We start from the raw sequence: 72089 nt of genomic DNA, 5'->3' as shown, positions 1-72089 counted from the left end.
ACCGTGAGCCAGTTAAGGAATATACACTTAGAAATTTTCAGAGGATAACTAAAAGTAACTCTACACATAATCCCCATTTTTCTCCATAGTGGCATCTTCATCTCTGGTTTGGGAACTATCCTTCCAGCCAAGGGGCAGTCAGCTAGGAGCTTGCTCCTGCTTGATGACAATGAGAGAACCTCGGTGGTGGTACAAGAACCCTCACTGCAAAGCAGGAACTCTCCCTGCAGCCAGACATATCAGCAGAGGCAAAAGCCACAACATTAAAGCTATCGGGCCATCTCAGAACTTGGGACAAAGAAGTCTCAAACAGACTTTGCGTGTATCAGATCAGAAAAAAGTTTACCCTATTTCTACATGTAACAAAACTTAGGATTTTGTGGTTCTTGATCATGTTATCAGATGAACAAAGTGAAAACACAATGTTAGAATAGGAAACTTACCTTTGTTCAAAGCAAATAAGGTTTTTTCCTCTATTTCTCATGCATGCCAGTTACTTTAATTGAGTTTTTCTTTGTTGCATAAGACACTTGCTATAAATTACAATACGATTTTAATCAGGTTCGAGTAACTAGATTATACTATGAACACAGTAACGTCACTGGTACCCACCACAAATTATTTTATTATCCTTGGAAGATCAGTGAAGATGCTGTGACTGTGTACAGAAATAAAATAAATACACTCTACTCGGCAAAGATTTATAAGTGAGCTCTCGTGAAAAGCCTCGTTCTGAGAAAATGAAACAGCTGCGAGAGCATCTATCTTATTTAAGATGGTTTGGTGTAATGGTTGTTTATGTTGTTGTTGAAAGGTAGACTGCAGACATTTCCGCCTGAGATTATTACTTATCACTGAAATGTGTACAGCATGAAGCAGTACAGAAGTCTCCATGAATTTTTATGTACAGAAGAACACACATGATTTACTGTTGTTCACTTAGCTTTCTGTTGCTGACAGTAATACAGGTAAGCATTTCATTTGTATGCTTCCTCATATGACCAGGTTCTCCATGAAAGGAAACATAATGACCATGGATTGAGTAACAGCCTACTAGTCCAATTTAAAATGTTGCTTGGCTTCTTTTGACTGACTTGGACTCAGGTGCAAACCAAGTTAGAAAGCATATTTATTAAAAGATAGCTTGCTAAATTCTTCATCTTAGTGCTCCACTTCATCTTTCCCTTCAAAGGAACAATTTTCCATTTCTATATGTGCTCACTGAACACATCTACAAGCATTAAATACAGACAGTGAAGCCAAATCTGTAACAAGATAAATGATGTTAGGTCCGGTGGTAAGAAGAGTAAATAATAATTCATTTTTTTTCCCCTCTGAATTGTGACCTAACAGTGCAACCTCTACCACACATGCAAAATACATCATTACAAGAAGCAAAAAAACCCCCAAGTCGGTTACTATATGAGGAGGAAGGATAGCGGCAAGCATGGCATTTGTGGAGCCACTGGGCCTTTAAAAATCTGATCCAGTTGTCCAAGACCACCCACTTCCTTCACAACAGTGGCACAACTGAGGTTTTCAAGCACCTGCTAAGGCCCCTTAGCACAAGGCGGTTGTGTCTCAGCAAGAATGATGAGATCTTGGTCCTATGCTTCCAACCTCAGAAGCATACGTTGTTGGGCTGTTAGGTGTAGTCAGCACAGCTAGCTGCTGGAGTCTATATCCAGCCTCCTGGTCTCTGTTTCACGGCTGATGTCACTGTAATCATTAGCCCTCAAGCTTTAACCATTTCAAGTTGGTTTAAGTCTACGGTGTGCATCTCTATGGTAATGCATCTTCAGACCTCCCAAGTGCCGCATGAAGTGATCGAAGCTGGCATTGCCAGACAGTTAGAAATTATCTAGCTGGATTCTCCCAGACACTAGAAGATTTTCATCAATTAGACATAAAGTATTTTGAAGAAGCAGCAAATCAGGCAGACATTCAAATCAAAATGTAAACCGAAGCTGAGATTGACCACAGTATGTTCTGATTAACTTCAAACATTTTTTAGAAATCTATTTTGAAATATTTCACTTGTTGAAGTGACATTTCCAAATAAGCAGGAAATCCAGTTCCCACTGTCTTCCCATCAGCACAGAAGCCAGTTGCCAAACAAATTTCCAAGCAGACAAGCAGCAAAAGTTTGGAAGAAGTTTAGAGAGGGTGCACGGAAGAGTATCTTTCCTGTTTTACACTTAATTCCGTGATGGGCAGAAATGAAAGTACTGTTTTAAATCACAGATCTGCAATATGACTTTTATTTGCCTACTGCATAAGTGCTAGCAGCAGAAAATAAGATATGCCTACTGATGGTAGATACTCATCAGTTTTGGTAATACTTGGAATAGATGGATAAAAATGCTTTCCTCCAGACTCCTCCAGAGAAAAAAACATAACAGATCATCAAAGAATGAATGAAGAGACTTGGCAGCTGGGAGACACAGGATGTGAAATGTGACCAAAAAGAACAAAAAAGTCCACATATTTAAAACATATCCTGCTTTGATTGCATTTTCAGAAACAGCAACACCTTTGCAACTAGTCAAATTCGGGGGGTCGGGAGGAATCCCAACCAAAACTGGAGAGAAGGTACCATCAGATGGCTTACCCAACCTGCAAACAAGCATGCAGTAAGTATGGATACAAACATAGAAAAGGATGGTCCTTCAGCCAAGGAAGGCAGACTGTCCTCTACAGTGATCCGATGCTGAAAGAATGAGTGCATAATAAAAATCCTGTAAGAGAGAGTGGCAAATCAACAAAAGAGAGTGGTGGCAAGAAGCACTGCCAACATAGCCAAATGATGCAATTCCAGTGCATTGCACCTATGCCACGCCACTACCTCCTTCACTCATCAAGAAATGCTGAACACTTGTCAGGGAGAGTCAAGAACAAGGTATTTGGAGAAGCACCAATGTCCAGCTAAACAACTAGCTACAGCTAAAATGCTATGTGGGAGATATGCTGCCAACTGTTTTGGTCCCCGACAGTCCATTAACCAGAAGAGTTAATTATTATCAGGGCCAAATAATATATTTCTATTGAATTAAAAATAAAATGTGGGGACGTTTTCAGAAAGTTTGAATAACCTTTTGCCCCATTGCTGTCTTCCCATCTGAAAAGTGCCAATTCTTCAACTCACTAATATCAGTGGCACATTTCTAGAAGCAAGAACTGGATTCTAAGATCCAGAGCTGTGATTTCTGCATTTGGCCATTTTTACCAGACTACATGTGTGAATTGCACATTCTTGCACTGTGGCTGCAAATACAAAAATATACTAAATTTTTACTGTTGAATCACTGAACATCATTTTGTGCTTTAAATGCTTTCCTTAGATTTTGAAATAAAACAGTTTTCTTCCTTCAACAGTAAGAAGCGATACACAAAAAAAACCTGAGTACTTCTTGGCAAGAATCTTAAAAAAATCACCACATTAATCTTCTTCATGTTCTAGAGTTCAGTTAGAAAGCTAGCTCTGTTACTTATTCTTAACAATGTGTGTCCACAATCAGAGTTTAATTTATCTCCCTCCTAAAAGCTTCCGAAGTGCACAAAAGTTTACTGCTGCCCTTTTCCATTCAAATAGTCCTAAATCTGTGAGATGACAATACCTTGTAGGAGTAACTTTCCAGTCCAAACTTGAAGATGATCGTCTATGTCTAGTATCCATTTTACAACATCAGTAACACAAACTGAAACACCCTGCAACTGTGAGCAAGCTGCCTCTACTTTTCCTCATTCTGTTCCAATGGATACTGTGTAGCTAAATTACATGAATTCGCAAATAAAACAAGCTTATGCTGAAGAAATTCCTAATTCAACTGCTGTTTAACATGCTATACGCAAAAAACCCCAACAGTATGTTGGGGGTTTCTCAGATCTAGATAGGTAAACTGCATTACGTATTAACACCAGAGAATAAGTGTGAGCATGGTAATTAAGGGTAATCATTTCACAGGCCACCATCTGCACAAACCATGCAAGAAAACAGTGTTCTCTGACAAGGCTTTACATGCAAGCTAGAAGAAGCACAGCGTCCTTTTCAATTTTAAGTTATCTGCAGACTATTTGTGATCAAATGAAACATAACAATAAAGTCAACACTAAAGGATGACCTTAAAGAAGTTACTTTCAGCACAGCAGATCTTTCAAATCTAAAGGCAGGCCACAGATGCCTTAGAGCAATAAGGGGGGAAAAATCCTTTGTCTAAAAATAGTCTCTTGTATAAATCTGGTGGAACCCATTAAAACCATTTCCTTCCTTGAAGACAGTTCATTACTGAGCTCTTTGAACTGTATGGATGGTCCCTAAGCAACTAAAACGTCCGAGGGCCAAAAAATATCTTTACATGCATAGGCTATTCTAGCTAATTTGTACCTGCAAACAGACATCAATGGAACCCTCTGAGTTGATAGGATAGGGAAGAAACAAACGAACAAATTAAGTCCCAAAGTCTAAACCAGTATGAACTATTTTTTTAAGAGAGTTTTTTCTCTCTACTTGCTAGTTTTTCTTCCTGGTATCCGTAAGCATGTTTTGGAACAAAATGATAGGTGCTAGGACAAAATCCAGGAACACACTGAAATACTAGACTGTTTCAGATATATTCATGAGGGCCCAAACCCTCAGGAGAGGCATGCAGATCTAATTCACTGCAGGATCTTACCAGAGGTTGGGTGTAATGATATTTCACTTTCCTAAGTATCTAACTTCATACCTGAAAGAATAGGTCTGATATCTCTAACACCAGAATACAGAGAATCTAACTTAAAATTATGAAATTTTAAATATATTATTTTTAAGGCTGGCAAAACTCTTGCCTTCAGCTTAAGTCTTTACTACTATCTGTCAAATACAAAGTTTTCCATATAGTATGAGAAACAAACATGTTCTGTTGCTCACTCCAAGCTCATCTGAAGGGAACTGGAATATTACAAGGTAGCTCTGTCATATCAAAATAAGCAGAAATGCCAGAATGCACAAAAGAAGCTGTTGCACCAAACAAAGTGACAACATTTATACAAAATCACTTTTGAGCAAAAAAACTGCCAGTAAGATAAAATTAATTTCCATGCACCAGGCCCACAGAGCTAATACACTACAAGTTGTCACCTGGCAATATCCTATCAGGGCCTGGAATATAGGAGTGCATGCTGTCCTCTCACAAATCTGTACCATAGGTATCTACATATTATAACAATTTTTATCTTCATGCTGTGCTTGGTGATTCTGGGGTTTGTTTTATTTTGTTTTATTTGGGGTTTTTTTTGTTTCTTCTTGTTGTTTTGGGTTTTTTTGGTTTGGGGGGGAGGGGCTGGGGAGTGAGAGGGTGGAGGGGGTAGGAGTGTCATTTGTTTTCTTTTCCCTGCTTTTTTCAGAACTCTCTTCAGGACGAGATGACCATACTACAAAGTCCCCTCCTTTCCTGTCTTGCAGTAAAAGCACTGATTTAGCTACCAACATTCATCCCCCAGCTATCACAACATGACAACAAACCAGCATGGTTTATTTGGAGCACTGCAGGAATAAAAACATGTGAAGCTAAGGGTTTTTTTCCCACTTTCATGAATATAGAGCTTGAACTGGCAAACAGTCTGGTTACTAGTCCAGAGAAATTACATCAATTTGGAAGGAGTCCTCTGCTGTTGAGATTGGGCAGGAAATAAAACCACAGAAAAGCACAGACTATTAGGGGACTTCCAGCAGCACTGGACACATTACTACAACTTTGTAACACAAAACACTAGCTGTGCCTTTCCTGTTGCAGTGAAACTGATGTGGGACTGTTTTAGAAACCCATTACGACTACCACAAACAAACTCCACAAACAGCATGTTCAAGATGATTGCTACAATCCACAAAATTTCTTAGCACTGAGTCGCAAGCTATGTTTTTATTACGTAGCTATAAGATCTGGATAGAAATCACTAGATTCAAACATCACACCTCCTCAAGTCTTCCAAGTGTCCTTGTCATCCTGTGACACCAAGACAAATCTTTTTTCCCCCTCAAACATCCATTTACCCAGGAGCTCCTTCAGCCCAATTCCCTCTGGCTTAAGTCTCTATTCCAGCCTCCTCTAGCTTCTAACAGATGCTCCTTCCACAACTAACCTAACTTTGACTTGATTACTCTTTTTTCACTTGACCAAAGACATCTCATTCTGATTAGTCCGTCTCAGATCTTCACTCCATCTATATCTTCTCTAACCATCCACTGCACCTTCATAGTACCCTAGCTGATCTTCTTATGCCTGCAAAAACCTCACAAACGATGATAGACAAAAATTTCCTAGGTTTCTAGGACACTGTGGCCACCACCCAGAGCTCCATGGGGATGGGAGCACTGTCCAGCAGTGGCAGCCAGCTCTGCCACCACTGCCCACTGCACCATGTCCGCATCCCACCACACCGTGTCCACAAGAATGCAAGGAATCAAAACTTCCAAGGTCTCTTGCTATCCTGGTCTCCCTCATTTTGCAACCCAAGGCAAAGAGAAGCAGCCTGAAACGAGGCCATGGTAAGGTGTTTGACATTTCAGTTACTCACCTCTTCCATGAGTCACAACACTGCCTGGCACATAAACATAGCCCTAACCATTTAACAGAAATGAATGCTCTTATTCCAAAAAGGAACATACAGCCTTTTCCTGGAAGCTTGTGTTATTTCTTGACATAATTAAACAGCTGTTTAGGAAATGGTTTTCTTTGCAATAAGAGGCAGTAGCAATTCATCAAGACAGGACTCTTTGGAAATGTATGGATTCCAGAGAAGAGAAACCCATAAGAGCCAACAGTCCAGGAAGTATGGGGACTCATGGGAGAATCTCTTCAGACTCTCTCGAAACAGAGAATTGAACTTCGGTGTCTCCAGTGAAAACACCCTAGTCACCACATTACCACCTGGGATCTGAGAGTTTCAAATGAAATTTAATTCATTTTGGAAATGAACACACACAAAAGTTAGAGCCTCATTTCCCCGCTCCTTTGCTAAAAGGGATTTCTTGGCTTTCTGGCTAGAACAATGACTTGATAAGTAGCATTTCTAAATGGACACAACAATTAATAAACATAACTGCATAAGAATGACAAACACTGACAACATTCAAGATCACAGTGCCATTAAACAGCCTTTCAAATCTGTGATGGTGGGGGAAGAAAGCCTCTTTTGCTATCCTTGTGATGAAACAGGTGATCTAAGAGCAAAGGGAAAATGGATTACTGAAAGTGGCTCTGAAGCTCACTTCAGAGACCTCATGCCCAATTCCACATTTGATTAAGCTGACTCTTTTACAGCGCTAAAACATATGCTGGTAAGTATAAATACTGGTAAGTATATGACTATTTTGACTAAAACATGCATAAACCAAGAAAGGAATCAGAAACTGCCTCCCCCCAATATTAAAAAATAAATTGTAATTAAATATAACAGGTTCCACCTCTACATACAAACTGCCTGTGAGCACAGTTGGTTCTACACTTACAAACAGCAGTTGAATAGCTTGTTTCCCAAAATCTCCATTCTGCCCATTTAAACTCACTACCTTACCTCACAGTGGACATTACTGACCCTACTAATGCAGGGTTGCTCAGCTAACTATTGTTTCTTTGGATTTCTTATTTAAATGCAATTTCATAATATCTATAAACATGCTTACACTTGGCTTCTTTCTCTGTGAATTCTATGTGCTGGAGTTCAGGAGGCCCAGATCTCTGTAATTCCTGCCCCCCTCTTCCATACTCTGAAACCAACTGACATAGGTCCAGTTTTCCTGTCCTTTTAGAAAGAAAGCTGCCTCTTCAGGTGCAGTATGAATCAAGGGCAAGAGACCAATAAATTGTAATCTACATCAAAACTCGTTCTGTTTGTTCAAATCAAGTAACCCACATTATTAAGAGCTTAATATGGAGAATGATTCTAAAGTAGCACCACTTAGCCAAGGGGCTTCTCAGCACAAATCGAAGGTTTAATCTTTCTGTATTCAAGACAAGAAATACTTGGCACTGGATGGCCAATTTAGTGGCTAGAGATACAGAGATTTTTCTTTTAACAGTTCTGCAGAGTAGCTCTCTATTCACAAAACCAGAGGTAATCCAAAGGAACAGAATGTCTCTAATAAATTTTGCTCTTTTATAGTTAGCAATAGAGGTGAGAAGGACTTCTGTAAATAATTGGATGCTGCAGGCTGGGGCAGTGGTTGACACAAATGGGCGACCTGCAGGGGAAAAATAAAGCTCATGAGAAAATGGACTGATGGTCCTCTCAAGAGAAGAAAGTTATCTGCACTAGATGCTACCTCCAAATGCCTCGGCAGCATACCATCTTACTCAGAATTAAAAATGTGTTTCTGGACAACACTTCCTCCTCACACAAAAGGAAAGGTGACTCAAGCTTCACAAGCTAATAGCACCAGTGTTTTGGGGGAGTCGTGGGAGCTCCTACAGAATGAGATCATCTTACTTCATGGCCTGTGAAAACAGCCCACAGAAAATGCTCTCAGAGAAGCAAGAGGACAGTGAGCTGTTGCTACCCTGCAACACCAGTGACTAACTGGACTAGAAAGGCATCTCTTAAAGTGTGCCAGTACTACACAAGAAATCATCAGGTGGCAGTCATTACTGTCAGCTTGTGCTCTCAACCACAAAATAATGCACTTCAAACACACACAGAGTGTTCCACAATGTTCTGTACATTTATCCCTGCATTGGTAAAGGTGACTGTTGATTTTCTCAAGCTATAATCCTGCTACCATTGACTTATTTTGAAGATCATAAAATACCAGGTTTTGGTTACCATGACAACATTTCCCCAAAAGAGTTAAACTCTACTACACCATAAAACACTTCACACGCTATTTCGTAGCAACCACACAGGTAAATACAGCGTTTGCTGAAGGCAATTATAGAAAAGTTATACGTACATTAAAGATAATTCTACAAATTTTCCCTTTGGGCTACACTGAAAAAACCTGTAACCAAGACAAATGAATATTTAAAAAAAAATAAGAGGAGTGACCAACAGGCAGACAGAAAATGCAGGCAGAGAAGGATCTTTCCATCCAGAGATGGAAAGTAAAGTACCCTGAGATTTGTCAGCTGTGCATGTGGTGCAAGAAGAAAACTTAACTGAAAGCAGTTTCTTTTCCATCTCTGGTTTCGTCTCATGCCACTACATACACTTTCAACAAATCCTGGACTTGAATTTTCCTGGACTTGAATTTTCTAGTAACAACACCTTTGAGGAAGCTGACAGACAGTCCAAAATAACAACACAACAGACACTCGAATAGTTTGTCTGCCTTGTACAATGAAGAATTTAATTTAAAAAAAACCAAACCAACCAGACAACAAACAACTCCCCTAATTCTGCTTTTTTTGTTTTTAAGCACACAACATTTCAGAAATCACTAGGACCTAGAAACAATGGACCTTTTAACTTCTACAGTCTCTCAGTGCCATTACACAAAACTCAGGGCTAATTCACAGAACATTATTAAAGTTATTGAAAATATGCACTTTCTATGGTTCCCTACTTCAGAAATGCCTATGCTCTATAATCCAACTGGATCTAGGAACCTCTGGAGCTAGATGATGCACAGCAATCTGTCTGAAACTACAAACTCCTTGAGAAGCTGAAGAATTCACACCAAGAACAGGAAACAGTTCTGTGAGTCAGGTGCTTCAGTGCTCATTACAGCAAATAAGGCATGACCTTCACCTCATGATGGAGGAGGGGGATTAGCAGAACAGTCACATTAAACTTACAGAGGACAGACTTTTGACTGTTCAGAAGGCTGGTTGATAAAGTCCCATGGGAGACAGTCCTTAAGGTCAAGGGAGCCCATGAGGGATGAGCACTCTTCAAAAAGGAAATCCTAGCAGCTCAGGAGAAAGCCATCCCCATGTTCCATAAAAGGAGCCAGTGGGGGAAAAAACCAGCTTGGTTGAGCAGGGAAATCTTGAGGGACATCAAAAAGAAGAGGAGTGTCTATGAGCTTTGGAAGAAGGGACAGGCACCTTGGGTGGACTACAGGGAAGACATGAGATTGTGCAGAGAAAAAATGAGGAGGGCTAAGTCCCAACTAGAGCTCAGATTGGCCAAGTCTATAAAAGATAACAAAAAATCTTTCTATAAACACATTAACAATAAAAGGAGGACCAGGGAGAATATTCAATCCCTATAGGATGCAAACTGAACAACTGTGACAGGGGATGAGGAAAAGGCTGAGGTATTTAATGCCTTCTTTGCCTCAGTCTTTAATAGTAAGGGAAGTTGTTCCCTATGTGTACAAACCCACGAGTTAGAGGAGCAGAACAAAGCTCCCACGATTCTAGAGGAGATGGTTAGAGACTTGCTTACCCAGCTAGACACCCACAAGTCTATAGGGCCAGATGGGATCCACTCAAGAGCATTGAGGGAGCCGGCAGATGTGCTGGCCAAACCCCTTACCATCGTCTTCCAGCAGTCCTGGCTGATTGGGGAAGTTCCACTGGACTGGAGGGTGGCTGATGTTATTCTTACTTACAAGAAGGGTTGGAGGGAGGATCCAGGAAACTACAGGCCTGTCAGTCCGACCTCAGTGCTGGGAAAAGCCATGGAACAGGTGATCTTGAGTGCTATCATGAAGCACATGCAAGAGAACCAGGTGATCAGGCCCAGTCAACATGGGTTCACAAAAAGCAGGTCTTGCCAAACTAACCTGATCGCCTTCTATGACAAAGTGACTCGGCTGCTGGACAAGGGAAAGGCTGTGGATGTATCTTCTTGGACTTCAGCAAAGCCTTTGACACAGTTTCTCACAGCATCTTGCTAGGAAACTGTCAGCCTCTGGCCTGGACAGGCGCACACTCTCCTGGGTGGAAAACTGGTTGGATGGCCGGGCCCAGAGAGTGGTGGGAAATGGAGTTAACTCCAGCTGGAGGCCAGTGACAAGTGGGGTTCCTCAAGGCTCAGTGCCGGGTCCAGCCCTGTTCAATGTCTTTATCAATGACCTGGATGAAGGCATCGAGTGCACCCTTAGCAAGTTTGCAGACGACATTAAGCTGGGTGGAAGTGTCGAACTGCTGGAGGGTAGGGAGGCTCTGCAAAGGGATCTGAACAGGCTGGACCACTGGGCTGAGACCAATGGCATGAGGTTTAACAAGGCCAAGTGCCGGCTACTGCACCTGGGGCACAACAACCCTGTTCAGAGCTACAGACTAGGAGAAGAGTGGCTAGAAAGCTGCCTGGAGAAGGACCTGGGGGTGTTGATTGACAGCGACTGAACATGAGCCAGCAGTGGCCCAGGTGGCCAAGAAGGCCAATGGCATCTTGGCTTGTATCAGAAACAGCGTGACCAGCAAGTCCAGGGAGGTTATTCTCCCTCTGTACTCAGCACTGGTGAGACCGCACCTCGAATACTGTGTTCGGTTCTGGGGCCCTCACTACAAGAAGGATGTTGAGGCTCTGGAGCGAGTCCAGAGAAGAGCAACAAAGCTGGTGAGGGGGCTGGAGAGCAGGTCTTAAGAGGAGCAGCCGAGGGAACTGGGGTTGTTTTGCCTTGAGAAGCTAAGGCTGAGGGGAGACCTTATTGCTCTCTACAACTACCTGAAAGAAGGTTGTAGAATGGAGGGATCTGGCCTCTTCACACAAGTGACAGGGGACAGGACAATGGGGAATGGCCTCAAGCTCTGCCAGGGGAGGTTCAAGCTAGACATCAGAAAAATTTTTTTCACAGAAAGGGTCATTGGGCACTGGCACAGCCTGCTCAGGGAGGTGGTTGAGTCCCCTTCCCTGGAGGTATTTAAGAGATGGGTGGATGAGGTGCTGAGGGGCAGGGTTTAGTGTTTGATGGGAATGGTTGGACTCAATGATCCTGTGGGTCTTTTCCAACCTAGTGATTCTGTGGTATCCATGTGATACACATCCAGGGAGCAGAGATTGTCCTCAAGCCTGTAAAAGAAATGTCTACAAGATATTTTTCGTAGCTTTGTCTCTGTCTTGGACTATGCACAGAGCAGGTGTGATGTCTAGTTTCACAACCTAAACCTCCTCAATTACTCTGCTGTCTAAAGTACTACTTAAAGTATGATAGATGACTAGATTATTCCTCACTTGAAGGAGAGGAATGGCAAACCATGTGCCCATTTTCTGTATCACACTGTAGCGATCACTATGGATTCTCAGCTGTAGAATTCAAACCTATCTCCTACATCCCAAGAGCATGCACTGTTTCTCAGGTATGTGGCACAACTTCTCAACTTGAATTGTGACTTTCAGCTGGGCACTCAGTTTCACTTGACGTACCCGTGCTCTGCATTCAGTGCCATCATGCAGGATTAGAAACTGTCAAAAGTTCCACATCAAGATCCTCAGAAGATAAAACCTCAGGGTTTCATTTTGTGCATAGTAAATGAAAGAAAGCAGAAAACAGATGCTACTAACACCCAGTTTACCTAAAACAGATCGGTATTTTGAGCACTGAAAGCAAATGTTCTGAAATAACATTTTACTGGAGGACTTAGAGGGGCACACGGGTTTTGAGATGCTTGTTGACTCTCAGTGCCAAAATGGTTGAGGCATATTATTCTCTTGGAAGCTTCCAATCCTCTTCTTTTCCTATATAAACTAAGGGGAGATAGTGGGGAAGATGTATGTTATATTTAATGATACCTATCACCCAGAACAGTTTAAGAAGTTCAGAATGTTGCGTGAATCAATACAAAGTAGGTGTAATCTGCAAGGCTGCTCTGTTTCCTTTGCCAAGTGGTTTACAAGCTTCTGAGGAAAGTTCTGTAACATCTTTCTTGTCTAACATCGCTTAAGAGCATAACTACAGTCATTGTTTAAGTTTACCTGCACCATTTGAAGGAGAAATGAAAAGGTCAGACATGGAGCAGCAAATCTTTGCAAAAGTCCTTTTAGTCTATTCATCTAAAAAGTCTGACCTTAGTGCAAAAGAAGCACTTCTCTACTAGGATTTCTCTTTATGGTAAGAGTTATTCACACCAGCACCTCTTAGAGAACAGCTCACCTAAATCAAAAAGTGACTGCATTGTAACATAGTTAAACACTTTTTGGCCTGCCCCAATTTTTTTCTATCAGCTTTTCAGCTACAGAGGAGGTTCAAGAGGACTCTGATGTCTTAGATGGCCTATTGAATTCAGAAATTGACATTTATCACTCTAAGTTACAGAGTTGTGAGATTTATTTTCCAAGTTTACTTTACATATGGTATATACCACACCCTACAGAACATAATAGCAGCCACTTAAACAGCAGAACACTTTAAAGAAGTACAAGAAGTACAGTGTTTTTTTTCTTGAATGTGATACTGCATTAAAGAGGAAAAAAAACCCATGTTTTAAATCACAGCAATGCATACGGTTGCATTTCTCCAGGACCCATGGACATGATGCAACTCTCTCAGTACCTAGATTTTTCAATGCTTGTCTTAGCACTCTAATTTCTCAGATTTGTATTTGGCAGCTGTATCCTTTCCCTATTCCCCTAGATTTAAAAAAAAAAAAAATCATAAAAGCTACGTGCTTGATATATTGGGGCACATCCTTCTCCTCAATATCTTGGAAACTCAACACAGACTTAACTTTGGAACTCAACACAGGCTAACATTGATAATAGATACTGTTCCATCACATTTCTTCTTATTTCTGAGCTTTGCTTCTAATAATTATTTTGCTATAGAAAAGCCTGAAAACTGTCAAAACCTGTTCCTAGTGTGACTGACATTCAAAAGAGGTTCATAAGCAGATTTTTCTCTTTAACAAAGAACATAGCATAGGAAGAACCAAACCATTATAGCAGGTGTTCTTGTTTCAAGAAGAAAAATAAGATACAGTAATCAACAGAAGACTGCACGGGGAGAAGGAGGGTTTCCCACTTGACTACGTGTTAGCAACAAGAGCCTTAACTTGTTTGTTCTTGTAGTCTTAAGTTTAGCTAACGTTTAAGTATCAAGATGTTCAAGAGGAACACATCTAGGCATGCACTTTTGGTTAAGATTTGTATTTAGCTATAATTAAAAGATGTATTTGTAAATATAAATAAGGCAAAAATTTAATGTTTTCAAATCTTCAAGGAAGTGTTCAAGAAGCTGTTTACTTCCTGCTAAACAACTGGTACTGTTGCACTTCCAACACCAGAAACAGTTGAGCAAGCGGCCAAATAGTCATTATACATCGAGCGTCATCTCACGCTCAATGTTATACTTCAGTGCTGTAAGCTAAATGCTTTGTATCTTCATACAATGCTGGTGTAGAGGTTTGGATATTAATACTGTTTGCTCTCATGTAGTGTTTGGTTTTATTAAGGTTGGAATGCAGGCAAGGAATGCCTGTGTTTTAGATGAGCATGTCTGCCCGAGTACCTTAGTAACATAGCATATGGCTGAGCACCAGAAACTGTGGTTCCTCTTCCAAATTAGAGCACAGATGTATCTTGTAATAGTTAACAAGTCCACTCATAGTAGTTAACAAGTTATCTTTGTCAGCTAACCTATAGATATTGGTTATTAAGCTTTTGAGATGCAAAAAGAAACACAAATGCTAGAGTTGTTACCTACTTACTCATAACTAGTGTAAGAAGCTTGTGACCAATGCATCTGAATGCTCTGAACAATTCAGAACTCTTCATTATAGAAAGCAGAAGAAAAGGAAAATAAGAAAAGGTCTTTGTCACGCTGACCCTAATGAGCAGAGATGAGAAGAACTTAAAAGTGAAGGTCTAGGTAAGCCATATATTTTAAGTGACATGGGATTATTTTTTGTTTTTTGTTTGAACTGCATTGGGTTGAAATCATTTCAAGTTGATTTCTTCAAACACCACTTTACTATTATAGTATGGATGATTTTTAAGACCTTGTATAAAGAGAGGACCAAATATAAATAATGCAATATTTGATTGTGTAAACAACAAAAGAACAGTTTAGAAGAGAAAATGAAGACAAGTGAAGTAGCATGGTTTAAGAAGGTTGAATAGTTACATTCTTTATTACTATAAAATAGTGTTAACAGCCATTTGATTCATATATTTGTTTTGTCCCCCAAATTCAGTTAGAAGAGATTTCAATAAAGCTGGTGAAAGCAACCAAGCTTTACTAGGCGCTTTTCCTGTTGCAAAACAACTAATATATTTCTTAATCTTTGAACTTATGTGGAAATAAATATTGTTATCAATGTACAATTGGAGGACCTTATTTCCATAGTTCTCCACTCCTTATAGCCCATCATGTATCAAGTACTATATTGCCTTTATGACAGTTCTGTAATAGTCTCACCTTGCTTTGCTTACACAAATACTCACACATGATAGTAACGTGTAGGAAATAATGTCAGGAATGACAAAGAATGAAGGTTGTAGCTTAGTTCAAAAATTATGTAAAAGATTTCACAGATCTCATTTCTTGTAAGAATAGAAGCATTTCTACTATATCGTTGAAACAGTTGTGAAATACAAAGAAGCATCACTTCCCATACATGCTCAGGACTCTCAAATTGTAAAAAAGAACCCAAACTATCCAAACTGATATTACAGTGCCAATTATGAAGTACAAAACCATCTGAAATATGTGCACTTTTAATAATCACGAAGTTAACAAATGTATTTGATTATATAAGCACATGTAATAAGAACAATTCCTAAGAACGGAAAGAGCATTACCACTTAAAAATATATTTTTTAAAATCTCAACATGAATAAGTGTGGAGGAAGTTCTATTTTGCTGTCCTCTGCTTTAAAAAAAAAAAATCATAAGTTGTCTTTAATATACAACTTTTTTACTTCAGTCCTGCTCAGACTTTGTCCCTATCATTGATTATGCAGGTTCTGCTTCTGAATGAGTAAAATAGTCAGTGGAAGCACAAACAATTCTGTCAGATTTCAGCATTAGAACAATCAAACTGATTATGAGTTGTTCCATGCTTGATTTTTTCCCCTCCGTAACCTGTCTCACTTATGTTATTGTCAGATGATTTCTAGATGTTTTACGTTATAGAAGAAGATTATATAGTCTTTTAAATTCTTAATTATATTCTAATAAAATACAGGGATCTATTTAAGCCCACGGAATTACTTTGTGACATGATATCCCTCTTTATCAGTACAAGAGAAAAGTAACCAAAGGTGCAGCTGGGATTACGGTGCCCTTTGTTTCGATAACGGGCTTTGGAACAGGGCAACACAGCAGAATTTAGAAAACTTCCCGCGAAGGAAGTGAAAATCGACTCATGTTAAAAAGCAGAAGTTAATAAATAAGGAGCGATCATCTCTTAGCAGGTGAACTGAGATGAACTGAGCAGCTGGCGGCGGCCACTGAGAGGGGGACCCGCGCCTCGCGGGTGCGGAGAGAGGTGACCCCGCAGAGCCGCCGCCCGTCCCCGCGCCCCCGACCCTGCAGCCGCCCAGGGGCGTGCGAACCGCCGCGGTTCCCAGCCGCGCGTCTCCGCCTCGCAGCGACAGCTCATTTTAACCAGATCCCGGGGGAAGGAATAACGAAAACCCCGCAGCGAGCACGGGCTCTTTACTGCCGAGGGTTAAGCAGGGGGGGATGTTTATCGCCGTGCGCGGACGCCTCTCCCGGGCGCTCAGCTGGAAGCGGCCCCCGCACGGGGCACCCGGGGCTGCGGGAGGGAGCGGGGCGGCCGGGGCTCGTCCGGGGGGCTCCAGTGCCAGCGGGGAGCGGGGCAGCCGCGCCTCGCAGCCCGCCCGGCGGAGCATCCCCCGGGGCCGCCCAGGATTACCTCGACGGCGGCGCTGCCGGTCTGGGTCTCCGCCTCGACGCCGCGGCAGCGGGGCGCCCCGGGGCGGGCGGAGGGGAGGGAGTCGGCCGCGTCCGTCCTGATGAAGAGGCCGCGCAGGGTGGCGGCGCCCTGCGAGACGGCGGCGGTCTGGTGGGGGGAGTTGGACTCGTCCGAGCCCCGGCAGTAAATCACGCCGCTCTGCGAGACGTGGATGCTGGGGGCGCAGCCCATCCCGTCCCTGCCCCGGCCCGCTCCGCTCCCACCTGCGGCCGCCCCTGCGCCGCCGGCACCGCCCCGGCCCCGGCCGCTCCCGCCCCGGCGGCGCCTCCCGGCACCCCCGCACGGGCTCTGCGCCGCCTCCGCCGACCCCAGACCCAGCCAGACCCTTCCCCGCCTCGGCAGCGTGTTACGAAGCGCCCGCGGCCGCAGGGTCTTTCGGCTGTGGGGGGAGAAGGAGGAGGGGAAGGAGCGAGCATCGTCAGCGGTGGTACAGCCCTCCCCGGACCCTGGCAGAGGGTCTCTGCTTTCAAGCCTTCCGTACATACAACGTGACGCCGTCCCCAGCTGTGCCAAATACTCTTCCTCCCCTCTTCCTCCCTCTATTCCTCCCTCTATTCCTCCCTCTATTCCTCCCTCTATTGCTCCCTCTATTCCTCCCTCTATTCCCCCCTCCACTCCCTGTCTACACCCCTTCTATTTGCTCTCTACTCCTCCTCTTCTTTTTCTTTAAGTAGTTAAACATACTCATTTTGACAGTCAAAGCACACCTAGCCATGGGTGACCTAACCTCAGTTGTTTGCAGGGAGCAGTTGCACCCATGGCAAGTTTGGGAAAAAGACCAGGATTGTTCCACAGTTTTTTACACTGTTTTTCATTTAAGCCAATATGCAAAGACACAAACTGCTATTTTAGCCTGTATGTCTGATAGCTGCCAATCCCTGCTTCCAGTCTCTGGGGAGATAATCAAGCAGCATGTTTAATGCTACAGAGGTTTACACACTTCCTTAGCTTTCCACAGTGAATACTTTCATTGACCACAGTGAAACTACCTACGAGGTGTAAAGCTAAACATGTGGTTTTTAAATCTTTGCAAGTTTTAGTTTAAATATCTCTGTTTTCACTAACACATTATAAATCCTTCAAGAACTGGAAATGTCATCCAAGTAGTATGCTGCCTGCCTAATGAAGCATTTATGTGACGCCCAGTTACCACTGGACACTTGTGTATATACCTTTTCTTCTCCTTGGAGTGTTACCTGATGTTTGATTGCTGTTTCTCCACCTAGTTTTTAGTAAATAATTGAAAAATATTAGAAATGTGAAGCATAACCGGTGCAAGGATTGTGATGCTGAATGACAAAGTGCTCTGAACATATTAGTTTGGCTCCTAATACTGCTGAAGCACTTTCATGGATTAGAGACCAATTTATTCAGAAGTGATGCTTCACAGATAAAACACCTCAGTTTAGAGAGACTTTGAGCCTTTAGCATCTGCTGATCCGTGGGTCATTGTAAGCATGGCAGTATGGACATTCAATTAGATATCAAAAACTGGACTGAGATCACCAACCTGTTTGACAAACTATGGTTTCCAGGTTACAAGAGAGAGCCTGTGTTGGCGAAATGTCCGTAGATATTTTTTTTCCCTACTAGTTGTCAATGTTCACAAACCAAGTTGTGTCACATAGCCTGCATATCCTTCATGTTTGTGTGATGCCATGCTACTCTGCTGATGGCTGGTTTTGAGAACCACCTGGAAGACAGGCTCAGTATGAGCAAAATGAAGCAGACTATGCTTCATTATCCAACTATGCAGCCTATGTTGCTGCTTAGGCTGCAGTTCTGGAAGAGATCTTGAGTGTCCCAGAGCGTAACAAACTTAGTTGCAGATGAATATGTCCTAAAACTGCATTTAACAACAAAAGAGCAACAGCCATATGTATTCCTTGCAATATTTTCAAGTCCCTTTTCATTTCTTTTAATATTTGGGAAACTAAAATCGGGAATTTGAGTTACCTGGCCTAGACCATACCTGAGATTTGCAGCAGAGCCAGGAGCTCAGGAATGCCCCCCAGAACCCATACATCGGGGTAAATGATGTTGCTCGAAAAGACTTTTAAGAGTTGTTGACTATCTAGTTTAAGACTTGGTTCATAGGGACTTACCCGCTGCAAGTATCAACAGCATCTAGAGTTCTAAGAGAGGATGAGAACATAAATATTGTTTTGTCTTTGCAGACAGAGCTCGGTGAAGATGTCATGTCACACCCCAAACTGTGTTGCTATCTATTCACAGTCCATTTTTTCTGAATTCATATCAGTGATAAGTTATTTCATCAGTTAACCAGTACCTAGGTTTCCTTAGTATCCCAGTACTCTGATTTTTGCCCTGTTCCTACTGAATTCTGTGACAACTCTGCTACAGATCTCAGACAGCACTGCAGGCACCTGCCTGTTCTCCATTCACATGGACTTCCCCTGCTTAGGTGTAACATTTGAGTTGATAGCAGAGTATAAGTTGTAGGAATAAGAAGTCACAGCTCTGGAGAAGCTTTGCTAAATGCAACTCTCAAGAAGCTTTCCCTGTGCTGTGGATTTTGGTGTAACAGGGAAGGATTACCACTGAAGAGGATGAGCCTGCCTCTTCAAAGTGTCAGGGTGCTTGAGAAAAGTGAAGGCTGCATAATGGGGAACTATGTCAACAGCTGAAAAGGAACAGAAAAGGCAGGAGAGTAACCTAATGCTTTGTCTGACAGCAGAAGTAGAGAATCACAGGATGGTTGAGGTTGGAATGGTCATCTGGTCCAAATATCCTGCTGAAGCAGAGCCACCTAGAGCTGGTTGCTCAGGATGGGCATATCTGGATGTTTTCTTAACATCTCCAAGGATGGAAATTCCACAGCCTTCCTGGGCAACTATTCCAGTGCTCACTCACCCTTATAGTTCCCTCCTGATGTTCAGAGGGTACCTTCCATGTTTCACTTTGCACACATTGCCTCTGGATTTGTCACTCACTGGACACGACTGAAAAGAGCCTGGCTCCTTCCTCTTTGCATTCTCCCTTTAGATGTTTATATACATTCATGAGATCCCCCTGATCTTTCTCTTCTCCAAGCTGAAGAGTCCCAGCTTTCTCAGGCTCCCCTCTGACGTGTGGTGCCCAGAAGGAACTTAGAGAAATGGAACAAACAAGGGATGATTAGCATGAGCAGAGGATGGAGTGGGGCAGAGTGGATCTGTGTTGAGCAGAAGGATCGCTGTCTTCTGCTAAAATGGGAAGTGAAGAAGTGGAAAGTTAGAGATTCCATTTCATAACGTTGGTACTCTCTCTGCATCTTGTCTATGAGAAGACAACCATGAATTTACTGGATGGGGGCGAAGAAGGAATATTTAACACACACACACACATGCACACTCGCACCACCTTTTATGCCACACCCAAGTCATGCTCCTGCAGTCACTTCTGCAGTTTGCCCTGACTGAAGCTCACTAAAGTAGAAGGCTTTTCTGTGAGTAACATGTACTAATTCAACCAGAGACTTACAGGATGGACAGTTAATTTACTGAGGCAGAATGTCCTCAGAAATGCATATTTTGGATGGCTCTAGAGTTAAGCCACTGCATCTGACAACGGGAAGCTGTCCACATGCACTACTTCTTCTAGTACCAAAGAGCCTTTACTGGCTTTAGTTGCAACTGTGTAAGCCCTAACAAATTTTATGCTTCGAGGAAAACAATTTCTTACACATGACTAATTTCACCTTGATGAATCTAAGCATATGAGTGATTCTGGAAGCCATCAATGGAAACCCGAAGTGTCTTGCCTTTTTTTTTTCCAGTAAAAAAAAGAGGATATACATTCTCTATGGTGTTTACACCCGCAAATCCCCCTACAATGAGGAAAATATACTCCTCCAAACTTTATATCCCTTCCAAAGCCAGTCATATGCTTCACTCTGACCTCAATATTAGAACCCTATGCTATGAGTACATTGGTAAGTTTATGTTGGCATTATTGGAAGTAACATCTGTAAATCCCAGTTCATTGCAGTAAGGATACAGTACTTCAGAGGTCACATTTTACGGAGACTTAAAAATCTGGTACTTGACAACCAGCTGCTAAAGACAGTTACCTCTATTCATGGTTCATTTACTGTAAAACCAGTTTTAAAATGTATAAATAAGCCTGTATAAAAAAAAAAATTACTAGGCTCTTACGAGGCTCAAGAGTTGCTCAGTTCTTTCATATTGATCCAACAGATTTCTAAACTACAGTAAAAACTAACATAATGCATTCGCATATTAGAGCAAAGTAAATACCTAGAAATTATTTAAATTATCCAGACTGCATGCTGTATCTTTAACTTAAAATAGATATGAGGAAAATAATAATCATGGTTCCTGGGATAGAATTTTTCTCTGTATACCTCTCTGTTGTTAAAAAACCCCACCTCTAGAGGAATTTTGTAATCCACAATAGGTTATCAAATGCTAACCTTGTGCTTTTACTCATCAACAACAGAAAAAATGACAGTGCTTGGAGAACAGAAGGTTGTTAAATACAAAAAGTGAAGGTTGTTTCTTTTGCCTGAGAAACAGCAGAGTGTATTTTTGAGCCCACAAATCTGATGGCTCTCTCACCAATGTAATAAGGAGTAACTTAATTGAAAGCAATGACCTTTCTCCAATTCAACCAAAAAGAAAAATTGAGTCCATTTTTTCCCTGCCCAAAGCTATTTTCATACCATAACTTTAAAAAATTATTTGTTACAGCAAAACCATGATTTAATTTACCATTGGCTTGTTATACTGAGTCTACGTACTAAATCTTCTGAGTGCTATGTATAACCATCTCCCAATAGCACCACCCTACAGTAAGATATCCTCAAGAGGTATTGTTTAGACAGTGGGTTTGCTGGTATTGATTGCTAATCACACTGTAAAACCTGACTTTGGTGTTCTTTAACAGTCAGATTCTGACTGCCTCAGACAATATCAGTGATCTCAGTTTTTCCTGGAAGTTCATAAAACACTTTGAACTATAGATACTTTGCAAGTGGGTAAACGGAGTTACAGAGAAGCCCATTGCCAAGCGCACTCAGATGAGCTGAGCTGAAGAGGGAACTCAGTCTAGTTCCCTTTCTGCTAGCAGTCTATGCCACTGGAAATGCCATGAGGCACAAATTGTGCTGAGAGTGCATTGAGGAGCAAGGAGGACCTTTCTCCACTCTCTACCTTCTACACACCTTTACATGCAAGCAAGGAAGATGTGCGGTTCCTGCTCTCTTCTGTTCACAGCTGTTTCTCTCTTCCCAGGGACAGGCGAAGATGCAGTCCTGGGCTTTTGCTCCTCACTGCTGATAGGTCATGATCTGCCTCAGGGATGTAGATTTCCTCCTGGGGACAGACACCTGTAGTCGTGTTCCCTAGACTGGGCCAACTTAGAATCATAGAATCATAGAATCACTAGGTTGGAAAGGATCCACTGGATCATCGAGTCCAACCATTCCTATCAAACACTAAACCATGCCCCTCAGCACCTCGTCCATCTGTGTTTTAAACATCTCCAGGGAAGGTGGCTCAACCACCTCCCTGGGCAGCCTGTTCCAGTGCCCAATGACCCTTTCTATGAAATATTTTTTCCTGATGTCCAGCTTGAACCTCCCCTGGTGGAGCTTGAGGCCATTCCTTCTTGTCCTGTCCCCTGTCACTTGGGAGAAGAGGCCAGCACCCTCCTCTCCACAACCTCCTTTCAGGTAGTTGTAGAGAGCAATGAGGTCTCCCCTCAGTCTTCTTTTCTCCAGGCTAAACAACCCCAGCTCTCTCAGCCGCTCCTCATAAGGCCTGTTCTCCAGCCCCTTCACCAGCTTCATTGCTCTTCTCTGGACTCGCTCCAGAGCCTCAACATCCTTCTTGTGGTGAGGGGCCCAGAACTGAACACAGGATTTGAGGTGCAGTCTCACCAGTGCCGAGTACAAAGGGAGAATAACCTCCCTGGACCTGCTGGTCACACTGTTTCTGATACAAGCCAAGATGCCATTGGCCTTCTTGGCCACCTGGGCCACTGCTGGCTCATGTTCAGTCACTGTCAACCAACACCCCCAGGTCCTTCTCCTCCAGGCAGCTTTCCAGCCACTCTTCCCCGTGTCTGTAGCCCTGCACAGGGTTGTTGTGCCCCAAGTGCAGTAGCCGGCATTTGGCCTTGTTAAACCTCATGCCATTGATCAATGATGAAACTTGGCATTGTCCTTCCTTTCAGCATATTCTTGAGAGGTACAGCAGTCCTTTATTACACTGCTTTGAAGAGCAAGTGTAGCATAGAAATATACAGAAAAGACAGGCTGCAGCCACCAGCAATAACATTATATTTTAACATTATTCCCCTTGAGGACCTCAACTTTTTGCATGACACTGGCCAGATATTTCCAGTTCTAAGCAAGATTTCCAGGACTACAGTGACTACATCAGATTTAAAAGACTGAGACATCTGCTCACCACCAAACCCTTTGATTTGCCTTTGAGCATGACTGAATCAAGTACTTCACAGAAAACAAAGTGAAGAAAAGCAACTATGGTTCTCCTACCAGCACTGAGACGTCCCCCAGGACACTTCAGTGGTTGTATCCTCACAAGAGGCTTGTTCTTTGCTCCTTATTACTTTAGTAACTTCACTCTTCTCCATTGATTCTCTGTTCTGTGGGAATATTTGAACACTTGCACAGCAAATTGCTCTCCAGTGGTCATTGCATTGGCCGTGCACAGCGGGCACAGGTGAACACAGTTCCTAGGGAGCTGAGCCAATCAAGCCGGGTCAGGTTTTGGGGGAGCATCAGCAGTTGGTCACATCTCCTCCAACCCCAGGTGTGCCTCCTGGATGGGAAGATCCCCTGGACAGTGTCAGCACCTGAAGCTGCTGTGCCCTGGCTCTGGGCGCATCAGAGCAGTGCGGGATTACCTTGGGATCGCCCTGCTGCCTCCTGACCCACCAAATTTGCCTTATCTTGCTCCTGAGACCATATGCTGCCCAGGTGAGCAGGGCAGGCTGGCATCTCCCTTGAGCTCCTCCGCTGGGCTGCAAGCGCTCCAGGAAAGGGAGCTGCTTCTCTGGGGCTCCACTGGGGAAGGGGAGTGAACCAGCTTCTTCAAGTTGTCCAGGCCTCTCTTGCTGTCTCTGCCCCATAGAGATAACATTTTCGCCCTAATCGGGATCATTTTGCTTGGGGAAAGCAAGGTGAACCAAGTGTTCTGAGCCTGGCTTGGTTCAGGATGCTAATAGTTATGCAGTCTTTGGAGAAAGGAGCCCTTTACATCCCCTAGAGAGGGTAAATCCACCCATGGAGCAGGTTGCTGGTGCTTTTCAGGATCCTTGGCTAAATTCCATCCTCACAGATGAGGAGAGGGGAGACAAACTGGAGCTGAGACTGCAGCATGGCTCTGATGTGGAGGAAATCTCAGCCGACAGAGGTGGGATCAGGCACACTATTCAAACAGCCTGCTTTCATCTTGGGGGTATTCTAGTCTGTAGCAAGTACCAGGTAGATGGAATGCATCATCTTGGGAATGACATCTTTGGGCTTGACTGGACATGATTTCCTCTCTTTGTTTCTCTTTCCTTCGTGCTTTAAGAACATGTTAGTGCTGTTTTCCCTTTCAGAGTATTGATACTTCTTGGGAGTTCATTGATATTGCCAGTACTGTCATTGTTCTGTAGCAGTACCCAAGGCCTCAGCGAGGGAGCTACACGAGATACTCAGCAAATGCAGGTAATCAGTCTCCACCCAAAAAAGTCAAAGGCTTGCACACAAGACAGTGGAGAGCACATGGATGTCACAAAAGTAGAGCAACATTAAAGATCACTGGGAGCCGTGAGAAAAGTAGTGGTCAAGTCACAGCAGTTGCTTAGCCAAAACCCCACAAAACCACAGACCACAGCACAAAATAAACCCAAAACACTGAACACGTGCAGAAAAGAAGTTCTAGAGAGGAGAAATAGAATGAGTGTGGGTCAGCAAGTTATGTCAAATTTAGGCCAGAGACTGTGAAGAGCTGCCCTACTTCTAGGGGAGAAAGCAAATAGTCAGCAAACACAATTCTCCCTGAGGTCCCCAGGAACCCTAGACAGTGCACATATTGAAATGTCCTCAACAACAGGTCAGAACACCACCCCCTCCTTTTGTGGCCATACATCTGCAAGGGCTGTTGTCTGGCAACTCATGTCCTTGGCACAGTTTCGAAGGTCCTGGTCCTGCATGCACAAGCTGGATGAGAGGTTTGCTATAGCCTGAGCTTTACACAGCTGTGTTCTTGGGCACCTGGGACTGCAGCCCCGGTATGGTCTCAGGGGAGGTGTAACATTTCCTCTTCAGCACTTCTGCACAAATGCCAGGAGTCAAGCAACCAACTGCAAACCCCAGAATCAGCTTTGCCCTGTTATTTTGAATGACTGTCACATAGGCAAGCATCACAGCCTGTCCTGGGATCCAGCTTTCCCTCGACAGACAAATTAGGGACTAATCAAAGCATGGTTTTACTCGTGCCATTTTGTGCAGCAAGAGTTCCTGCACAACAAGACCCAGGAGGAGGAGGAAGGATCTCATCCAGACAAGGGATCATGATCGGGGCAAGGTGCTCATCTGAATGCAAGGGCTCAGAAGTGCCCACAGTGCATTCTAGTACGCAAACATTGTGTCTCCTAGGGGTTAATGTACATGGACTTCAGTGCTTCTTCAGGTTGCATTTTCATGCTACTTTCTTGGGACTTTTTTTTGTTGATATCAAGGGGGTAATTTTCAACATTTTTATTACTCCAGAATTCCCTTGTTTCTTTCCTATGCTGCTCACTTCACTCTTTCTTGCACACAGCCAGTTACTTTTCAAACATTTGGCCTTGCAACTTTCTCTGCTGTCCATACCTCTGCATTCCTTTCATCCACAAACCTGCCTATGAGGAGTCATTTCCTGAGACATTATTCCAGCGATACAAGTACTAAGAAAGTGGGTGTTTGCATATCCACATGAGTGGACTTCCCTGGGTACATCATCTGTGCCCTAATTGTATCATGAGACCAATAGAGTTCATGTTTCTTATGCAAATGAAATGCTCATTCTGGGACATTTGAAAGAGGTATCCAACATATGTCACAGATAAGGCTTAGGATACTGCTTTTGTTGTGTGAATTCCCTAGTCTGTGTAAGCAAATTATGAACTCCAGCTTCAGAGCAACAGGTACAGCAAAGTCCACAATCCATTTCTGCTTTCTTACCTGTCTGCAGCCTGGTGTTACTTCAGCAAAAAGCTTCCACGCATAGTTTATGAAGAGACAAGCTCTAGGTACCTGCTTGTGGACAAGCTGAAGTGTGCTTGACCAGACACTCCTTCCTGCGCCAACTGCATGAACCAGAGCATGGTCCTCCCAGGCTGAGGCAGACTCCAGGGCTCAGATTAAGTTTGCACTTGACCATTTGTTCAGCATTAGCAAAGAACACAATAAAACAGTGCCAAACTTGCAGGCAGACGCAGACACATGAGTGGCATCCTTACCCATTTCTCCACCATCAACATTTCCTTCTCTGATTTCATGGCAAGAGTAAGATGTCTTAGCCACATAGACAAGAAGATTTTTTTTCTTTTCAATCTATATTTGGCCAGCATTGAAAATGACACTAGATCCCAATAGATAAGAAATCATCTAAAATTAGTTGTACTTAAAATAAAGAAACAATTTTTATCTCTGAACACACATAACCTATGCATCAGTTAAAATATTAATCCTGAGAAGGCCATGATTTGCCAGACTGCAAGCCAAACTGGAGCATAATACATGGTTTCATTATTTTTTTGTCCAATCTTCATACACTATCTTGGGTTTCATCTCCCATCAGGTTTTCAGGTCATCACAAGGACAAACAGGAAAAAAATCATTAAAGGTTGACATTAGAAGTTGAGGCAAATAGATACCTAGCAATACTCTCTGGCAGAGCATAGCTGGATGAATAGGGAGCAGCCTGACAGAGATTTGTTTTGGGAGATGTACTCAAAAAAATATTGGTTTTGTCACAGGCTAAGATAGAACTATTCTTCAGAGAGGAATTGCCATTCAATAATAGTAATAATAATGATAATAAATGAAATAAAACTAGTAATAGATTTGCATTCCTGAAAAATTCACAACCATTATCTATAAAAGATGAAGCTGATAAAGCTGTGGGCTCTATGCTGCATTTTAGGTACCTGGGTTTTGGATACACATCATATTTCCAGGTTTTTCCCTTGCTTGATGTTGTCTTAAAAGCCTTCAGGGGAAATGAAGGGCTAATTCTGTCTCACAATACTGCACATCTCCATGGACCTTATGACAACAACAACAACAAAAAGCTCAAAAGTACTCAGTCATTCACAGCCCCACTTCTTGAGCCTGGCCTGCAGAAACAAGGGGACAGCATAAAATGATCACTGGTCACTTGAGTGTGACATGTCTCAGTTCAAAGAGTTTCTAGCAGTCTTCAGATAGTCCTGACAGCCTTTGGCTTTGCTGGGACTGCTAGCATGATTCAAAGGCTAAAGGATCCTTCATTAATCTTGTTGTTATTAACAGGCTTCAGAGTGTACAAATTATTAAGTTTGCCCTAGTTAATCTTTTACAGTATAATCTTTGAATGCAGTCAATGCCATAATATTTTAAGTACATATCAGCTGATGCTATGAATTGCATCAGTTTGTATGTTCAATAGTTTCTTGTCTTGCTTTGGAGTGGTTCATTTGGTCGGTAGACGATCAATGTATTGTGAATTTGTCCTCAACTAATGGTCTGATTGAATGCTTTTATATTCTTTTGAAGTAAATAGGTATGAAAGTATCACAGGAAAATTTGTAAACTACAAGCCAGAAAGCCACAAACATCACACAAAGCAAACACTCATAAAGGATACCACTTCTCTCTACACTTCATAGAATCATAGAATAACCAGGTTGGAAGAGACCCACCGGATCATCGAGTCCAACCATTCCTATCAAACACTAAACCATGCCCCTTAGCACCTCGTCCACCCGTGCCTTAAACACCTCCAGGGAAGGTGAATCAACCACCTCCCTGGGCAGCCTGTTCCAGTGCCCAATGACCCTTTCTGTGAAAAAGTTTTTCCTAATGTCCAGCCTAAACCTCCCCTGGTGGAGCTTGAGGCCATTCCCTTTTGTCCTGTCCCCTGTCACTTGGGAGAAGAGGCCAGCACCCTCCTCTCTACAACCTCCTTTCAGGTAGTTGTAGAGAGCAATGAGGTCTCCCCTCAGCCTCCTCTTCTCCAGGCTAAACAACCCCAGCTCTCTCAGCCACTCCTCATAAGACCTGCTCTCCAGCCCCCTCACCAGCTTCGTTGCTCTTCTCTGGACTCGCTCCAGAGCCTCAACATCCTTCTTGTGGTGAGGGGCCCAGAACTGAACACAGGATTTGAGGAGCGGTCTCACCAGTGCCGAGTACAGAGGGAGAATAACCTCCCTGGACCTGCTGGCCACACCGTTTCTGATACAAGCCAAGATGCCATTGGCCTTCTTGGCCACCTGGGCCAGTGCTGGCTCATGTTCAGTCGGCTGTCAACCAACACCCCCAGGTCCTTCTCCTCCAGGCAGCTTTCTAGACAGACTTCTCCTAGTCTGTAGCACTGCACAGAGTTGTTGTGCCCCAAGTGCAGGACCCGGCACTTGGCCTTGTTAAACCTAATGCCATTGGACTCAGCCCAGCGGTCCAGCCTGTTCAGATCCCTTTTCAGAGCCTCTCTACCCTCCAGCACATCAACACTTCCACCCAGACTAGTGTTGTCTGCAAACTTGCTAAGGGTGCATATCCCCAAGCACTTCATCTACCTGTCTTCTAAATACCTGCAGGTATAGTGACTCAACTACCTCCCTGGGCAGCCTGTTCCAGTGCTTGATAACACTTTCGGTAAAGAAGTTTTTCTTCTGTATATCCTTTATTATAATACCTATGCTTGTTTTATGTCTACAATGTTAGCTGTAGTTGTGGAAGGCTTGGAGAAAAGCAATTTTCCAGAGCAGGAATAGAAAAGTCATCACACTTTAAAAAAAAACCCCAAACATACCAATTCCTGAAGGTAAATGGTGGCAGAACTATGTGTTTTTCTCTGAGCTGCACAGGACTGTCTGAGGCACAACAGCTGCAATCTGCTTATTTCCACAAGCAACGAAGATGATTTGTATTGCCCTCCAAGAAACGTGCAAGTGTCTTCACTACAGATTGCTCTCGCTTCCCAGCTGTGGTAGTAGGACTGTTAAAATTATATCTGTACACAGAGCAGAGAAGTCTTTTGCACAGGGCAAAGGAGAGTTTAAAAGACTGGGGTAAGTTCAAGGCACAATGCTGAAAATACAGCAACCATAAGCAAGTCACCTCACACACAGTGCCTTGGTACTTTTGTCCTGAAGGCAGCCTGAAATTCATAAACTTGAGGTGTGCAGATCGGTGAACGGCAACATACCAAACGTTTTACTCATGAGGTGACAACATGATAACTGTGACTGTTGTGCCAAGCCAAGGGTTCCCAGGCTGTTTGCAGCCTGCTGCTCATCCAGCCTGCAGACTCCACAGAAGTGTGAATGAATGGGTACTGTGGTGGCAAACAGCTCCTACCTACCTTGCTTCCCTCTTTGCCATTGTGCTGGATTGCTGTATGGGCTCTACATAGCTGTGTGTTACAGGTACATTTCTGATTCCTCCTCGGGAAGACCACAGAGCACCATGGTCTCCGTTGGCTGCTCTGGTTTCATGCAGTTGCATGCCCTCCCTTAGGAGAGGCAGATTGATCCATCTGCTCACAGGCCTGTTAGGTTGGAAAGGTTATACGGTAGTCGTACTCCACAGACTGTGAGATCTGCAGAGCAGAGCGCTCCTGACAGAAGTCACAAACAAAGGGAGAGCCACTACTCAATGGAATGAAAGCTTCTGATGTAAGGACAAAGGGTATGAAAGCTACAATTCCCCAAGTATTTTCTGGTAACAGGATAAGCACATGAAATTGCAGGTCAGAGGGCAGTCCTACTGACTTCTGAAAAATGCATTCTAGAAAATACAATGAACTCCAAATGCGAAAAGGCTTTTTTCATTCTCCATTGCATCTAGAGTGCAGGACCATTTGCAACAATCTACAGCTATTTGCAACTCATTTGCTGACCCAGACCATTTTCACCCACAACTTAGGTAGGTAAAATACCCTTTATTTGTGGTCAGAAATCACTGTGTGCAATATTTCCAGACCCTTATCAATAAACTAAGCTCAAATCCATTTTAAAAGCTGACCTTTAAAATGACATAATGTATTTCTCAGTGCACTGTATGAGAGTGATTATTTTTCCATAGTGGGTAATTTCAGATAATAATGAATACCACAACTTCAGCTGAAGAAGGAAACAAACTCCTGGAAAAAAACATACTGCCTTAGACTTATGACAATATCAGTTAATTTTCATTAAGAAAAGAGATGTGCTTTTGCAGAGACTACCCTGCCTCAGTTTCCCTTCCAACTTTCCAATTAATCCCATTGCTTCTCCCTTCTCTTGCATCTTTTTCATCTTTTCTCTTCAAGCAGTTTCTCTCCTGCAGTTTTTGTCCTTTTCCCCTACCTGCCTACAGGGATACATGTTGGTCTTCCATTTCTAAAACCCCTTTTCCTCAGCAATCACTGGATTTCAAACTATTACCTTCTGTCACCATGCTTCTCTCATCTCCAAGTCTGTGGAGAATGCTATTCACTCTCTCTGCTGAATTTTCCTATAATTAAATGGTGATCCATTAAATCAGGTCTCTGGATTATGCTTTGTCTCTCTTCTATCAAATTACTCCTTTAAAGCCTGATCATGATCTACATACTGCTGGAAGGGTAAATAGAGACAGTGACCATTCACTCAGAGTGCAATTGTGATTGCCTGGTTGCCCGAGCACAACCAGGAGTAGGATTCTCTATACAGATATAATCAATTGGAAACAAGGAATGTTCAAATACAAACAAGGGAGCAAAACTCTCCCAAAGCAGTAAAGCCTCTTCTCATCTGCACGATCCTTCTGCAGAGCTGTATGTAGCAAAGGCATTCAGGTCTGTAACCACAGGGTGGTCAGGCACTTTCCCCAACCTCTTTCTTTACAGCAACTCTATCTTTTTTTTCCTACGCATCTCTCAATGTTGCAAATGACTTGCTGTCACATGCATTTCTTGTCCATCTGGTGCTCTCTTTCTTTCTAATACATTCATTCCAGGAATCCCCCAAAAGGTAGACTTGTTTTTTTTCAGCTATAACCTCTCACACCTATCGTTAATTAAATAATTGTTCTTTACCATGTCTCAACCTGTCTCGTAGACAGGAGCAGAAATAGAAAAATGTAATATTGCTTTGGCTTTGATGGCATTGTGTAGGTATGTTGTGTTCCACAGATTACTTATTTACTGCTAAAGCCAAGTTCAAGTAGGAGGCTGGTTGCTGTCTCTTCAGCTCTCCTCATTACAGAAAATTTCCTCTCTTTATCCCTGGAGAGTCTATAAACAGCCCATATGCAAGGTTTTTAGAATGACCACAAAGGCTCTCATCTGGTATAGATTTTTTAACATAGGATGGCAATACTACGTAACACCATGAAATGTACCTACTCAAAGAGTTGCAACACTCATTGTGCACGTGGCTTATGCAAGTGTGGTTTTGCTTAGGCTTTTTAGTATAGATGATAATGTGGGTAGTCTTGGGATGTGGGATGTCTCTTTGTATGGGAAAAAGAACCTAGTGAATGTAGAGGCTAGAAATATGTTTAATTTTGGGAGGGGGTGAAGGAGGGTCTGGGCCAAGTACTACAGATTTGCTTAACCTGAAATGGTCCTGGATTTTACCATGTATATCTTGTTCACTTGGAAGCTGTTGTTTAATGCTGGTTTCACTTTTGTGGTATGGTAAGTCATGTTTAGCCATGATGTGAGGAGCAATGTGGGGAGATGATGTGTTGTGCTGACGAATGCCATTAAAATAGCATCAGGACTATGAACTGCTAACTCATTCAGCAAGTCTCTCATCTGGCAGAAGCTCTAACTAAAAAGTCGGAAGAAAACAAACCAGCTATAACAAGTGGGAAGATGAGAATAAAAGCCACAACTAGCTGCATAAAAGACAAAAATCTCAAGAACGATGATTTATAAATTCCCAGTAATACTGCTATTTGAGCACCCTCTAGTGGTACACGGTTGAAAATAAACAGCTCCAGAGATGAAAATGTGATCTCACAAGGAAAAAAACAAGCAGAAGACATAGTGTCTCATCGACTTTGTTCAAACAATAGACCACTGTATATGTGTTTCCATAGAGAAGACAGGGAAGTAATTCAGCACTTAAAAATAATATAATTATTTATCTCCTGGCATTTTGTTCCCAGTATTTCCTCAATTTTCAAGTCATCCAACTGGTTAAAGGCTTCTGTTCATTTAGAAGTATTATAAAGACGTTTTAAACTCATTTTCAGAGTAGATTCAAATGAAAAACAGTAATCCAGTATAATAATGCAGAGGAAATATATGGAGAGAACAGAAGTCAATCCAATTAGTGTTTGATGGGAACGGTTGGACTCGATGATCCGGTGGGTCTCTTCCAACCTGGTTATTCTGTGATTCTGTGAAATAATTTCTAATCCTTTTAGTACCAAAGTATATTTTAACTTAATTGCAGATACATACAGAACTTGTTTGATTTAAAGACAAGGCTATTCAGTATTTCACACTTGGAAAAGGAATGGAGACTCATCTACTTATGCAGCATTGGTGAGGCAGCACCTTCAATACTGTGTTCGATTATAGGCCCCTTGAGGTGCTGGAATCTGTCCAGAGAAGGGCAACAAAGCTGGTGAAGGGGCTGGAGAACAAGCCTTATGAGGAGCGGCTGAGGAAACTGGGGTTGTTTAGCCTGAAGGAAAGGAGGCTGAGGGCTTGTCCACAACTACCTGAAACAAGGTTGTAGCAAAGTGGTATTGTTCTCTTCTCCCAAGTGACAGGTGATAGGACGAGAGGAAATGGCTACAAGTTGCACTATGGGGATTCAGATTAGACAACAGGAAAAATTTCTTCCCTGAAAGGGTTATCAGGCACTGGAATAGGCTGCCCGAGGAAGTAGTTGAGTCACCATTCCTGGAGGTATTTAAAAGATGGGTAGATGAAGTGCTCAGGGAGATGGTTTTCTAGTAGACAGGTATTGTTGGACTCAATGATCTCAAAAGGCCTTTATCAACCAAGCGTTTCTATGATTCTGTGATTTCTAGAAGAGGTGAGCTGGTAGTGCCATTAAAAACTTGAGCTTTTATGTTCTCCTGCCACAGGGACTGTGGGTGACCTCTTCTGTGGTAGCACTATTCTACACCGAGAAGACAGCTTCACAGAAGATAGCTATCTGTTACTATGGGCAAGCTTAACACACTGGAGCATCAAATTAATCCTAAAGCAAGGCTGAGGGTCCTCGAAGAATGGTAAGACCATAGATAAGGCCCCTTGAAGCTGAGATATCAATCTTCGATACCTGTATTGCAGGTAACTAGATTTGGATAGCAGTAACAAAAAAATGGCAGCTTCAGCAGAGGGAAAGCAGCTCTGTCAGACAGCATCCCCAAGGGCTTCTGGCCTGTGTGAGGACATGTGAATGGAGGCAGCTCTCTAGTTAATCACACGGCTGAAGACAACACTTACCCTCAACAGTCTTTGTCCTCAGTGCTGGGACTCATGCCTTCACCCCCTCTTTTTATTTTTCTCTGTGGGGAGAATGGAAAACACACTCCACCTGTGCCACACCTTACCTAACTGAGCTTCCCACTCCAGGAAAAAACATTATCAGTTAATATATTAAAGTTGATTCCTATAGAAAATAAACGTGTTCTCAGAGATATGACTCGACAAGAGAAAATAGAGATCTTATGTCCTGCATGAAAGGCATGGAGGACAATTACTCTCCTAAGTAATTAAAAAATCCAGGGTAAAATATGACTCTAAAACTGTCTTCAACTTGGAAGGTGGAAATCTAAATTCTGCAATACTTCAGTCAGTTCTAGAAGTCTTGTGGCCTGATTATTGTTTGGAGTCCTGAATACAGCTCTGACCCACTTAAAATGCATATTTCATCCTAACCAATGATTTACTGAGTGAGAAATCGAAGTGAGGACCCCAGAAAATATGTCTAGTTTCCAATTATCTGTTGCTTTTTCATCTTCTCCTTGCATATGTAAAAGAAATAATTTTTTTCTTGATCATAAGGTACACAGCCAGAGGGGTCATTTGAAACCTTTGGTGGAGCATGTATTTGAGAAATACAAGTAAGAAAAAAAAATCTTCATTACCGTTAATTACAGTTAAAATGGATTTGGAAGAGAAACTGCTCACATTTTAAAGGCGGACATGAAAAAAATATAATGAGCCAGACCCTGATTCACATTTCCCCTGTTTTGCATTGGTGTAACCCTGCTGCCTTCAGAAAGTTCCTGTTCCTCCATACTCCTCTGAGTGAGATAAGAATCAGGCCCATAGCCTACCTGCCCACCCTTGCCATGATGATGATGATAATGATAATGAAAAAATTAATGGACCTGGAGTCAGTATTAAAAATTGCTTGTACCTAATACTAATTTTCCTCATGGCTGTGAAGCCCTCTTTTTGACGAGAAGGAAAACAGAACAGTTACCAGCTGTTCACATAATGACGAACACTAATAAGGGACGACATGCATGTTAATGAGCTAGGGGAAGGGAATCAGAGGGGGCACTCATCAGTGTGCAGCTGTAAGTGCAAATCCTTCCTCTGAGTATTTTAGAAATCTGATGGCATGTCATGCTGGCAAATAGGCTTGAGACTGAAATGAGTCCCAGATAAGGAAAACAGCACTTCCAGAATCTGTGTCCAGCCCCAGCCAGGTGAATATCAGCCTGTCTTTCACCATGCTGTTAATAGTATTAGGACAGGTATTTTCACCAGATGTGACATTTTCTAAAAAATTGTTATTGCAGTCACAAATGAACAGTCAAACAGAGATGACCTCATGGGTCCAGCAGAAAATAACAAGAGAAGAAAGAAAGAGATGAGTGGATCACAGCTTGGGGAGAGAACAATGATGCCCTTTATAATCTCTGGTCTGTACATCACAAACATGTTGAAGCTCAAAGGCTTGCCTGCATGCAGAATTTTAGTCTTCTTTCAAAGTGTGATTTAAACCCTAATGTAGCTGTTTTATTGCAAAAGCCAGTGGAAATTGGTCTTCCCTTAGTTTAAATCCAGCTTCTTTTCATTAGATTTAGGCCAGACAAGCACATACTTATGCTGAAATATGCCATTCAGCCCTAAGTAACGTCTGCATACAGGCTTACAGTGCTAGTATTAAACGGTCTGAAGGGGTGTTAGATTCTTGGAGGACCTCGGCAATATGAATCCTGGCAGCTTTATTAGATTTGTTCAGTTTGTTCACCCTGACCAATCTTAAAAGACTAGTCATCAAACCTGAGCGATGTTAAAGAGTAGGTTTGGAGAAAGAGTCCTGTTCAAAGAGAAAATTTTGCTCCAGAACTTTCGACCTACTGAGGATTGCTTGGCCATGTCCACAGGTGCTAACCCACAGATCTACAGATTATAGTTCTACATAGTCAAGGGCAAGATTGCCAATATGAAGAACAGTGGTGTAAAACGTAATAGGTGGTGTAAAACCAAATACCTGGGGCTAAGCTGAACAACACCAGCTAAAAATGCCTTTGGGATTTTTGATGTGTAAACAAGTCTTTACAAAAGGGTTAATATTTCATGGAAGGATGCTCACTTACTACATTTTCTTTCTCAGTAATATATGTAACACTTAAATCAGTTCTGCAAGTTGTTACATCAGCCTCTGGGTTGGGCTGAGATTGAAGAGAAGTTGCTGGGAACACGTTCTTTCCTGATTAATATGAAGACAGAGATTTTTTTTTTTCCTTATTTCAAAGAGGAGACTGAAGAGAAACATTTACCATTCTGGCCTTGTTTGTACAGGAAAACATCTCCTGCACAGCAGTCAGCACTTCTCAGCAGGAAAAGCTGAGAACAAGAACACGGACAGATATGAAATCAAAGAAGAAATGGAAAACGTGATCAAGGGAGTTAAATTAGAAAAATAATTTAGAAAAACTGAATCTCCTAGTAAGTTCCAGTTACTCTCACAGAACACACGAAAGGAAATGCAAAACAGGGAGTCTGACTCCATCAAGATGCAAAGGTTGCACAGCATGGAAGCCAGTGAAATCATGAATTCATTTAGCTCTGAGAAAGTCTTCAGAAAAGACTTCAGAAAACTTCTGTTGTTTTTGCAAATGGCTGTAATGTCTGAGCCTGAGAGATGTACCAACATCAGAATGAAGTGCAAAGTTAAAGAAAAAAACAAAAGCAAGTGTTCTAAAATGTACAGGTAAGGGTAGAGAGCACTTTTAGAGGTGAACTGATCTGATGCCTATCTGACCTAGAAGCTGATCCCTACCTGAGTGATCCAACAACGTTGTTAGGTTGCTCCTGAACATGTCCCCTGAAACATTTAACGGCAGGGATGACAGAGTGGAAAGAAACTCCTGGAGATAACCCCTGGCTGCCTTCTTGGAGGCAGGACCTGGTACAAGATGAGAAATTGTTGAGGACAGTTGTCCAGCTTACTGTTATAAACTTGCACTCTGCCTGGAGATTTCATGACACTGGCCTATAGAAAGCTAAAGTTTTCAAAACTCAGTCATCTTTTGCTGTATATTAGACTCATTTTGTTCTTTCCCTCATAGATATGGCAGATAACTGGTTACCTCTTCAACACCATGGCTTCGAAGTCTTTCTCCATGTCCTACTTGCTCTTCCCTTTTTTTTTTTTTTCAGGTCAAACAAACCACTATTCAGCACAACCTCCAAACCATGTTTTACAGTCCTCCAGTTATTCTTGCTATGGTCCTCTAGACTGCTTTCAGCTTCTTGCATGGTAAAAGGTAGGTAGTGGGGGTGCACTGAAAAAGAAGTTTCTGAAGACCAAAGTAATGCTCAGGCTGTTTAGATGAATCTATAAATAATCAGGAAACCCACTGCTATTCACTTGGTGAAATCAGCCTTTACAAAATTTCTAGCACTCTTCCCATGTGCCAAGCAAGGGCTTTGGCTCTGCAGAAGCGTAAAGGCAGATATGTATAAGTCATGCTTCCAACCTGAGAAAAGCCAGGTCTCTTGTCCCACTGATCATCAGTCAGTCAAGCAGTTACATTTTCAGCTCCTACTGCAATTACAGAGGGTGTTGAAGCTACTAGGCTGGTGAGAATAGACTCTCTGCATCCTTTCAGTCGGCCTCTAGCTCAGTTCCCCATAATAGCTCATTTCCCCATAATAGCTCATTTCCCCATAATAGCTCATGTCAAGCCAGCACAGAAATCTCTCCTGTTCCTAGAAGAACAGGAAAGGTGCACTCCTCTGCGCCATTGCTCTGATCATAACCCCTACTGATGTGGCCACACTAGACAGAAAGTGGTCTTCACTTTTTGCAGTCCTGTTAATAGTGTCATTGCCATACAGGAACGAGGCAATGGTATGCCAGCACACAGCTACTGCATGACCACTTCTGACAAGAAGCAACAATGAAAAGCACAGAAAAAAATTAAGTGCAGGAAAATTTATCTGTAGGGAGCTGGAGTTTGATCAAATTACTTCTGTGTGTGTTGCAAACCTTATAGAAATATTAACAGCCCAAAGAAGTTAAGATCTTGGATTTTCACCTCTTTTGGAAGACTGCAGCACAGTGAGACACTGACCAGAGACTTCAAAGCTTGGTTTTGAACTTCAAATCCCTAAAGTGTGTTGATTAACTTTAAATATGTGAATAACCAACAGGACAGCCAATATGGCTTCACTAAGGGCAAATCATGCCTAACAATTTTGGCAGCCTTCTACAACAGGGTTACAGCATTGGTAGAGAAGGACTTGTGCAAAGCATTTGATACTGTCCTGCACAACATCCTCATCCCTAAAAGGGAGAGCCCTGAATTTGATGGGTGGATCACTCAGTGGATAAAGATTTGGGTTAATGGTCATACTCCAAGAGATGCGGTCAACAGCCTGATGTCTTAGAGACCAGTGATAAGTGGCAAGCCTAAGGGTCTGTGTTTGGGCTAGTATTATTTAACATCCTTGTCAGGGATGTGGACAGTGGAATTGAATGCACCCTCAGCAAGTTTACAGGAGACACAAGCTGAGTTGTGCAGTTGATACTCTAGAGGGAAGGGCTGCCATCCAGAGGGCCTTTGAACAGGCTTGAGATGTGGGCCTATGTGAACTTCATGAAGTTTAAGAAGGCTACACATAAGATTCTGCACCTTGGGCAGGGTAATCTTAAACACAAATACAATATGTGTGATGAGTGGATTGAGAGCAAGCCTGTAGAGAAGGACTTACGGGAAAGGAGAAAGACTCATGAATAAAAAACTATGTATGAGACAGCAATTGCGCTCACAGCCTGGAAAACCAATCATATCCTGGGCTGCATCAAAAGAAGTGGGGTCAGCAGGTTGAGGGAAATGATTCCACTTCTCCACTCTGCTCCTGTGAGACCCCACCTGGAGCTCTAAGTCCAGCTCTCCAGTCCTCAGCACAGGAAAGACATAAATTTGCTTGAGTGAGCAAAGAGCAGGGCCACAAAGATGATCAGGAGGCTGGAGCACGCTCCCTATGAGGAAAGGCTGAGCAAGTTGGGGTTGTTTAGCCTAGAGAAGAGAAGGCTCTAAGGAGACCTTATAGTGGCCTTCCTGTACTTCAGGGGGGCCTACAGGAAAGATGGAGAAGGGCTTTTTATCAGGGAGTGCAGTCATTGGATGATGGGTAATGGTTTTAAACTAAAAAAGGGGAGATTTAGATTAGATATTAGGAAGAATGTTTTTACTGTGCGGGTGGTGAGGCACTAGAACAGGTTGCCCAGAGCTGTGTATAACCTCTCCCTGGAATTGTTCAAGGCCAGGATGGGTGGGTCTTTGAGGAATCTGATCTAGTTGAAGGTGGAAATCATGAAAGAGTAATTTATTCAGCTGTTGGCATCACTTGCTGCATCTTCTTCAGCACCGTGTTCATGCACTAGTTAAAACTGCATGGCTAGAGCATGGTTGGTGCAGTGCAAGTAGCATGGGAGTCCTAATGATGAAAAGAAGGGATTGTCTGGGAAAGAGCATGGGATTTTTTGTGCAGGTCAGAAGATGTGAAGAGGAGGTATGAATGGGGAAATTGAAGAGAAAAATCTGATCTAGTTGCTTGCTAAGCACATTCCCTCCTGTGCAACAAAAGCTGTAGAGGGACTTTGGAAGTAAGGACAGCATGAGAATATAATTATACATTAAATCATGAAGCAAGAAAACTATATTGAAACAACACTGTTAGCATCATGCAGTTAAGCATTCAACAGCTGGAAATTCTGATAAGTGTTCAGTCAACTATAGTTCTTGCATTTCTGCAACATTTGAGGGCCTGACTACAATGTTAACAACATACACTTTATGTTGATTTTGTATGTGAGAAAAATATTAGTGTGCACAGTCACATTCTGGTTACTAACTCCCATTCTGAGGATCTAGGGCTAGCGACCTATTTATCTACTTATTAATACTAGTATAAATTCCAAGTAACTGCACTGAAGTTGAAGAGGCATTGTCATAGAATAAGAGATACAAGCATCAATGAAATAATATCCTACTCTTACACAATCAATAGAAACTTAAAGTAGTGAGTAGCTGAAAGATAATACCGTGAAAGCCTAAAGTGAAGACTGACATCTTCACTTTGAAGAAAATGATCTTTTACTCTAAATGGGCCTTGTAGATTTCAAAATACACTTTGTAAAATCATTGCTAATTGTCAGATGATTGAGTCACTCTGACTGAAGACAATAAAAAATCATGTTACTGTGGCTGTCAAGAGTTATGGATTTTAAGGCTTTAGACTATTTTTAATGACATGTAAAAGAATATAAACCATGTAGTTATTCAAATGAGTAATGTGCAATCCAAAATTTGCAGTGTTTTGAAAATAACCAAGCATCCTGACACTTATAACATTGCTGTAATTTGGACAGCGCTATGATTACAACTGTAATCATACAACTGTAGTGCCACTGTCACCTGAAATGATTAATACAAGCAGAGGGTAAATTTAGGTGAGCAGATGTATCAGGACTTCTAAATGGATGACAATGGAAAGATCTTGCTTGGCTAATTGCTGTGGTGCCACACACAGTTTGGTAGGAGGAGGATGCTACTGTGAAAAAGGAACACATTTCTCAGTTTGTGGTTGTTCTGTTCCTCCGATGCTTGACTAAAACATTTTAATTTCTTCTCCTGCTTTCAAAGTTGGGGCATATGGATAAGTGTGTAGACTTCTGTACCAACACTCATGCTATAATCTGTTTCCTGACAGTGACCTATGAGCATCTGGGGCCAGTTGAGTCTTCTTGTCTTATATTCCAGAATTTGTAAGCTGCTTTTTTGAGTTTTCAAACCCAGGCACACTGTCTGTACCCCTGTCTGCATAATAAAATTCTTTTCCTTTCAAAGCAAAACAATTAAAAACTAAGGTGAACAAAATGACATGACTCATTAGTTAAAAGTCCTCCAAGAAAACCCATTCTTTACCTAAATAATTTGTGGCAACTATTAATAATCCTCCAGGTTTTGATGGAGTTTTGTTCTAGCCTTTCTACTACATAGCCTGGCTGTGTACCTTCCAAAACTCCTGTCTAATATTCACCACAAAGACTCATCATGTGCTTGTTGTTCTTGCAGCTTAACCTCTTATGGGTCATGAATCCAAACCTGAGAAGTGGTGAAGGGTAGGCTGGGCAGCAGATTGTTTCCTTCTGTTACGTCTTAAACAGCCCACTCTCCTTGGGCTTGTTCATTTTATTGCTGCCATTAGTCCAAGACTTCTTTCTGCCTACCTAGATAAATCTATGGCTTCCACCCCTGTAAGTATAACAATCAGTTCCTCAACACGCTTCCTGTGGTAATCACAGAACTGCAAAGCAATTGAGGTTGGCAGGGACCTCTGGAGGTCACCAACCCCCTGCAGAAGCAAAGCCATCTAGACCAAATTGCTTAGGACCTTGTCTAGACAGCTTTGACAAGCTCCAAAGAGGGGGAAGAAAGCAAGTATTATTATTCCTATTGTGCAGATAAAGAATCAAACAGCAAAAATAGGGGTTTGCCAAAGAAGCTAAGGAACTGCAACGGTAATTTTGATTCACACTATGCTCTACTAGACACCACCGGGCACTCGAAGGAGGAGAAGGACGGGGAGCAGCAGAGGCAGATGGAGGAGGAGCAGGAACAGAGAAGGAGGAGCAGAGGCAGGAGGAGGAGGAGCAGGAGCAGAAGGAGCAGGAGCAGAAGAGGAGGAGGAGCAGGAGCAGTGGCGTGGGGGGAGGAGGAGGAGGAAGAGGAGGAGGAGAGGGAGGAGCAGGGCGAGCTGCGCGCGCTCCCCCTCCCGGCACCGCCCTGGGACGGAACAAGATGGCGGCGGGCTGGGCGGTAAGGTAGCGGGGGCGGGAAGGAAATGCTGTGTTCTATGGTCACAAAGATGTGCAGCGCCTATAAGAAGTCTATATAGAACAGAATCTGTTGGCATGCACGCTTAAATAGACTCATACAGTAGTGTGGGTTGGAAGGGACCTTAAAGCCCATCCAGCTCCGCCCCCGCTGCCATGAGCAGGGGCACCTCCCACCAGCCCAGGCTGCCCAAGGCCACGTCCAACCTGGCCCTCTAACACCTCCAGGGATGGGGCAGCCACAGCTTCCCTGGGCAACCTGGGCCAGGGCCTCACCACCCTCATAGAGAAGAAATTCCTCCTTATGTCTAGCCTAAATCTGCCCCTCTCCACTTTATACCCATTGCCTTTATTCCTACCACTACAAGCCTTTGTGAACAGTCCCTCCCCAGCTTTCTTGTAGCCCCTTCAGATACTAGAAGGTCGCTATAAGGTCTCCTTAGAGTCTTCTCTTCTCCAGCCTGAACAACCCCAACTCTCTCAGCCTGTCCTCATATGGAAGGTGCTCCAGCCTTCGGATCATCTTTGTAGCCCTCCTCTAGACCCGTTCCAACAGCTCCATATCTTTCTTATGTTGAGGATTCCAGAACTGGACACAGTGCTCCAGATGAGGTCTCACAAGAGAGGACTAGAGGGGTAGAATCACCTCCCTCGACCTGCTGGCCACGCTTCTTTTGATGCAGCCCAGAACATGGTCGGCCTTCTGGGCTGTGAGCACTCATTCCCAGCGCATGTCGAAGTTCTAATTGACCTGCACCCCCAAGTCCTTCTCTGCAGGGCTGCCCTCAATCACATCATCCCCCATCGTGTACTGAAATTGGAGATTGCCCCAAGCCAGGTGTAGGACCTTGCACTTGGCCATGTTGAACCTCATGAGGTTCTCACAGGCCCACTTCTCCAGCTCGTCCAATACATCTTGTTTTTAATAGGATGCTGTGTTTGCCATCTCTATGCTGCTACTAGAGATTTGTTGTCTGCTGGCCAAAAGTTCCCATCAGGTACACTTCATACAACCCGCTGCAGCTGCAAAGGGTCTGGTCTTGTGACAACCGAAGTCCAGTTTCACCTATGGTATGGTTTGTAAAAATATTTCACACATAGGCTATAGTTTGGAGCCCCTGTAGGAATGAGGGCTTAGTCCTGTGGTCTTCAGACAAAGATCAGTGTGCATCTGTTTTCACTACCCAGGAGTGCTGTTTAGCACTGAAGACAAGAACGAACATGCCTACTCTTCTTAATTTATTTTAAATTCCAGAAATGTTTTCAAAGTTGGTGCTTTGCAAAATTCGCTGTTAGGAGTACAGGAACTTGTTTGTGTAAACTGATGAATGTAATGTTATTCTTAGCAGTTTTAGAAATACATATTCACTAGCAATATTTTTATGTACACACAGTAAACTAAAACTGTTGACTGGATATACAGAAAAGCCACTTTAAGTGATGAATATTAAGTAGACAACAGGGTGGATGGAGGTCTGAGAAGGTAAGACAGTTAAACTTGCTGCTGTATCTTACTGGTTATAGCCTCCAATATTATCATAGTGCAATGGCAACTCATGTTCCCCTCCTGACATGAGGGAAAGCAGTACTGCATTTGCACATAAGGCTTGCACACCACTGGTGGCTTTCACCTAACTCATTTGTACTTAAAACTTTCTAAGAGGTTACTAAAGTAGGGGATGAAAAGCCCTGTTCAGCTCAATACAAGTATTCCTACTCCATAAAGGCACACAACTGCTCCATGAGGATTAGTCAGACCTTACTTTCAGTTGTTTTGTTAACAATGCTGCGTGTATTAATGGTACTGCTTTTTCCACTTTCCTAGGCAGTGTCAGGAGGCAGTGACACTGGTCACACCAACAGTAAACTGAGACTTAACTGCAACCCTTTACATGGAAGTGTTTGCTGAAAGAGCAAGATGCAGTACTGAAAGAAGTCACTGCTTGGCTGCCTGAGACTGTACTTCTCCCAGGGTAAATGATGTCTTCAAAGACTTTTAAGTCCTTTCAAGTTTTGTCCTTGTAAGGCAACAATAAAACAGTAACCAACTTTTCATAGAGCTGTTACTTTAATAACTGGGGAGAGGGAAAGCTAAGGTTCTTGCTAAGGTATGTACAAGATGTTTTGCTTTCTCTTCAGATTAAGATCTGTACAGTGGATTTACTATCAAGTCTGCAGAGGTCAACTTTTTTTTAATAAAAAAAAAAAACACCCAAAACTTTATTTTAGCATACTGTGGTTTTTTTCCTTCTTAGTAGCAGAAGTGCCTTTATAGATGTGTGGTGAACTAAAACTTAACACAGCTGTTGCAAACAGAACAAAACTTTTTCTTCCACATCTGAAGCCAATAATTCATAACTATCACTAATCCAGTAAAAAAATAACTGCTTACAAAGGCAAACAGTGAGCCGATTTTAATTAAATTAAGCAATACTGCTGCAGGCATTTAGACTGCTTAAAACTCTGCCTTCAGCACTATACTGCAAAAGTAGTGCTTCAGGTTGTTAAAAACATTTGTGTGCTTTAATTATTTAAATAACTTAGATTGAATATATTGTATGAGTCTAAAGATAAGATAAATAGCTAGCAGCTTGTCCTGGTTTTACTCAACAGTGCTTGATAGTTGCCTGTGTGAGACTACCAAATTTCCTTTACTTGGACAAGTGTCAGAACTTTAACTTGACTTTAACAAGACTTTTTTTTCCATGTTAGAGGAACAGTCCTATCCACCATATGCACAAGATAGTATTGATAAGCACACTGCTTAAATTGACAATGATTTATTGTGTTTAGGAACATTGAGTAAATACCAAGCTTTTTATCTTCAGTTTGGCAATGCTTTCCCACCAAAAATTGTTTCATTTGTTGGGTTTTTTTCTGGCATAATCTCCACTGCCAGCAATGGATGTCTCAGAACAAGAAGTTAATAAATAACACACAGAGACAACAGTTTTCTAAACATACTGTCTCTTTTAAAGGCATGATACAGATTTACTAAACAAATCTCAAGCAAATTCTTCACAGAAGAAAATTTTGCTACAAGTCATCTCTGAACATTGTTTTCTTTACCAGTGCTGGTAGTTTATTTAATGGAGTACAGAATTTACTTTTGAGCAGTACTGATGAATCATTTAAAACCAAGTTTTTTCCCCCCCTTAGGGTAAGCTGGGACATGTGGCTACTACTGAACTTGCATTTAATACTGAATTTGAATAGTGTACCTCTTGCTGAGCATATCATGGCAATCATGAATAAATACAGAATCACAGAATCATAGAATAACCAGGTTGGAAGAGACCCACCGGATCACTGAGTCCAACCATTCCTATCAAACACTAAACTGTGCCCCTTAGCACCTCGTTCACCCGTGCCTTAAACACCTCCAGGGAAGGTGGCTCAACCACCTCCCTGGGCAGCCTGTTCCAGGGCTCAATGACCCTTTCTATGAAAAATTTTTTCCTAATGTCCAGTCTAAACCTCCCCTGGCGGAGCTTGAGGCCATTCCCTCTCGTCCTGTCCCCTGTCACTTGGAAGAAGAGGCCAGCACCCTCCTCTTTACAACCTCCTTTCAGGTAGTTGTAGAGAGCAATGAGGTCACCCCTCAGCCTCCTCTTCTCCAGGCTAAACAATCCCAGCTCTCTCAGCTGTTCCTCATAAGGCCTGTTCTCCAGCCCCTTCACCAGCTTTGTTGCTCTTCTCTGCACACTCCCCAGAGCCTCAACATCCTTCTTGTGGTGAGGCAATATGATACTCCACTAGAAGGGGCCCAGAGGATTTTCTTTTTTCTATTTTTTTTTTTTGGTTTGTTGCAGCTTGCCTTTAGACCACTGTTCAAATGTTAAAGCTGTTATATTTAACAGATGTTTTACATGACTTTCATGAAGAATTGTGTTAAAAACACAACTGAAGAAACTTCCTGCTCATGAGAATCACTTTCAAGTACTTATATTTGAATATCCCCCTAAATTCCACTCATTTCTTATTAACTTATTAAAAATGTGTTTTAGAAAAGCATGAAGACTACAGAAAATCAATTAACATAGAGTCACTCTTGCATAATTTTTTATCCACAACTGTATTTTACATACCACCAAACTTCTGCTTTAGCAAAAGAAAAAAGAATAAAAATAAATTCTCTCCAACTATTTACACACCGGAGTTACCCTGCTGTGGGACCAGATACTTTACTCTACAGTCCCTCTAATCCAAGGCTTCATCTTAGGTGCATCCCTTTGTGATTTAGGTTCTTGGAAGTTTTCGGCAAACCTTTCTCTTGCTTTATCCCAGTTCTTTTTATTCTTGCTCTGGATGATCTGAACATCTTCAACTGAGGTTGAGCTACTGGTACCCAAACCAGCATGCATCTTGTGTAACTGAATGTGGATCTGTCGAATACATGAAATATTATTGTTACTTCAAGGTAGGTATTCTAAATACTTTAAATCCTATTTTATAATAATAATTCCACCCCTCCTCTCCCTGTGCTTCCCTTGAAGGCTCTAATATACCTAGATTATACATGGACATTTAAAGAACTGTTAAAAAGAAGCATCAAATCACCATCTCTACTGCTACAATCTACAGTGCTGAGTGATGTCACTGCCACTAACATTGCTGTGAAGTGCTCAAGTGGATAGCATATAATCCCTGTGCTGGTTAGTTCAAAAACAGGAGGTATAGTGTGGCTGTCAGCACCACTACTGCCAAAAGACAACACATCTGTGGTGACAAAAATGGGGTAAACATGGCTGCCATAGGAGCCCAGAACTTAGTGGCTAGGCTGACTTCAGCCAGCCCGCTAACTTTTCCTCTCTGATGGCCTGTCACCTAGCTTGATCTTTGTGGTACATCAGCCTCAGAGAAAGTGAAGAAGCCCACCATAAGCCCATCTAGAATTCACATCACTTAAAAATTATTTCTGTCTTCCTCCAGACTGTGTATTTAAATTGGAGACTATTAATTCAATGGCTAGCAGCTGTCTGCCCCCCCCGTGCTTAGTTTCCTAACACAGAGATATTACTGGCATATTTTACTGAAGGGACAAAATTGAGAAATTTCAAAATACTTCATTAATTAAATGAAAAATGATTTGCTGTTAGCCCTACTGAGATTATTCTTCCCTAACTAGGACTTATTTTGAAATGTTTGAAGTGAATAGCAACTTACAATTAAGTACTTTTAACTGCAGATACATTTCTGTTCTTTTTTGCACCAAGGAAAAACCAGAGTGACCTACCGGATCTTTCATACCACCACCATCCTTGCCCAGGCCTTCCCCTTTCTTCCATCCCATTTTCTCCAACATTTTGCGTCCTTTGTTGCTGTTGCTGATTTCACTTTGAAGAAAGTTTAAGATAACTGATAAGCAAAAGTTAATACAGAGTATGCTCTCTACTCAGATATGTAAGGACAGAAATATGCATGCATATACAAACCCAGAACTATTATGCTGTTGCTACTTCATTCAAGAGCTATCCAGATGACCCTAGTGCTACCTTTTGCAAGTTCTTCTGTGAATATCTTTGGTTACCAAAGTTATTTCAAGCTTCTGGTCAACATTAACCTTCCTAAAACTCCTTCTGAACCAGGTGTTTACCTAGAGGTACAGCATGGGTGGGAATTCACTGCACTAGGGAAAAAAACAGTATCACTACCTTACCACTAAATCATCCTAATGCACAAATTCCAGTGTCTCACACTTCCTTTACTTACTTGCAACCACCTACAAGTTCATGTTCCTTAACAAAAACATACCAAAAAGCAACTACAGGAACAAAGGACTAATTAAAGAGGAAAATTAAAGTTAAGTGTCATTTAAGAAGTATGTAAATGCATATCCTATGACAGGCTGGATATCTGATAATGAAAGAAGCTTCAGGTGAAAAAAATTCTCTGCGCTATTACTGGGACTGGACAGCAAAAACAGAAATTGAGACACGTGAAAAACAGACAGTATTGAAGGTGTCAGTAGTGCAGCTCAGAAGTTCCTTGTTTTTTTGAGTTAGTAAGAAAGCGATCTAAGCACCCTTACTGCCAAGATGAATTCTGTATGGAAGGTGAGGAGTTAATAAAAAAGAGCATATGAACTGGGAAGTGAGACTAGCTTACTATTTTCTAGCTCTCCTAACACATTATATGCAGGGAATTAATAATCTAACAATACGTTAGATTATTACTTACTTTATAATAATTTTTTTTTAGTATTCACTAGAGAAGGACAAAGAAGATTCCCTTCCCTGCCCCAAAACAAACTTACACATGAACAGAAGCTGGACTGTCATCTCTCTGGAAGGTTCCTTCACTTCCAATGGTCTCCCTGCGTTTTCCTGCTCTGTCTTTGTACTTTGGATTCTTCACTGCTTTGTTGTCTTCATACTCTGTATTCTTTATAAGCAGATTAAATTCCATCAAGGGAAGTGGGCTTTAAATTTTTTATTTTTGATTACTTTTTTTGTTTCTCTCCAAAAGTCAGGCTACTTCAGCCTATTTCCTTAATGCTAAATCTTCTAACAAATAGCTACAGTTCTCATTTAGCAGTTTTTTCCTTACAGCTATACCTTTTAAAGCATGTTATTGCCATCATCACATAATATCATGATATTACCAAAGTCATGAATTTCACAGAGGTTGTAAATAAATTGAGATTCTCTTGAATTTTTTTCTTGCACATTAGCAGAAAACCATATGGACATGCCCACGGCTTTTTGTTTAAGCATTTAGCCTGTTCCTCAGCAACTACTTCTTTAGAAAACATGACAGAAGTAAGCATATGTAAAGATTCCATATTGACATTACCTTAATAGCTGAAGAGAAATCATGCCATTCTGTTTTCTTACACCGATACTTATTACAAGTGTTACCCCATAGTTAAAATAATCGCTAAACCAGAAGTACTGAATATTATATACTCTTTCTTGTGCATTCATGTTAGCATTCTTCTATAGCAAAGCAGACATAAAATTAAAAAATTTCCCTCTTCCTCCCATAATAATTAGTTGCTCATAATTTTTTCTTTCCAAATAAAAGATAGCACTGCAATATAGTGCAAACAATTTGCAGAAAGAAAATTAGAAATGTCTTAATAAATCTTAACCTAAAAAGTATGAGGTATCTCATACACATTGGAACAGATCTTTTCTTAAACAGAACCATCACACTCTGTTACCACTATTTCTCCCAGCAGAAGTTGTAAATTATTATTATTTAGTGTACAAAAGACAAGCTTGAGTTAAACTACCAGGCTCAAGTCCAAGTGCATTTGAAAACATCTTTTATTCACTGGAGTCTATGAATTTAAAGTAGGGAATGCAACATAGATGTAGACTTCAAACACTTAACTACTGTAAACTCACCTGTAAACCATATTTTACCCGTATTTGTTTTAATGCTTTTCTTCTGACTAACTCTCTCTCTTCTTTGCTAAGTGATGGGCAAACTAAAACAAAGAACACAGGATTGAATTTCTATTTAATAATGTGGCAATGTTTTGAAACTGAAGACAACTGTGAGAAATTTCATTTTAACATTATTACACATATACCAAGAAGAAAATATATCATCGTGTATTTTAGAACTATTCCCAGTTGACAAGAAAATTGTAAGAAAAAGAAGTAATAATATTTACAAAAAGCATATCTCATGATTACATGACTAACCACAAGATTCCTTTTTCCTGTCCAGCTGAAGATGTGCTCTGACTTGTCCTGGTTCACATCCATCACAAGTATCACTGCCAGGATGTATATGAAAAGAAAGCACAGTTTCACCGATCTTCACTTCATCTCCATGCTCCAAGATGTAGGGATCACATTTTATTTTAGGCTACAGTAAAATAAAAGTTTTGGCAGCCATGTTAATTCGTTACTAATAAAAGGCATGAACTATTTCATGAGTACTGCTCATAATCTAGCAATTCAATTTGGTCTCATAAATGCAGGCAAGAATTTAACTATGGTGGGTATTTTACTCCAGCAACTGTAGCCATAGTGGATCTTTCCAAACGGAAACTGAACAAGCAGTATTTTAAGTGGCTCTAAACCAGAAGGGAACCAAGGAAGAGACTGGTGTATGAAAAAAGCCACGTAATGATACTGGGTCATTTGCCATAACACATTTAAAATAACTACAGTTTTCTGCAATATACACAGCATTATAACAACAGGTACTCACCTGGAGAATCTGATTTCCATTAACAACTGTTCCATTCTGACTGCCTTGATCCACAAGAACATAATTTTGCAAATCGTGGTCAAAATATACTTCTGCATGGAACTGATAAAAAGAAGCCTAAGTGAAATGTTCTTACTAAGCAAATACTTCACAGTTTATATGCTGTTTCAAAGTAAGATTTTGGAATATCACACTCTGTTACCACTATTTCTCCCAGTAGAAGTTGTAAATAATTATTATTTAGTGTACAAAAGACAAGCTTGAGTTAAACTACCAGGCTCAAGTCCAAGTGCATTTGAAAACATCCTTTATTCACTGGAGTGAATAAAGTTCTCACAGTCTAAGTTAATAGAATATTCCACAGCTTGTTATTTGATCCACGTAATATGTAAATGAATGAGCCACAACAGCATGAGCTGAAGTATACTATTGATAACTATTTTGACCCTAAACTGATTCAGCACTGAAAAGGTATATACCTCCAATGCTGCAAGTATGCTTTATTCAAAGGACTGCAAGATTCAGCAGAATGGCACTGTTAGCTGTTCTTATAAATAAAAGGTTTTTTTCTTGTAAGGTGTGTTACAGCACTGAATTTTTAGTTTTCAATTAAAAAAAAAATCTTATCCCCCTCCACAGCCTCAGGTTACTTGGTCTTGCATATTTGAAATAGCTCCTAAAGTGTCATGTTTCTGTAAGTTTCACATAATTCACTTTCATCTGCATCTTAATGCCCAGGACACAATGACTAGCCATCAATTGCTCTTCCTTTTGTGACTTTCCTGATATCGAGAGTAACAATCTAATTTGTTTTGTTGTTGCAGTTCTATATAGGTATTGCTTCCAAGCCTAAAAAGAACAGAAAACACAACTGCTGGCCAGACTAAAAAATACACACTACATCAAAAAATGTCCCCTGAGCAAACCGTAATATCAACTTCTGTGGCCTACTAAGACTCCCAGTAAAAACCAGAAGCCTAAATTGACAAATTTCAAATTTGACAGCCAAGATCTCTTTTGGTATCATGGAGATAAAAAGCCCAAGAGTCAATTTGGGATGAAAGCATTCATTCAAAACCAAATCTTTTCTTATCCTTGAGGATACATTCCAAAATAAAATAAAAATAAAATCAAAATAATACTTTGTAGACTGCCTAGCTCAATCAACACCTAACTTAATTTCTGCCTCTGTTTTATTGAATAGGATGAACCTAGACTTCTGAAGATTCGAAATCTGCAGGGTGTAGTGCTGTTTTTTAAAATCTCACTTTATGCTCAAGAAAAGCAAATGCAAAAGTGGTCCACAGCTATCAACCGTGACTAGTGAGGAAAACAAACTGGTAGTTAACTTTTTGTTTCTACAGATACATATTTTTTCTTCTTGCTTTGATTCCTTATCTGCAAAGTGAAGCAACTTTTTGTATAAGCAGTCAGTTACCCATGAAGTACTAAAATGGTAACACTATAGAAAAATAAAAGTCTTTTGGCTTCTTTAGGCACCCAATTTGAAATATATGCCTGAAAATGTCATTAATAGCAGAGAAAGATTTGCCCTGAAAATTGTTCAGTATGAAATACTGGCTGATTAATCAGAACTATCATCTGGAACAGACATAGTAAAGTGTATTTCAGGCACCTGCATTTGCAGATGTTTCTGTAGATTTTTTTTTGATTTGATTGGATGACATGTCTTTGTCAACCTACATTTTCTTTTATAAAAAGCGCTGTATTTATGGTCTGTGTTAAAGTGGTTAACAAAACAAAGCACATAATTTGTTTAATCTTTCTTAACCAGAACGAAAATGTAACATTACAATCTGTCACTGAAAGAAATCCTGTTAAATTTTTCAAACTCATATGTATTTATACAGTAGCCTTGAAGAGAAATGAAACAAAACGTGTTGCTCTGAGCTGAACTGCAAGGATTGGATTACTTTATGACAAAAGTTCTAACCAGCTAATACCATTATTTTATACACCATTAACACTTAAGAGTGATGTTTTCCTCAGGTTCAATAACTAAGAAATTCAAGATTCAAAGTGTAATTTTTTTTTTCACTGTGCATTACAATATGGATTAGTAAAACTCCAGTTAACAAAAAAAAGTTGCCTTTTTAAACTTTGAAATCGTACTGCTGTTCATGTTAAATTCCTATTCAGTAAAAATACTGTATGTTTTCCTTTTTCTTATTTGAAATATGGCTAAACCCACACCCTCATTCTAGAATTTCTTAAAAAAAAAAAAAGTTTTGCCAAATTTAAATCCATAAAAACTAAAACTTCATTCATACACTGTTCTACCTATCAGAAGACAGAAATAAGAGTTACCTTACTGACTCCAACTTCAGGAATCTGGAGTGTGTGTCCAACATCTTTTTCTCTGGAAAGTCAAGTTAATAGATAAATCACAAAAAAGTAAAAATAGGTCTAATAAGTGGCTTCCAGAAGGCATATTTCAGTTGATCCTTAATACCTTTGAGCTATGAGGGAGGTTTACAGTTGTAAAACACTGTGGTGGAATATACACAACGTAGACAACTTCCTTTACATCTTTTTTTCCATTCTATATGCTAAACACAGTAGGGAATGAATATGATAAAGATGTAGTTTTAATCTATAAATCTGAAATTTCTGTCTGAACTTCTACACTCATACAAGGCTTGCAAATAATAGTCTGCATCCTTCATGCTCTCCTGTGCATCTTACCATCAGTCTTCAATGCTGAATTTGAATTCTTGGTAGGTAATTAGGCAGGTAATACAAGCAATGAAAGAGTAATCTGTATAGATTTTTTTTTTTTGTTGTCAAAAAATCCTACAATAGACGGACAAGCATGAGAAGTAGGGACAAGCAATCCTGACTGGCTTACACAGCTTTCAAAGTGAGATATAGTTACAAATGTATATAACAAATTCAATTCACTTTTACCTTCCAATTGTAGCAGGCTTCACAGCTGTGATTATATAAAGTGATCCAGTCTGTAGAACTGGTGATCTTACTACAATAACTCTGATACAAGGAGGCCAGATCTTTTCTTCATCTATAACCATACAAAAAAGAAACATGTTACTATCAGCAAATTACAGTTTTACCCCTACAGTCTGTAGCTTTCAAACAACTTATATACATTCAGCCATTACCTGTCTGAATTCTATGCAACTTTCAGAAAAAACACATGTATAAGCACCTCTGAGAGAAAACTTTGATAAGACTACTGTTTCAAAGGCTTTCTGACTACACATTGAAGTATTACAAATATTTCTCTAATTCTGGTTATTTATATGCACCGAACAATTTAGTTACAGCAATACAACTATAAACACATTCACAGAATTTACCAGCATATTGTAAATTTATGGACCACTAGTCCTAATAGATTAGACTACAGTTTTACTCTGAGAAAAGGCAGCACCATTTTTTTCACCACATCACAAACCTAACGCACACAGAAATTTATATCTCATAATTTCTATGTCAAATGCATTTTTACTGGTTTTCACTATTAGCACTATGCAACAATATAGATAAGAAAAAATAATAGCTGGGCCTACAGATGCATGCATTTTTTTATCTCAGTGTCTGTTAAGTCATTAGTCTAATAACTATGAATTCTGTTCTCGGATGTACATTTGCAGGAAGTCTCCGATGATCTCAGATAGGAATAGACATGGTAAGATGGGAAGATGCTAGCTCAACGGGTACTAGGAGAGAAACTGTCTCCAATTTTTAGTGCTCCAGCATTACTACAGAATTATTAGAAACTAGTAAGAGAATTAAGCTTATTTTAAAATCCTGATCGTAGAAAGCACATTTTGAATGACGCTAATGACTCAGAATCTGAGTAGTTCAATCAGTAATGAAAACAGAAGAAACAAATTGACTGTTTAACTGTGAGCAGGGCACAGGCTGCAGTACAGAATTCCACCTGTTGTATTTAATTCTGTAATTTGGAATATCCTTTGCACATACATACATAGTTCCAGTCGGTTGCATTTTTTGCAAGAGACCATAAAATTATTGAGAAGGTCTTAAGGATCTAGGGGAACACTTTCTTTAGTGCAAAACAGCATAGAGGTTTCCTGTCTATACCCATTTCTTACATATTGCCACTGTAATACACACAAAATAGGATTTCATATAGTACTGAGTATTCCACATTAATCCTTTTCACCACAGTGGATTCATCTTACATTGAACTACACAATTGTTTATGAACAGTATCAGTAATACAACACATTAATTGAAGAGAGTTAATATTAACATCTAGAATTCTAGCAAAAGACGTTTTCTGCTGTCACTGTCCTAACTAAACAAACCTTACTCTAACACTGAGTTTTCTACACAATCACAGGAAGTTATACCCCTAAGGAACTTCTACAAAAACACCACTAACTTCTGGCTACTGTGCAAGTAAAAAGAAGGAAACAAATACTGGTAACATATAGCGCTTTATAATTCAAAGTCTCTCAAGACATCTGCTTTTTTTTTTAATTTAATTACCCAAACTGTTTTCTGGTAGTTTATTAATGGGCTTCTGGAAAAATACAGTAATATCATACATAAAAGCCACAATGATTCACCTTCATCTTCCCAATCTTCTGAATCAGCAGTTTCCTCACTTGTTAGTTCATCCTCACTACTGTAGATTTCGCACTCAGAGTCTGTGATTTCACCTTCTTCTGGCTCACTCTCTGTGTCTGCTGTTCTACTGTCATCTGTAAATGCTGCAGTATCTGGTGTACTTTTGCGTGAATGTGAATTTATACTGTCTGTAGAAAATGAGTCTTTGGCTGTTAAATTGTTTTGTGTTATTTTGTCCATTTTAGCCTTCTTTCTTACATTTGGAGGCTCTTCTTCTTCAGTAGAACTTACTTGCTCAGTAGTGGAAAAGCAATTCAGACTGTTAGATGATTTCTGCTCTTCCGTGTCCAAATCCTGGAGGGGAGTTATAGAATGTTACATTCTTTACAGACCGAGTTAGTCTAAAGTCTGCTTTCAGCCTGGAAGTAGATTCTTCACTAGGAAGAATTACCTCTACAACTATTAAGAAATGGTTAAATTTCTAGGAAGCTTAAAGCATGCAATCAGTAGAACATTTCAGCAGAAATATTTTCACATTCTATGAGACACGACCAAAACCATCTTCTATTTAGGAAAGTGTGACTGCACTCCTCTTCTAAACTTCATATACTCCTTTCTCTTTTCTCAAAAACACCTTAAGATTCTTGTCCTCACTTTCAAACTTCTATAGTATCTTGAATATTTTCCAGTTTTGCTTTTATGAGACACTTCTGTCCTTTTCTTAAGCAATTCTTGTAACTTGTTTAAAAGTTCTTTAACTAATCTTCATCATATCTTCCTCCTCGTTTTGTCTTCACGTTTTCCACAATGAACCAGAATTTCTGGAAAGCCCACCAATGCTTACCTAATGACATGCTCTTCCTCTTTTCCAAACTGCAACTTATACAAAGCCCTTCATTAATATAATGTAGAGAACTTAAGTCTAATTTATGCTATATGGAACAGTTCCACTGAGAATCCATTTTCTACTGCAACAAATTTCTCCACTGAGCTCCAGTCAGATTAGATCGCTGCAGGTTCTTCCATTGCCACTTGATTTCATCAGCAGAAAGACCATCAATGTTTTATAAAATGAAAATCTAAAGGTTCAGATTAATTTTGCCAGAAAATTGCCTTGAAAATTTAATTCTCAATCTAGTAGTCCATGTTAAAAAAACAAAAAAAAAAAATCAAGGAAAACCAAACAAAAAAAACCCAGAAACCACACATGGCTTTAAAAGATAGATAATTTATAATCTGAGAATTTTTTTTATTTGCCATCTTAGATTCAGAATGAATGCATTCAATTGCCCTGAATTGTACCAAATAAAAAACATCCTTGACTTTTTTCAGTAAGTTTCTGTGTAGAGCATTTTACATTTCAAGATACATGAATTAAGCTGAATGTTAATGTTATAGATATTAAAGCACTTTCACTTTTCTGAGAACTCATTAGTGGCATAGCTGTACAGCAATCAAGCAGTTAGACAGGACTTCCGAGTCTACTTTTGAAACATTTTCAATAAGACATCACATTCTCAGGACTAATCAGCAAATTTTAAAAAAATCTCATGCTTTAACTGAAGGACTGTCAGTGCCTTTACGGTTTCTCTACAGTGCACTAGCCCTCCTCCCTGAATCCTGCAGCAATAGAAACTAGGAAGGAACAAGATCACAAGATCACTGCCCAACATTGTCTGTATTAAATAAGTGATGTTGTAATCCTGCCAGAAGTAAGACTACACATTTCATACATGTCAAACATCAACTGTATTAGAAATCCAAATATTGCTTTTATGAGTGATATTTTCCAGTGATTTATCTTCACCTAGATTCACGTTTGGTATGGATGCTAGATCAATATCAGGCATACCAAGGCGCTCTGCAATCCTAGATTTATTTCCTCCCGTAATACTGAGCTACCAAAGTTTCACTCATCTAATAAGAAAACAGAGAAACTAAATAGCTTGCTCAAATCACAACTGAGGCAAAGCAATAAATGACTGTCATGCCCTGATGCCCCAATATAACACTCCAACCACTGAACTCTCTCCACAGCGAACCCAGTGACACTTAGTTCTGACATCAGTTTGGATAGTCTAAAATAAAAAATAAAAAAAGAGTTGTTTCAAAGCCTATCTACTAACGAATAGACTCCTTTCTGTGTTGAAAACAGGGATTTTAAAAAACACTCTTCAGAGAGACTAAGGATTTGGTACATACACACATCCTACCAATATGACCATCAAGCTTGTTTATAGCAGTTTCTGTATTTTTTGCACTATTACTACAATCATTGAGAAAGCAAATAAACTGAATAGTTTTCTTAAGTACTCATAAAAATGTAACCTTCACATTTAGAAATCCTTGTACAAAATTGAGGATTTAAATTGCATTCCTAAAGAGTATGTACTTTGAGCCCTTTAGTATTTCATAAATTTGTATTAAAATGCACGTCTTGATCACGTCTAAACATTAACCGTGGGGGTGCTGAATGTATTCTTAAAAGATTTTGAGGGAGTCTTTACTCATGCTGAAGAAATCCTTCTCCATTATATATGACTACTAGTACTAACACGAAACTTATGTAGCATGTGTGAAAGTGTAACTATGCAAAGAGCACTTAATACTTTACCTCTATGCAGCCATTGATTAAAAACCAGAAACCAGCAGTAAACAGATTACTCCATAAATGTCATCCTGAGTGACCTAACAAATATAGCAATGCACTTCATTTCTCAATGGCAGGATACTCAACTCTTCCTACCAAACTTGTGATAAAACACACAAACTATGCAAGTACATGCTTGTTACAACCATGTTTGTTACACCATACAGTCCTTTGTGAGTTGCTTAGCCTGATGTATCTTAATAGTCAGCGGACCTACCCCAAAGTAGGTTGGATATGGATTGCCTCTGCGTTACTCAGCTTTGAAAAACTTTGTATCTACTGGATACCACCCCATGATGTCTGGCTTCTGTGTCACTAAGCATGAGTAAAGTTGAGAGATGGGGTGAACCTGATCCACAATAAACGATTTATTAACTACAGGGTTGAGTCAGTTCACATTTCTGCATCCCTGACAAAGACAGCCAAAAGTTTCTACTTACAATATATACTTGAATGATTGTAGTAGCTTAAGTGTTTTTGGTGAAAAATTGAAAATATTTTACGCATTTAAAGCATCACATTACTATGACAGAGCAAGACATTTTGTCTTTCAAAACTTCACATTTTTCCACACAATGCCTAATCAACATGCATGTTCATGCAACTCTTCAGAATGCCTACAAATTAAAACTTTAAAATTGTGGGCATAATTAGCTTAATTCTAAGAAATGCACTGTTTAGACGGTATTGTTTTTTAAATCTGTTTTATAAAACAGTCACAAATATGTGCAATACAACTCAGAAATAGTCTGCTGCTTCTTTGTTTGCTAGAAGTTCAGGTGAGTTAACGTAATCACAGGTACTCAACATTCTGAATCACGCTGAATCTTTAGCACTGACTCTCTCAATTTGAAATACTAATGTGAGATTCAGTATTTTACTGAAGAAACTTTCAAACAGTTTAAAATAGCTTTTTCACTCAGATGACTAAGCTTTCACTTGCTAGCACTGCTTCACAAGAGCTTCAGTTACTGTCTTATACTCTACACAATACTGGAATTTCCAAGCACAATAAAATGTAATTAAAAGCCAGAAAGAAAGTAAAGCTCTACCTATATCATAAATAAACCATTTTATGTGCTAATGGACAATCCTGAAATAGAGTAAACAAATTTACACTACCTAAACCCATATATTCTGTTTAGTCAGTGTAACCTATCTTAATGCAGTGATCCTAAATATGTCCTTTCCCAAATAATCAAGAATGCCATCAAAGTTTTCTTCGGATGTTTCACTTATACAGTGTTTCAAATAGATTTCAAAGTTACTTTGTAGAGGAGCTGATTTTCAAAGAGTTTTAAAAAAATGACTAATTCTTTTAGGAAAATAGCTAAGCATAAACTACTAGGTATTATTTTTCTTTTAATAAAAATACCAAGGTTAAAGGTAAACATCCACAGACTAATGTGTCTGGTGTCTCAACTCTACCTTTACCAGAAGCTGCCAATCCAGAAGAAGAAATCTTCAGATTAGCCATGTGTTCTGCCAACTGACGCACCTAAAGATGGGATGAACATCAGCAAAAAAGTAAACTACATGTGACTGAAAAAAATAAAAATCACTGCTTTGAGAGTTCTATGGGAAAAACTACTACAAAAGCCTTGTCTGTCCTACAGAAGTAGCTAGGATGCATCTACAATGGAAAAGAATATGACTGAAGTGAATTTTGAGTACTACACTGAAATGAAAAATTTTAGACAGCAGTTTTATTTAAGAACAGAAACTGTTAAAGTATTTTCTGGCAAAAAATGGCATCATTCAGAACTTGCATCATTTTGCTACACACTTCTAATGGCCTGAATCCAGCAACTAGAGATACGTGATCACTATTGTACACAGTGTATTCCCCAACCTGTATGAAGCCCTGGATCTAGATATTGGGCCAGGAATCACTTTATCATTGACTGCATCTATTTTTTTGGGGTGGGGGGTGGGTGGGTTCTTTGTTGTTGCATTTTGGTTTGTTTTTTTTTTACTTTTTTACCCATTTCCAAATTTACTTATTTTCTTGTACAGGAGACAATTACAGTATTTGTTGTCCCCTTCTCTTTGCCAGCTCCCCTACAAAAAGATACCAGAACTGAACAAGATGACTGAAAGTTCCACAGTCTTGCACCCACACTCTTTATGTGAGATGGCAAATAAAAATTCCTGATCACCCATTAAAAGCAAAAGTGTGCATAATGCTTAGTTTTACTTGTCAAAAGAAAACTATTTGTAATATAGAAGTTTGGTAGCTGAAAATAATCTCTTAGAGAAAGTTCTTGTAGTAATCAGGAACATTTTTCAGGGGACACGAACACATGAGTTCCCCTCCACTGTTTGCTGTTCGGGTTTTTTTTTTCCCAATTAGAACTACATTCATTTTAGCAGATGCTCACTATCATTTTCTTGTTTGGTAATTCAGCTTGTTAAAAATTAAAATATTATTTTAAAGGTTAATTTTATTCTTTAGATTCTTAGATTTATACTGCTTTTTCAAAAATGCTGCAATATTTGTGGAGAATACACTTGGCATTTCTGTAGTGTTAAATATCCCAGCTTACTACTTACAAATATATGTAAGATAGCTAAGCATATAAAATTCTTCACAGTAGCAACAAACTAAATCACAACTGAACAAACCCTCCTGTGACCAGAAACAGAAAACTAATAGATTAGCCTTTTCAGATTAAAAAGAGATTAACTATAGTTTAAATAGAATAACTAAAAAAATCATCACATGCAATTTTAGTAAAAACTACATAGCTACCAGTACCATCTACATAGAAATATTTACTGTGATAAACTATACATGCAGCTGCTAAATTCCCTTATTTCTTGCATTTGACAAATTTTAAGAAATACTTAATACCAGTACTTCTTTTACATTTAATCCTTTAACTGAAAAAAAGAAAAAAGTTTAATGGGTGTTTTGTATACTTGAGATTCTATGAATTCTACTCACTGTCTTCCCCTACTTCACATGCATATTCTTATAAATCACCTCATCTTCACTCAGGAATGTTCAGGGTGTGTTATGACATATTCCCAGAATGAGATCATAGAATAGTTAGGGTTGGAAGGGACCTTAAAGATCATCTAGTTCCAGCCTCTTAGGGTTGGGACAGCCTGATCTAGTGGGCAGGGACATCCCTTGAACAACTCCAGGGATGGGGCAGCCACAACTTCCCTGGGCAACCTGTGCCAGGGCCTCACCACCCTCACAGAGAAGAAATTCCTCCTTATATCTAGTCTAAATCTGCTCCTCTCCAGTTTATAACAATTGCCCCTTGTCCTATCGCCACAAGCCTTTATGTATAGTCCCTCTCCAGCTTTCTTGTAGCCCCTTTCAGGTACTGGAAGGCCACTATAAGATCTCCTCTGAGCCCTCTTTTCTCCAGGCTGAACAAGTCCAACTCTCTCAGCCTGTGAGCTGAGAGAAATCATGGTATTCCTTTATTTACTGCTATTAGTGGTCCAGAGACCACCGTAAACCAAACCATTCTCCCACTTGTACTGGCTGTAGAAAAATGGAAGTCAAGTAAATCCTATTTCAGTAAAGAAATGCTCTGGAGGCATTTTTCAGGCTAGGTGCACAACTAACTTGACAACTAACTGGGAAATCCAATAATGAAGTACTAATCTTCAAAACAATTGTTGCAACTTCAATAATTTAATCAGTATTCAGGGATGGGTTTTATTTTAACTTTGGTTTTATTTTTTTTTTTTGTGAAGAGTAGAAGAGGGAACACAAGAAAAAGGAAGAAGGCTGGGCATAAGTGTGTAGGAAAGCATTTTAACAGACAACACTTCAACTACAAAGTCCTACTTAAAATCAGATATTTTTTGTTTTGTTTCAGGATGTAAATAAAACAGTTACTAGCATAAACTAATTAGTGCTTTTACCAGTACCAGATCAAACTGGACAATAATATTAGTGCCAAAAAACACAAGGCATCTATGAATTGGATTGTGCAGCTTATGAACTTTTTTTTCAGTTTTATAACAGAAAAATCTATAAACTTTTATTCTAATAAATCTTAATCTGGTACTCTAATGCAACATGTTTCTTTTTAACAACTATTGAACAAGTTTTTTATACAATTAAGAACCATACAACAAGAATAAAGCACTTAAACTCACCTACGTAAAGTATTACAGAAAGGTGCTTTGCTTTCTTCTAAATCTAATAGGGCATTACAAATGCACTGCCAAAGAAGCATTCTTTTCTTTTTGACCTTTTAAATGGGGGGCAATTGTTTTTAAGTTTCACTTTGTGTTCTTCTTGTTTTTTAAAAAATATAAAATGTCTTCATTTTTACTATGATACCTTCACTTACTGTTTACAGATGCAAATATCTGTGTGCTACTGAACCAGTTTTAAATGTTTTTTCTTGCTATCTTGTTGGTTAAACATATTAATTCACAAAAAAAGAAAAGTACTCAGTTCACTATCAAGTAAACACATCATAAAAAGTGGATGTTTACCTCCTACCTTGTGACTGTACAAGCTTCAGACAAGATATTTGTAAACAAAACTATTTATATAAGAAAATATCAATATAAAACCAGCCAAAGATAAGTAGCTATTTGTAGTATAGTCAGATGACAGAAGTGGGTTGTGATGAGATCCCCAAAAGTGGTCAAGATTATTTGTTAGGTCAGAGATATATTTGCCACTGGACTTCCGTAAATACACTTGTTGATTTAGGTCTATATGTAACAGTTCATCACAGAACTAAAGTTAAGAGATTTATTAAATGCATTACAGGATCAAGCACATCCTGCCACATTATGAATGAAGTTATGTATTGACAATGTCTTTTGAGAGTGGCTGAACATTAATTGCACAAAGCACGTCCAGAACTTGGATGATTGTAAAACTGCTAGTTTCAACTGGATTATCCCCACTTTCTTATGTCTAAAAGATTGTTATACTTCATGTTGCTACGAATCCACTTCAAGCTTTCAAAGTGGAATGGTTCAAATGAAGTTTTCTCCAAGAGTAGAAATTCCCCAAATCTATAAAAATCTGTCATCAATTGACTACTATTATTCATTTAAACTATCTTCACTGGTTCTTTAAAGTTGCCATTTTCAATCTTTCTTTTCTCACTCCTGACACAAAATTTCTGAACTAAATTATTTCAGACTTCAACCAATCAGCTTGACTTAGGTCTACATAATGAGATTATGCACTGGTATAAAGCAATAGCTTTAAAATATGCAAACTAAGGAGCACTGCAAACTAAAGAAATCAATAAATTAATTTATATTTTCAGTAATACATTTGCAGAACAGGACTACACAAATTTGCTCCAACATCAATAACAGTGTTCATTAAGAAAATGATTCTTGAGGTTTAATAGCTGTGTTACAACAAAACTTCTTGTGTTTAGGAGTGAGTAATGTTCTTCAAGGCAGCCACTATGCACTATATGGTATGCTTTCTTAGCAAGCAAAACCAAGAGAAAGTTATGGGTTTTATCTTACAATATGTTAACTACAAGGTATAAGGTACAGCTTATCTACACATAACAGATAGCAAAAAAGTATTGACTGAATAAGATATCAATAGAATAGCATAATATGTGAAGAATTAGAACCTCACACACATTTCATCAATCCTGAATTGTGATAGATACAGTAAAATGTCAACAAAATGAGCTTCGGAATACCGAGTCACAGAGAAGGGCTGGTGTGTGCATGAGCATTTTCAAAACCTTCAGTAATTTTTTGATTCATCATGTGAATTAAAAGAACCCACCAAACAAACAGCCAACAACAAAAAAAAACAAGCCAAAATCTGAAAATGAAGGCATCGTGGTAACACAGAATTTCTGACACAAAGCCAGTCCACACTGAATTCATTCTAGTGTGCTTCCTAATCAGGGTGCTCAACTGAAACTGTTTTAGACATCTACAAAGTTGTACTGTGATAAAAACAATGTTGAAAAAGGGAGGGAATTCAAGTGAAAATTTCATCCTTGATCACTCACTAGAAAAATTATTTGAACACAAACTATGCGTTAGCAACCCACTGCATGTAGTATAAAGATGTTTGAATCCCTCAGAAAATTGAGTATATGTTCTCTACATAAAAACCCCACAACCCATACGTTGCATCATGAAAAAAAACCAAGGTTTCGCATTTTCTTTCTGTCTATTCCAAAGTTACCTTATACTCATTTGTAGTAATCCGCTCTGTTTCTTTTCTCTTCTTTTTTGCTTTTTTATCCTTGGAGTGCTGAGTACCAGAGGCCTGGTAAGACTGCAGATCCACTCGTGAATGAAACTGGTATCGGCCACTTTCCACATCACAGTAATAATAAATTCCAGTTGCTGGATCATAGTACAGTTGATTTTCCTACGTAAAAAGCAAAGAGCAATGTTATTGTTACTTCAATAAATACACTGCTCAAAGAAACAGCCAATTAATAAAGAAACACATAGTGGATTTTAAAAAAGTACTCAAATATACTAAAGAACTGTGGTGGCTTAACCCTGGCTGCAAACCAGGTGCCCATCCAGCCACTCTCTCAATCCCCCTCCTTGACAGGACCAGCAGGACAAAGTAAGAAAAGCCCATAGATGAAGATAAAGACAGGGAGATCACCATCATGGGTAGGTCAGATTGGACTTAGTGAAAATGAATTTTACAGAATCAAAGAATCACTAGGTTGGAAATGACCCACCGGACCATCAAGTCCAACCATTCCTATCAATCACTAAACCACCTCCCTGAGCACTTCATCCACCCATCTCTTAAATACCTCCAGGGAAGGTGACTCAACCACTTCCCTGGGCAGACTGTTAAAACATTACTAGTAAACCAAATACTACCAAAATGTTGCTAGTAAACCAAATACAAGAACATTTCCTGTAATTCAGAACATTTACTGAACAAGGAAATATATTCTTTCATGTAATTGTACTACAAACTCTATCTACAACCCTACACTGATAAACAGGCATATGATATAGGGGAGAAGTTAGAAAGTACTTAGAGAAGGGCTTAGCTCACTGGAATTCACACTGTTTGCGAGCAAAGGCCTTGCAGACCCTGGCTGTTGATAAGAAAGGAGTTCATTCGCAGACATTCACTGGTAAAGGACAGCTGGAATGTGAGCAACAGCAGAAAGCCAACTGCATCCTGCTCTGCGATTCTGGAGCTCGACCAGGATGACACTGTGCCTGTGCACAGATTGAGTTCAGGGACGCTGAGACCCTCTGAGACCCTTGACCACGACCACCAGGACACACTGCACCTGCGCCAGTATGGGAGAAGCTTCTCAAATCTAATTATAATAGGAAGCAGGGAAAGCTCATGAATACATAATAGGCATTTATGAATAGGCGTGTCTTTGCACTATAACTATCTGCTTGTTAGACCATACAGTGTGCGAGTTAGGAGGATTACCCCCTTCGCACCCGCCAGCGAATAAACACATACCTACCTTATAACCCTTAATCGAGTTATAGAGTTTGATTCCGCAGAAGACCTTTGTATATCCAACTAAATCTACAAACCATGTCAAAAATAATGGCATCATTTAAGACTTTAGAATCCACAAGCTTCCCTGAGAACAAAAGAAGTAGTTTTGCCTACAACATGCACTTTTTAAAACTGATTTGAACGCAATGCTGCAAACAAAACCTGCTTTAATCACAGTAGATCTACTAGGATTTGTAACAGTTTATAAAACCTCCCCAAAAGCTCTCTTAGGAAAAAAATATGGCAGAAATTAAACGTTATGAAATTTTGGTGCACTGCCTTACATTTTTTATAAGAAATATTCTCTTTCCCATATTATCAAACTATTCAGAAACCACGCTCAAGTAAAAGTACAAGTATTTTGTGTTTTTTAATTCAACACGCTTTTCACTGTTGAGAAGTCGCTGACTTAGTTCAGCAATCTTTTTCTACACAAGCAATGTTTTAACTCAAGCTTTTAATTTTGAAAGTTACAGAGCAGCTTTATAGTATAAAATTCCTACAATGCCACGCAAGTTGAAAATCTAGGAGAAATCAACAAAACCTGAATGAAAATCTAAATTTATATCTTAGTCTACAGCTACCTGTAATCTGGCTGAAATAATTCAACAACTAGTTAACAAACTTCTATTACTATTCATCTTCACTAACTTTTTTTTTTTTAAATCGTAACGTCAGCTTGGATCCTAGTTCTTCGCTCACATCAATTTTTACTACTAAACTTCAACAGAGGAAAAATGCCAAGAGTTTTAAATCCTTACCGCATTGTAATAGAATCCAGTGCTATGGTCATAATACAATCCCGTATTTTCATCATAAATAAATCCGGTTTGTGAAACAGCAGCTTCTGCAGCAGCTCTCAAGCTGTCCGCCAAAGAACCCTCTGGTACCAAAGTATCTTCTGCTTCCTGATATCAGAAAGTAAGAAATTAGACTTTCTTCTAAAAACAACCTCCTTTCTTCCGCAGTGTTTTAAAATGCCCTGTTTATATAAAACAAATAAGTCTTCTATGGACTTGGATTGATTCCAGAACTACAAAACAAAAATCTAGCTGCAGCTTACTGATAAACTCCTACTGATTTCAATGGGACCAAGAATTCATCCTGTGCCTTTCATTTTCCCTAAACTTTATTCAAAAGTGGCTCACGTTAAAAATGTACACATGAATACCTTTTGGTACGTTCCTAAAATAGATTTCTGCTCTACATTCCATTTCAGTTGCTAGATGCTAAGGCACAAATTCAGTTAAAAAAGTGAGATGAAGTGAGTGATCTAAGAGAAGGCTGGATAGCAGGAGAAAAAAACCAAACAGAAGCTCCCAACAAACTTCTTCTATGCTGATTCATTATATCAATGGAGGGGAAAAAAAAAGTACACTTCATGACAGTCAGCAAGGCCATATTGAAGATCTGCTAAAAAAAAATGCTATGCCTCCAGGCTATGCAGGACACACATTTTAGGATTTGCTTTTTTTTTTTTTTAAAAAAAACCCCCAAATCTAAGAGTATGCTACATTTTGAACACACTACAAAGAACTAGTTTCAAAGCACAAAGATGTTTGTCTGCTATCATTAGCACCACACCATCACAAAAACCCATTTCATAAGATGACATCAAGACCAAAAGCACATCTTTTAAATGAAGTGAAATATTAATAGAGCACTAACTCCAAAACTGGTAAAGCCCAAAACAGTTCTATAACCTTCGAATTCTGGATGAAATCTTCCTCTTCTCCACCTTCAGCAACTGTACTGTTATCGGTCCTTAAAGGAATATTAGCACATGTCTGCGATTCCTCTGTGGCATCATGCTCAGTGCCTTCAGCCCCATGATTGTGCTGCACAGGCAGTTCCGATGCACAATTCTGAGCATCAGTGTGATTGTAATAATTTTCATAGTAGTAATAATCTGCAAGGGGAAATAAAGAAGTCGAAGTTGTCTAAATTAGCAAAGCAATATTTTACACAATGCAGTTTAATTATCCTAAATCTTAAACTAAGTTTATGCACATAAGTATTCTAATGAAAGTCAAATAATGGATAGTGCCTCTGCCTTGAATCTACTCTACTTTTGCTGAACACACTATGCCTTGTTTTCACCTACTCTGAAAATCGGTAAAACATGCACGTGTGTAATGCGTGAGATTACTATGTTACAGATTACTATGGCATGAATTCTACTACAGCCCATGCTGCTTTATCCCATTCTAAAAAGAACGGTTTTAATGAACAGGAAACAGTCTGAAAGACAATGTCAGGTTACCGTGTTTAATACAGCTAAGGATATAGACTTGAAATGTATTTTACATTAAAATAAAATTCAAAATAAGATACTGTTTTAGATGCCTCTTTAAGCAATTACTACCCCCTCTACCTGCTTGTGACCATGCAGCATAGTCCTCTGTCTGTACTTCTACACTAGCCGTATCCTTCTCCTTCCTATTATGGATCTCCTTAGTGAGCTCTTCAACCTGAAAAAAACCAAGCATGTTACACAATGCAATGTTACATTTTATTAGTCTATGTCAGAAAAGAATATCAGCCTGTTTTGCATTCTATAACGTGAACAAAACATAACTGCACCACAGCTATTTCAATTGATCTTTATTTTGTAGGAGTGTTTTCTACTTAAATGAATCTCATTCCCATTCATGAAAGGTATAACAATAAAGGCAAGCACCTGGGAGGAAAAAAACTTGACCACGGTTATTTTTAAGGTGCCCACACAAGAAAGCTGAGTTTAAAGCAATAACCACTGTTCTGCATAAAAAACTGCAGCATTTACAAAACTTCCCTATCTGATCATTTTGTTTTGACTGCTGCGAAGCTCATAATGACATTAAAGGCAGTCCTTGGAGAGTAACGAGATATGCACGAGATCGCTGGCAGCACTGACACACCCGCCCGTGGGTGGGAAACGCCCCTGTCCCAGCTCCGTATGACTGCACGTGATCCACGGGGATGGCTCCGGCCCCGGCAAAGGAGCCCCGCGGAGCCGGTTGGCCGGGCGGTGATCTGGGGGAGGGAGGCCGCGTCGGTCGGTTCGCGGGTCCGGGTCTTACCTGCGCCCTCAGCGCCTCACTTTCCTCCCTCGCCTCGCGGTACCGCCGCTCGGCCTGGCGCAGGCGGCGCCGCGCCCGCTCTAGCTGCTGCCGGCAGGCTCCCAGCTCCGCCTCCAGCGCCGCCGCCCGCTCCCCCGGCGGGGAGGCCATGCCTCAGCGCGCGCCCGGGGCACAGCAGCAGCAGCAGCGGCGGCGGCTGCGGCCCCGCCGGCCGCCACCGGCCATGGCGCGCGACCGGCCGCAAGCCAGCCAGCCAGCCAGCCGCGCCCGGCGGCGCCAGGGCCCAGCAGGCGGCACCGGAACAGGAAAGGCGCCGCGGCCGGGACGGAAGTGACGCAAACGCGCGCGACGGGCGACGGGCGGAAGTCGCCCCCAGACACGCCGGAAGTGCCTGCGGGAGCGGTGGGAACGCCGAGGCGGTGTCGGAGAGAGAAGCTGCGGGGAGACTGGGACACCCTCGACCCCCCTCTGCTGAGACCCCCGCCTGGGGCCCTGCGTCTAGCTCTGGCGGTTCTCAGCACGAGACGTATATGGGACTGTTGGAGCGAGTCCAGAGGAGGCCACGGAGATGGTCCTAGGGGTGGAGCATCTCTGCTCTGTCCTGCCTGAGAGAGTCGGGATTCTTCAGGCTGGAGGAGAGAAGGCTCCACGGAGACCTGACAGCGTCCTTCACTGCCTGAAGGGGGCCAGCGGGAAAGCTGAGGAGGGGCTCATTACTTGGGAGTGGTAGGACGGAGGGAGATGATTTTAAGCTGAAAGAGGACAGGTGTAGATTAGGTGTTAGGTAGAAATTCTTCACGGTGAGGGTGGTGAGGCACTGGAACAGGTTGTCCAAGGAGGTTGTGGATGCCAGCTCCTTGGAAGTGTTCAAGGCCAGGTTGCATGGGGTCTTGAGAAGCCTGGTGTAGTGGGAGGTGTCCCTGCCCATGGCAGGGGGATTGGAACTGGGTGGTCTTTTTGGTGCAACCCAAACCATTCTATGATTCTGTTAAAGAGTATCAGGGTGTTAAGATCAGGGCCTGCACAGGGCAGGCTCTGGGCAGAAAGTGCCCAAAATCTGTTAATGGCCTCAACCAGCATCAGTACTTTTGGGTTTTGCTGTGACATTTCTCACTCTGTACTGTGGTAAACCACTTCATATCCTGGCTAAAAACTGCATTGTCAGGTGAACATTGCAATTATAGCTGTCTCAGTAACACTTAAGGCTACTGTGTTAAATCCATGCTGAGAATTACAGCACTGCAATTCTGTATAAGTTTACATTGCTGGGATTTTTAGGTGCAGCTGCAGTGGGTTCCTGTGGCTTCCCCCGTGATTCCCTCATCTCATTATAAAAATTTTCACACCTTCACCTCATAGGTTCTGTTCCAGAAGTATGCTTGATCTCCGTTGAGCAATGAGTTGTTAACAAACTGGAGATGTGATACTCTGTCAGTTTCATGCCTTGTTCCAAGAAATTCATTGTAGTAGGTCACAGCCAAATAGTTTTTAGACCTGATAGTAGTGAGCGTATTACAGACGTACAGACGTGGACCTTTACTTTTCCTAGCAGAAATGTCTGGAATAATGAGACACCTTTAGAGGAAGTGTTCACCTGACTACTTGAAGTAATGTATACATTTCATATATATGTATATATATTTAATATATTTTTGTATATGTGTTTAATATATTCAAATATATGTTTTCCTATATAATATATATATTTCATATAATGTGTGTTTCTTTTGCCTTTTCTTGACTGTTAACTCTTTGTACACTTGGAGTCCCTAAAGGAATGACATTTTTGAAGTTTATGGTGTGTCATGATGCAGGTCACAAAGTTGTAGCTATGCTTCTGTGGATTATTGCCTGTCAAACTTTTGTCTTGACATCAAATTAATGATCATTTTTGCTACTGCAATCTGTCTAGGCACTTCTGAAATGCTTTTAGTTTGGCCTCATGACATTACTTACTAAAGCTTGGTAGCAGCATGGGACAGTAGGTTTTTGGTTAGACCTCACTCAGCAGAAGCATGCATGAACCTGACCTAGCTCTTGCAGGGGAAAAAAATACTACTTTCAGTCTATGAGTTAGAAACAGAGGTAGGGCTACCTTTATTCACCTGCTTCTTGCAGCCGCTGATGTAATGTACCATTTCCATGTAAGCTCAAAAATCACAGTATGTTACAGGGCTATTTTCACATGGACTCTGCCTTTTACTGCAAAGGCAATCAGATAATGTAGTCCTGCACAGCTCATTAAGTACCATTCTGGCCAGAAGCTGCCAGGACCAAATCCTTGAACTCCAGAGGGTGGCCTATGTGGGCAGGCAAGAGGCAAATCTGCATCTATTCCTATCCTAACTGAAAGGAAATGGGCAACTTGACTTCTTCAAAGCACTTTGTGAAAAGGGTAAAGCTCTGATGTGAACTGTAGGCACTAAAAGATGTTAGAATTAAAATACGCAGTTTCAGACCTAAGTTGTGCTCCACTGCATTTTCTCATTGGAAAGGTACATCTTATTGTCTAAGGATGCTGCCTGCTTGTAGAGGGATGGGGTCAGGAAGGCCAAGACACACATGGAGCTGAACTTGGCAAGGGAAGTGAAGACTAACCAGAAGGTCTTCTATAGGTCTGTCAACCAGAAAAGGAAGGCTAAAAATAGCGTACCTCAACTCATAAATGAAAATGGTGACTTCATATCAACAGACAAGGAAAAGACTGAGGTACTGAACAAATTTTTGGCCTCAGTCTTCACTGACAACCACTCTCCTCACCCCTCTGGGTCAATGGACAACAAGATGGGAATCAGGGGTAAAGCTCTGCTCACTAGGACCTAAGCATATATCTATGGGACCTGATGAGATGCATTTCAGAGTCCTGAGGGAATTGGCTGATGTGGTTGGCAAGCCACTCTCCATAATGTTTGAAAAGCCATGGCAGTTGGGTGAAGTCCCTGGTGACTGGAAGAAGGGTAACGTTGTGCCCATTTTTAAAAAAAGGGTAGAAAGGATGACTGTGGGAAATACCGCCCTGTCAACCTCACCTCCATGCCTGAGAAGATCATGGAGCAGGTTGTCCTAGAAGCATGCCAAGGCACATGTAGGACAGGGGAGTGATGCAAGACAGCCAGCATGGCTTCACCAAGGGCAAGTCTTGCCTGACCAGCTTAGTGGTGTCCTATGATGTTGTGACTGCATCAGTGGACATGGGAAAAGCAATGGATGCAATCTAGCTGGACTTCTGTAAAGCCTTTAATACAGGCCCCCACAAAAGCCTTCTCTCCAAACTGGAATGTTCGGTCAGTAAGGAATTGGTTGGATGCTCACATCCAGAAAGTAGTGGTCAATGGCTCGATGTCCACATGGAGACAAGTCCTCAGGGGACTGTACTGAAACCAGTGCTGTTTAATATTTTCATCACTGATATAGACAGTGGGATTAAGTGCACCCTCAGCAAGTTTGCAGATGACACCAAGCTGATAGGAATGGTTGGACTCGATGATCTGGTGGGTCTCTTCCAACCTGGTTATTCTATGATTCTCTGAGTGGTGCAGTTGTCACGCCAGGAGGATGGGATGTCATCCAGAGGGACCAGAAAGCTGGAGAAGTGGGCCTGTGTGAACCTTATGAGGTTCTACACCTGGGTCAGCACGATCTGTGGTTTGAATATAGGCTGGGAGATGACATGATTGAGAGCAGCCCTGTGGAGGAGTAATTGAGGCTGCTGCTCAACATGAGAATGCGTGCTTGCAGCCAGAAGGCCAACCATATCCTGGGCTGCATTGAAATAAGTGTGGCAAGCAGGCCAAGGGAGGTGATTCTCCATCTTTACTCCACTCTTGTGAGACCCCACCTTTAGTATTGGGTCCAGTTCTGGAAGGCCTTACATAAGAAGGATATGGAGCCGCTGGAATGGGTCCAGAGGAGGGCTGCAAAGATGAGCTGGAGCACCTCTGCTAGGCAGGCAGGCTGAGAGAGTTAGGGTTGTTGAGCCTGGAGAAAAGACGACTCCAGGGGCCCCTTTTAGCGGCCTTCCACTACCTGATAGGGGGCTACAGGAAAGCTGGTGAAGGACTTCTTATAAGGGTATGTAGTAACAGGATGAGGGGGAAAGGCTTTGAATTGAAAGAAGGAAGACTTAGATTACACGTTAGGAAGACATTCTTCACAATGAGGGTGGTGAGGCACTGGAACTGGTTGCCCAGGGAAGCTGTGAAAGTCCCTACCCTGGAGGTGTTCAAGGCCAGGTTGGATGGGGCCCTGGGCAGCCTAATCTAGTGGGAGGTGTCCCTGCTCAGAGCAGGGGCATTGGACCTGGATGATATTTAAGATCCCTTCCAACCCAGACCATTCTATGATTCTGTGATTCTGTGATTAATGTATTGTCTCTTTCATTTCAGGTAATGCTTTTGTTTGTATCAAGATGGTTTCACTTGATGTGTATAAGTGAACAAGGACCTGAGCTGGAGGATGGTACTTTCTGAAAAAGCAGAGATTTTATCCACTGTCTTGTATTAAGTTTGCAGAATTGCACTATATTCTATCAAAATACCAGCCTAATCTAAGACCTTTGATCTGCGAGTCATATACTTAATTTTAAAAATAATGCATTACAAAGTTTAAGCAGTAAAAAGAGAATGAAAAATGATGCCAGGACTCCAGTTGTATATTGCTAAATGTTTGAGGCAGATGAAAATGGAAGAGGTGGAGTAGGCGTACATCCCTGCCAGCTGTGGGGAATGTGCTGGGGTGCCTCGACTCTCACCACAGTCTATTGTTACGCTGTTCCTTGCCATCAGGCAGCAGCAGACCAGGTGGAGGAATGGAGTATGCAAAATGGGACT

General features: G+C 40.8%; 1 protein-coding gene, 1 long non-coding RNA gene and 1 other non-coding gene across 4 annotated transcripts; 2 read left to right on the top strand and 1 right to left on the bottom strand.

Moving 5' to 3' along the window:
- Positions 1–41260: 41260 nt before the first annotated feature.
- On the top strand, positions 41261–43525 carry LOC138733010 (uncharacterized). The gene is made up of 3 exons (XR_011339358.1): positions 41261–41304; positions 42251–42392; positions 43147–43525. It is a non-coding gene; the product is annotated as an uncharacterized lncRNA (long non-coding RNA).
- Positions 42790–42918, top strand: LOC138733765 (small nucleolar RNA SNORA47). The gene has a single exon (XR_011339458.1). It is a non-coding gene; the product is annotated as a small nucleolar RNA SNORA47 (small nucleolar RNA).
- Positions 43526–45377: 1852 nt separating the features above from the next.
- AGGF1 (angiogenic factor with G-patch and FHA domains 1) lies at positions 45378–67421 on the bottom strand. 2 transcript variants are annotated; one of them, XM_069879880.1, is made up of 14 exons: positions 67261–67421; positions 66573–66669; positions 65902–66107; positions 64960–65106; positions 62882–63070; positions 58150–58219; positions 52419–52530; positions 51819–51870; positions 49491–49592; positions 48977–49142; positions 48674–48756; positions 47578–47705; positions 46558–46657; positions 45378–45706 (listed from the first exon to the last, which is right to left on the bottom strand). In XM_069879880.1, exons 1-14 carry the CDS (start codon positions 67408–67410, stop codon positions 45506–45508), a joined length of 1803 nt encoding a protein of 600 aa, XP_069735981.1. In that variant the 5' UTR covers positions 67411–67421; the 3' UTR covers positions 45378–45505. The 2 variants fall into 2 exon arrangements, with proteins under 2 accessions (XP_069735981.1, XP_069735980.1); XM_069879879.1 differs by lacking the exon at positions 58150–58219 and adding an exon at positions 54071–54425.
- Between the last annotated feature and the right edge of the window lie 4668 nt (positions 67422–72089).

This window comes from Phaenicophaeus curvirostris, chromosome Z (assembly GCF_032191515.1).
Source record: "Phaenicophaeus curvirostris isolate KB17595 chromosome Z, BPBGC_Pcur_1.0, whole genome shotgun sequence".
NCBI classification, from domain to species: domain Eukaryota; kingdom Metazoa; phylum Chordata; class Aves; order Cuculiformes; family Cuculidae; genus Phaenicophaeus; species Phaenicophaeus curvirostris.
This window is presented reverse-complemented; position numbering and strand designations above follow the sequence as displayed.

Excerpts from the sequence above, each read along its gene's own strand:
- AGGF1 (XM_069879879.1), bottom strand. The coding sequence starts at position 67,410 with ATGGCCTCCCCGCCGGGGGAGCGGGCGGCGGCGCTGGAGGCGGAGCTG. Across the intron at positions 66,108-66,572 it reads TGCTGCATGGTCACAAGCAG|ATTATTACTACTATGAAAAT; the intron begins GTAGAGGGGGTA and ends TTCCCCTTGCAG. Across the intron at positions 63,071-64,959 it reads CTGGATTCTATTACAATGCG|GAAAATCAACTGTACTATGA; the intron begins GTAAGGATTTAA and ends CTTTTTACGTAG.